The following is a 51,026-nucleotide window of genomic DNA, read 5'->3' as shown; positions in this document are numbered from 1 at the left end:
CCCCCCCCCCCCCCCCCCCCCCCCCCCCCCCCCCCCCCCCCCCCCCCCCCCCCCCCCCCCCCCCCCCCCCCCCCCCCCCCCCCCCCCCCCCCCCCCCCCCAAACCCCTCAAAACTCCAAACGTCGATTTCACACCAAGCCCACCGTCGCCCCCTGCTGGTCCCTCGGATGAGTGCAGGAGGACTCTCTGCAATACCAACCCGGCGCTTCCTTCAGCGCAGAAGAATCCTCTTGGTTTTAGTTAAGATTCCTTGGGATTGGCCAAACCCCTGGATGTCAGCGTCTCGTCTCTGCCTGAAAGCCAGAAAGTAATATATGTGCTGCCCAAGTCTACCCAAAACATATTGGAATACTTAGCATACCTAATGCTAATCCTCCTGTCAGTTGTCTGACAGTGAAATAAATTAGTCCGCAATCATCTCACACACACAGGAAGAGGAAAAGTTTTATTTTTTTTCCTATTCATGTTGAGGTTTCCTTACTGGTCAACAGGTCTTATATATTTCAAGTTGGCAACTTAAATTACAATAATGTTATTGTGTTTTGTTTTGAATGTGGAAGTGACCACCCAGACTCACAAACACACATACACATACAGAAACAAGCATGGACGCACATACGCACACACATATGCGCGCACACACTCTCACTCTCTCTCTCTCTCTCTCTCGCTCTCTCTCTCTCTCTCTCTCTGTTTGAGTGTAGTAGCAGTCCAGGAGAGACAGAGCTGAGGGGTCAGGTGTGACCTCCCGTGTCACGATCCACTCATTATTAATCAGTCGCAGGATTGGGGCGTTAGCCCCGGGACCACCGTGTGCACCCCTCCCGGGACCCCCACTAATCCCAGGCCATCAAACAGCAGTGGAGCCCCTCAGGTGGCCTCCATTAGCAGGATTAGGCGACATTAGGGGTCCTCTCTACGGGACGGGGGGGAGCTGAACGGGACGATGTGGTGGCACGGGCAGCGATGCACACTCAAAATGTGCGGTCTTAAATAGACTCTGGTAGAGTACATCTTGATCGTCTCTTGGACTCCTATGAGTGATGTTAGCCTTAAAATAACATAAAATTAAAATTTTACTGCGAAGAAGTAGACGGAGAATAGGTAGACAGAGAGAGAGGGAGAGAGATGCAAGGAAGGGGGAAGGAAGAGGCAAGGAAAAGGAGGAAGAAGTGAGAGATGGAGAGAAAATGGATAGAGGGTGAAGATGGTGTCCGTGGAAAGAGATAGAGGAAAGAATATGGATGGAGGGATGGCAGAGCAATGAAGAGAGAGAGGGATGGGTGAAAGAGGACACGGGGGAGGCAGAGGAGAGGAACGGATAGTTCTGGTTGAGTGGGGTTAAAAAGAGAGAGAGAGGGAGCGCGCGTGTGTCCAGCTGAGCTCGGATGCGGAGGGAGGCAGAAATGCATGATGGGTATTCGTCACGGGAAAAGGGGAGAAACGAACGCAGGACTCGCCGCTGTAAAAATGATCATTTTTTTTCTCAGAGCCGCTGACAGATTTAAAATGGGAAGAAGCGCACGGCAGCACCAGGGGCTCGATCGCCGCGAGGAAGCAAAGCGGCGGTGAGGAAGAGAGGCGAAGAAAACGTCGACAAGAACATCTTAAAAACTCATTCAGCAGGTGTCCTTCTGTTTTCTCTTCTCCCTTTTTCGGAATAATAAAAAAAAAAAGAATAATAAAATTATTTATGCCATTTTAAACGCTTTTTACATTTCATTACCAGATGAGCAGCTGCGTTTTGGCACCGGAGTTAACTCTCCAGCAGGGGAGGAAAAGAAGAAGAAGAAGAAGAAGAAGAGAAAAAAAAAGAAAAGAAAAAAAATTGCAACACTAATTCATGACATCATGTTGGACATATAAATAACTAGCCTGCTGTGAAATTATTTGCTGTGGTCTCACATATTTTGGACACCCTTATTTTTCCCGTAAAAAAAAAAAAAGCCATTTGACTCTGTTCTGCGTGAGTTTTTAGGGTTGTTGTTTTTTTTCTTTCTGCGTTTGGAGCCTGCCATGGCTCTCGGCTGTAATAACCTCAGTGCACACTGCTCGCAGGTGTGGCTGCCCCATGTTATCTACATTACAGTGTTTATGGATTCCCCCTGTTTTACGCTCAACGTTTTTCGGTAGATGGATGAGTAATTTCTCCTAAAGTGCAATGAACTGGAATGGCACTCATGTTCTCAACCCACATAATGTTATAGCGCCCCCATGTGGAACCAGGTCTTTTTTTTTTTTTTTAACGCACTGTTATTTGTAATCGATACTACCAATGTTACAGTTTTTACAGCTGACTGCAAAGCATTTCTCAGTAATGAGTTCACCTTTTCAAAACTTTTTACACAAGTCTCTGCACCAACATGCAGTTTGGCACAACAGTAAAATGTCACACCCAAAATGCAAATCACTGCATACATCAATGTCTGAAAATCAAATCATTCCATCAAAACACCAGCACGATAGTTTTCTCCCAACAAATGCCCTTTGTCACTCATAACCCAACGGCCTATAAAACAAACAACAGGTCACATTACAGTAGATGCATCATTTATGCCAGTCTTTGAAGTAGTAAACCATTTTGCGCTCACCACTTTTTCTTTTGTATATATTTTTGTTCTTTTGTTATTGTTGTATAAGAAATGTATAGATAATGCCTAATATGCAGTGAGGGGCTGATGCTCTTTCAGAATTCAAATTTTGGTTGGCTGGTTTGTTAGAAAATTCTCACAATGGATACCTCTGTTGAGCAGTCCAGATTTGTCCGCACTCTCAGATCAGCCTCTCTTGTTGATAGACCCTCATTTATCACGATAGACCCTCATTTATCACAATAGAACCTTATTTATCACGATAGACCCTCATTTATCATGATAGAACCTTATTTATCACGATAGACCCTCATTTATCACGATAGAACCTTATTTATCACGATAGACCCTAATTTATTACGATAGACTGTAATTTATCACATGACCAACTATACCAGCCCTTGTCTGACAATAAAGCTCCTGCTCTTCCTCTCAGTTGTCTTCCTCTATATGTGGGTGCTCTTCCTCACCAGGCCAGTCTTCTTCCTCTGTTGACCACTTCTCTATCTACTGCTGGGTCCAAGGAAAATTCCAATTTCCCTTTTAATGGATTGGTGGTAATGCAATTGAAAACGCCAGGGTAGAGGAAAATCAGAGTACATATATATCTGATTGCTCAAATCTGTATGTGCTATTGTGTGACTTTTTAATATGTCTAATTAACGATGAGTTCAAAGTCTAAATTAGCCTCCTCTGCTATTTTATCATGGCTTGCGTATCCTAGCGGCTGAGTCAAAGCAAGGGCCTCATTTCTACAGTTAGTTCAGGCTCTCCCTCGTTCCCTCACACACAGCAGGTAATGTAAGGAGTCTGCAATGACTCATTCCATTTAATCAACTTTATTTATTAGATATTGCACGGATCTCAATCTTTCCAAAACATTTTCAGCGGTACCGAAAGGAGCCTAATAGGACGGATCAGATGTCTAGGGTTCTTGGAGCGGCCAAAATTCTGATCAAATTATTTAATCGGTAGTTCTTTTTTTTTTTTTTTTGGTAACTTTTTTTTTTTCTTTGCTGAAATGGACAGCATTCATATGTTTTCAACTGCCAAAAATACACATATCCCCCCCAAAAGCAAGTGATTTTGGAGCATTTTTCGGGGTATAAGCAAGCATGTAACGTTAAGATTGCTACTCATTTTCTAATGTTTGCAGTATTGGATAGTTGCAGTCTAAATCTAATTTATTTTTTTCACCAACTCATTTCCCTGTTTTGCTTTCTTTGCAAAGACTTGGGAATGAAAAGCAATGGCATTCTCCCTATCACCTCTCTGAGGCAGCCTCTCACCCAATCACCGCTTCCCATTGTCTCCTTCATAGCCCCGCCCCATTGTAACTCCGCCCTCATATCAGCCACAGCCTCTCACCCAATCACCGCTTCCCATTGTCTCCTTCGTAGCCCCGCCTCACCTCATCGTAGGAAATTTAAAAAGTAAGTATTGAAGTAAAAAGAGTTGCTCCAGGTTTATACTCAGCACAGTTATCCAGCTAACTCAGCAATCCTGCTTCATTAAATACCTCCTAGGTAAGGTGACTTACCTGTGTGATCACCTTTTTCTCATTTATCAGGTATGAGCTGAGAGACGGGGGCACAATCAGACCTGCTGCTTTCCAGCCTGAGCCCGGCCTGAAGTCCACCATTCGAACCCACCTCTTCTATTTCTTCTTCTATTTAAACTTTTTTTTTTTTTTTGTCAAAGATGGTATTAAGAAATTAAACATCGAGAACTGAGAGTAAGCCATTGTAGAAGAACTGTCTTGCTACATAGGGCCATGAATTACAAACATCATGCAATTCATTTGAAAAATTGATCAATTACCGTGCATCTTTTTCTCTTTTTTAATAAAAACAACTGATCAAAAAAAAAACATTTTTTACGTGACATTACATTTATTTGTCCAAAGCGACTTGCAATAAGTGCATTCCGAAGGTCATTGGAACAACTACAAAACACGGGTCCGATAAGGTACACTACTCATTATGTAACAGTTATTCATAGCCATGAACACGTTAAGTCCAGTTCACGCAGTAAGCATAGGCCAGGTCAGAGAGTAATGCTAAGTCAAACTAGGAGGCGTGGCAACGAGCTACAGCATCAAGACAACGATGTAAGCGCATCATAAATCAGTATTGATTATCTGCTGCGTGGTCCCGTCTCATTGATCACGAGGATATTCGCTTTGAAATACGCCATGTGACCTCGCGGCGGTCGTGTGCAGAGAAGCGGCCTCAACCCTGGCGTCCGTGCGACTCGTGGACACAGCTGATGAGGCTGCGAAAGACTCAGCCGCTAAGCGTACGCACTGTGAAAGCCCCTGTGGAATTTTTGGTTTGTTTTCATCGCATTCTAAAGCCTTACACAGTTCACGCCAGCGTCCAGTCGTTTATTGGTGCAACAGTAGAGCCTCAACTCTTCCAGCGAACCAATAGGGTTTAAGTATGCATCCTAACACACATCAAAACATCAAAACTTTCTTAGTGCTTGGCTCTGCCCGTGTTTCCCACTGTGAAGGTTTGGGGGGGGGGGGAGAACAAACAAGAATCACTGGTTTATAACTTTTCCCAATTTAATTCATAATTCACACAAGCAAGGGAAACAGAGACATCGCCGTGCAAATGTCCTCGGGTACGAAGTTCTTCAGAATTACGATGTAGAACACGGGTCAACGTTGGGATCGTTCGCAGGGAGGGAGTAAAACGTTACCTAAATGTACCGTCTCAGAGGGAGAGGTTGCAACATTAACATCGTAAAAAAAAAAAAAAGCACTCCCGTTCCAGAGTGCATTAGGAGAAAGAGAATATGCTCTCGAGCACTTGAAGCTTTTCCAGAAACCAGGCATGTGCAGAGGCCTCGGTGCCTTGTGAGAGTGTTCCCCCGACCGCAACGGAGCGGCTTTTACACAGCCCGAACCGCATGTGGTTCACATTTCGGCAGTTGGAAGGAGGTTTAAGGACCGAAATCTGCTCCTCAATTAAGTTATGGGATCAAAATGCAGAGTGGAGGGGGGGGCGGGGGGCGGGGGGCGAGGGGGGGGGGTAGTGGGGGGTGGAGGGGCTAAAATATAAAACTGTCTTTCACGAGTAGCACGATTTCGGTCTCGATTTTTGCGTGGACGTTCTGTTTTTGTGCAGTAAAACCGTCAGTGTTTCTGGTCTAGTTCAGTCAGAGCGTTGATTTGCTGTGAATTAGAATTGTGTCTCGGTCTTGTAATTGGCCCGGTTTGGTCATCTTAAGAAAGTGCATTGAGTTCCTGTGCATTAAAACTAGGCCTAATAACAGCATGGTTTGGGTCTCGTTTAGTGTGCGCATTGAGTTTCTCAGCATTAAAACTGGTTTTCATAATTACTGTGGCTTTGGTCTAATTTAACACGGGCTCTGACGAACTGCATTAAAACCGAGTCTCATAATTACCATTGTTTTGGTCTTGTTTAGTGTCCATGTTGACTTTCAGTGTATTTAAACCGGGTCTGATAATTAGCATGGTTTTGGTCTTGCTTAGTGTCCAGGTTGACTTTCTGTGTATTGAAACTTAGCATGGTTCTGGTCTAATTTAAAAGCAGGCCTCATTTCAGCACGTCGAGCACTCGAGCAGCCCTTGCCTTTGAGACCCTCTTCCCCGGCCAGCTGGAGGCAGGAGCTCCCATCCCATGCCCCTCCTCCACCAGCCTTTCTCTCTGTACAGCGGCCATGCAAGCGCTCACACACGCGCGCCTGGAGGGGAACCAGTCTTTAATGGGCCGGGGACGCTTCGTTTCGGCTACAGTAGCCGAGCCGAGCCGAGGGCGGTCCCGCTCGTCCCAGAGAAACGATGGGTGCGCGTAAATCAAAAATCTGAACACCCGCTAACACGAGAGAGAGAACTGAACACATCACATTACATTTATTTAGCAGACGCTTTTATCCAAAGCGTCTTCCAAAAGTGCACATCACGGTTATTGGAACCATTCAAGACACTGAGGACGGCTTAGGCCGAAACATGTCTGTCTCTTTGTCCAAATAGGAACAAAAATGAAAATGATTTTGTCGCGTAGACATTCGTAATCTACACCTGTTCATTAAGAGTGCTGGCTCCCGTCTTTCCTCTCTGTTGGAACAACTACAAAACACAGGTTCGGAACACAAATCCAGGCCTAACGAAGTTACCTGCGGACCGAGCGTGGGGCGTTCCAGGTACTGCACGGTAAGTCCTTCTAATGCCCCGGCTTTGGGGATTGCTTTCATGAGTTTGTTATTGGGGAATTACGTGGCACCGTACACTACGTCAACTGGAACTGGTGAACGACCGTATGACTCACTATAACTGCATTATTGATTTTCATGAGCAGAAGCTCTCATGTAGAGCGATTTATTATACGTGGCTTGTGTTTAATGTGTCTCCAGGTTTCTAGGGCCAGATATTTTATTAGAGCACCAAAATAGAAGTATTTTCATGGTGGCCTGTTCTGCTGTACTTGAAAAAAAAAAACAAAGCAGTAGCACTCAGTGATATTTCAGCCAGCCCTGAATGAACTTGTCCTGGACTGGGCCTTTCTGAGTGGAGTATGCATGTTCTCCCACAGTCCAAAGACATGCAAGTTAGACTAATTGGAGACTCTACCCATAGATATGAGTGTGCGAGTGAATGGTGTGTGTGCCCTGCAATAGATTGGCAGCCTGTCCAGGGTGTATTCCTGCCTCTCGCCCAATGCACACTGGGATAGGCTCCAGCACCCCCTGCGACCCTGCACAGGATAAGCGGGCATAAATAATGGATCCATAATGGATGTATGAATGGATGGATGGATGAATGAATGGATGGAGGGATGAATGGATGGAGAAAGCTGAGGGACTGAAGGCAATAGAAAACGACTGAACTGCAGGTCTGAAACCCGGTACAGATGACAAAGTCAAGGGTAAACTCAATGGGGATGGTCTGCTCACACAACACAGTCTGGGAGGTCTTATCAAGCCCATAATGCAGCATGAATACCCTACTGAAGCATCGGCCAGGGTGGCTATGACTTGAGAATCATTTTAATTCTACATATACATTTTGTATTCTAAATATAAAGTGTATGCAATATACAAACAACCGTATTTGCAGAAAGCTCAAGAACCTTCAACTGAAGGTTGAGTGTAGCAGAGAAGAGTTAATTGTTCGCGCCTTGTCAAAACAAAAAAGAAAACAGAAGACTGGCTTTTGCTGTTGGATGGAGTGGACCATGAACAGATGCTTCTTTAGAAAATGCACAGGGCCCGCATTACCGTGGGCTTTAATGGGCAGCCTGGCACCTGTTGGCTAATAGGTGAGACCCCCCAGCAGACGGGCAGCCCCCCAGGTGTTTTAGCACCTTCCGTTAAAGTCCAGGCCGGGCACCAGGTGTACCGTGCGTCTGCCAGCCGTTCCTCTGAACAGCTCGCTGGCACTGCCCGCCACATCTGCACGGCACTACCTCTTGGAAATGATAGGTGGTGGAGGAGGGTGGAGGATGGTGGGAGTGGAGGAGGGTGTTGGGGAGGGTCAGGGTGGAGGAGGGTGCCCAGGAAGGTGGGGGGTGAAGGAGGGAGATGGGGAGAGTGGGGGTGGGGGTGGAGGAGGGAGATGGGGAGAGTGGGGGTGGAGGAGGGAGATGGGGAGGATGATGGGGAAGGTGGGGGTGGAGGAGGGGGACGGGGTAGGTGGGGGTGGGTACAGTCCCCACCCCGTCACATGCTGACAGCGCAAGGTAACAGAAATGCGTGTGAGATCGCAGCAGCAGCTTCCAGCGTAGCAGGACCACCTCTCCTCCTTCCTCTCTCTCACTGACTCAGAGCCCGATCCATAAAAATACTACGCACAGGGCCTGCAATCAATCTATTGGATCTGATTGGGGGGGTGGGGGGGGTGAGGAATTATGGGGGAGGGGTAGGCCCTAATAATAGCCTGTTATTGTGGAAAATAAACCCTCACCGCCGATATTTAACGAGAAGCTTTGCTCTTTTTTTTTCTCTTGCACCTGTTTTCGCAAAAAAAAAAAAAAAAAGTAAACAATATATTTTTTTCCAGGCCTTTTATTCTTTTATTTATTTATTTATTTATTTATTTATTCATTTAATTAACGTTCTTCGCGCCGGGCCGACTCGTTACTCCGTCGTTAATGCTTCCCCTCGTTCTTTCGCCGTTTTTTATGGGGCCAGCTGGGGGGGGGGGGGGGGGGGGGGGGGCGTGAAGCCCGAAGGCCCTTGAACAGACTCCCAAACTCAGGGCGCGTGAGGAGAGCTGCCCGGTGTGTGGAGCTGATCTCGGGTCGAATTCGCGGTTGTGTAAACGCGGGTCCGGTACTCTCTGTCTCGCGTGTGCCGTTAAAGGAACGCCGTTCGTCGCTTTACCAGGGGGCGCGTCCTGTCCCTCGAGACTTTGGTCGAATGCCTTTGTTCGCGGCCGTCCCCGTCGTCGAGCAGTCGCGCGCGCTTGTTCGTGGCGGTAATCCGCGCCGTCGCCGCCGTCGTCTGAAACGGAACGCAGCCGCTCGCTGTCACGGTAACACACTGTTTTTTTGGGCAAGCCCAGCGGCGGTGCTCAGTTCCAGACTTACCGCGTAGCGGACCTCCCGGTGTGCCTGGCGGGTGGACACCGACCTCTCTCTCTCTCTCTCTCTCTCTTTTTGAAGACAAGGGTCATTGACCGCCATTTTGCCACTGATTGCCCCGCCGCGACAGCGCCCGTCCACCCGCCCGCCTTCCCGCTAGAAGATTGTGAGGATTAGGAAACAAGCAGCTGCGCCCCCCCCCCTCCCTCACGGTGGGCTCACCTGCCCCGTCACCGCTAATCCCCCCTTTTCCACCCCTAAAGACCACCCCAGCGTCCCGCACGGGAGACCGTGATGATCTTGCCGAATTCTCCCTGATGATAATGACAGGGATCAATGCCGTATCTGTTCTGGGCTGTAGCAGCTGACCGAGAGACCCCTCCTCCCCCTAGTGGCTGAAGGCAGTAATGACTTAATCCACAATGGAGCCCCTATTGGCTGTGCTTGCACTGCACACCAAACTCCCGCTGAAAATAATGATAATTATTACAATAGCGATAACGAAGCAGAGATGACCAGTGTCAGGCACAGCCCTGCTCACAGACAGGCAAATTCAATTCAATTCAATACAACTTTATTTAACCCATCACATTACACGTATTTGGAGTGCGTTTATACAGCTGGATATATACTGAAGCAATGCAGGTTGGGAACCCCCCCCCCCCCCCCCCCTCAGGAAAATTGGGACAAATGAGACATACAGAGGCAATGAGACACATGGACATGGTTGTGTTTATGTATGGTGCAGATGTGGATGTGATGAATATAGTATGAGTATGAGAGTAATTCTTGCTGGCTCAATACTCCACTGCCCCTTCCAGAGATGACCATGGCACTACGGAAAAAATTTGACTGAGGGTCTGCTGGGCGCTTTTTTTTGCTTGGGGCAAACTCGCTTCCCTGACCCTTGAGCCAAAAGCCTTCTGGTCCGGTCACTGGTAAGCACCGCCTGGAAAATTGAGTTTCTGGGAGATATATCCGACCTGTTAAATTTCTCTGAAATTAAGGGTGTGTCAGTCATGAGCGGTAGTTTCCCCCGTGTGAACATGAATATTTCCAAAAACTTTCTGCACACTCCCGGGGGCCACGTCCGTGATTCTGTGATGGGGGGATTTCTGGACTCGGACATTCTCAATTAATTCACGGACTCTGCCCGTACAGAAATCTCACGGCGTGTCCTGAGACCTGGACGGCCGTGTCTGGCAATTCATGCCGAGTGTCTAGACGAGAACGCCTCCGTGCATGAAATTATGTCAGTTTCTGACACAGGGCCGTGGTTTTCGACATTGACACACGCCGCACACGCCAGGAAATGTGTCAGTTTTTTTCGGATTTGTGTCCGCCCCCTTAAAAGCACCTTCTCCTGCTGTGAAAGGGAGGCAGTGCACAGCTGCGTGAATTGACTGTATGTCAAAACCAATAAGCTGTATAAGCTATGCAAACGGCCTCTGGACAAGAGAGCCTACTGAATGTACTGCAGTGCACTTGCATGCAAATGTATTTACATTTTAGTAGTCAACTGGGGGGCGGCACGGTGGCGCAGTGGGTAGCGCTGTCACCTCACAGCAAGAAGGTAATGGGTTCGAATCTCGGCTCAGGGCCTTTCTGTGTGGAGTTTGCATGTTCTCCCCGTGTCCGTGTGGGTTTCCTCCGGGTACTCCGGTTTCCTCCCACAGTCCAAAGACATGCAGGTAGGCAGGTAAATTGACCATAGGTATGAGTGTGTGCATGAATGGTGTGTGTGCCCTGCGACAGATTTGCGGCCTGTCACTCCCAGGGTGTATTCCTGCCTCTCGCCCAGTGCATGCTGGGATAGGCTCCAGCACCCCTTGCAACCCTGCCCAGGATAAGCAGGTATAGATAACGGATGGATGGATGGAACTCAACTGGACAAAGAGCATTCTCGGTTTAACATTCTACATATCGCTGACATTTTAGAGTTAATACATTTGATAGTTGTGGGTTTAATTCCACATTTAAATGCCAACACGTTCCGTTTTTTTTTTCCTTCGGTAACTGGAGAACACATTTTGTATTTAATTGTATGTTTTTTTTTGTTGTTCTTCTTTTACATCAGAGGGGTCTTTTAAACAGATCCATCAACATCTGCTGCCCAAATGCTGTAATTATGTACGTCCCGGTGCGAATTTGAACTTGCCAAGATGACCAAATGTAACGAGTTAGAAGAGGTCGTGTTGATCCCATGCAGCATTAAATACATATTCATATTAATAATCATAAGAAGAAGAGCTTGTGATGTGTGACTGTTTTAGCATTACTCTTACTAAACAAAAATACAGGAGAAACTTTCCCATGCAAACACAAAGTAATTTCATTTTTATCCTACTATTATCATATTGTGCAAATCGTAAAATGCCCCGCTTATTAAAAGCGAATGCACTAGTGTTCATTCTGAAATGCATGCTGGGAAGGAGAACACAGGTGTTCTGTATACGAGCACGTCGTCTGGCATCGTGCTTCGCGCTTTAACTGGACGGACATTACAATGCCCTGGTCAGCCTTGCTCTTCACAATTCACTCAGCCAGACGATGTTTTTGACAAAAAAAAAAAAAAAAAAACGATCACGCGGCGGGCTAGCGGTCGAGGATTCGGTCGGTATCCGCGGACGACAGCGCCGTGTCGCGCTGAGGCCGGGCGAGGGCGAGCGAGGAGAGCGAGCCAAACAGGTGCCTCGGCGGTACTCCGAGACGGCGGGACGCAGGTTATTTTTGGCGGAGGATCAAACAGAGAGGTGAATACTCCCCCCCCCCCCCCCCCCACCCGCTCTGCCCCGAGCAGGGTGCTAATTTACGGGCCTGTAAAAGAACTTTAGCACCTCTATTAAAGCTTTTTTTTTTGGGATAAATCAAAAGCGCGTTTATGATAATGGGCTGCAGTAACAGAAGCCCCCCTGGGGGGTGGGGGGGGGCGGGGCAGCTCTTTGTTTACGAGGCCCTTGGATCTGGGGGAGAGGGGTAGGGGGTGAGCGAGGTGGGGTGTTGGTGAAGGGGTAATGAGTTTAATGTAAAAATCTGCGCACAAACTGACAGGCCTCGACATTGATTGACAGATGTTATTTATCGGCTTGTTGGACAAACTCCATTTACAGTGACAGTTAACATTTACAGTGTTAAAACCGAGGTGTTAACACACGCGGGCCACCTGTAGGAGCGCTCGGAGAATCACGCCTTTAGTGTTACCCTCCCTGATGACCCCAAGTCCAACACCACCCCCCCACACCCCCCCCCACCCACCCCCACCACCGGTTGTTTTTTCATTTAGAGGAACGTGTGAAGACACCTGCGATCGTTTCACACTTGTGTTCATTTTTTATTCTCTTCGTGTTGGAAAAATAAAAAATAAAGTCGCCCTGGAACGTGAAGCCGAAAGAAAACGATGGCCACACAAAGACCGGAGCACGAGGTAAATACATCAACAGAACAGATTTCTCCTCGTACGCTTACGTTTGTAAAATAACCGACTCCAGCCTTCAGTAGTTTTGAGCAGTGTCGACGAGACTACTCTGAAAGCATAGTAGTTCAAACTGCCAATCACATCGCGTAGTCATGGTGACTAAGGTAAGCGAGTTTTGGAGGGAAAGTCAGGGGTTAATGTCTCTACTCTTTCTGAAAATGCCACGGGATACACAATGACCACAGTGTGCCGGGACCGTGTGGGTCAATATCTCACGTACAAAGACAGTACCTTCGACAGAGCAGTGTCCCCATCACTGCGTCGGGCGCTGGGCGTATATTGGGACCAAGGGGCTTCAAACTTATTTTTCCCAGGTGGTCTCCCGGCTAAGCGCTAAGTGCTAAGCGCTAACCGCTAACCGAGGCCAAGCCCTGCCGAGGATGCAGAAGGACACGACTGCCCGTCAGGACGAGGTCACAGGAACCAGGTCGCTCACCCCGCTGGTTAAAGCACCTGCAGAAATTATGCCACATTGTAAAACTGCAGGTGTGCAGTTGTGGCGTCATTCCAAAAGGTGACCTGCATGACGCTCTGCAACCATTACATTACAGGCATTTAGCAGACCTTCTTATCCAGAGCGACTTACACAACATTTTACATAGCATTTTTTTTACATTGTATCCATTTATACAGCTGGATATACACTGAAGCAATGCAGGTTAAGTACCTTGCCCAAGGGTACAACGGCAGTGTCCTACCCAGGAATCGAACCTGTGACCTTTCAGTTACAAGTCCAGTTCCTTACCCACTGTGCTACACTGCCGCCTACAACCCTCAGGTTATGTTAAGGGTGAGACATTAGAAGTTTGTTTGGAGCGTGGGGCCGGGGGGGGGGGGCGATGAGGGAGGGGGGGGGGGGGTTCAAGCTGAATGATTCGCCCGGTTTTCGCTGCGGCTCAGACACAGAAAAATGCATGCCGACATTATATCCAGCTGTGATTATCCACAAGCAGGTGGTGATGCGGGGGGGGGGGGGGGGGGGGGGGATGTATGTTGTTTGTACGTTCAGAAAGAATGCAGCAATGTGTAGGCTGTGTCCCTAATTAACTCCCCACTCTCTATAAACAGCAACATACGGAACATACATTTTGCTCGAGGGGGAAAAATCTTGCAGTTCTACAGATACTTATGAAGTTTTTGGGCCCTTTTAGGGGCCGGAATTGTGTATGTAATGCAATGAAAGATTGTGTTGCAGATGTTTAAAAAGTAAGACGGTAAGTTTCATTAAAAAAACTAAATTGAACGGTTAATCCTGTTTTGTTTTTTCCATGTAGTAAACAATACGTTTGTACATTACATCCGAATGAAGAACGGCTTTGATTCCACATATCTAAGCTCGAAAGCTATTTAATGATCACTAGCTGACAGTAGGCCTGCTTGCCGATCCAGCAAGTGTCTGTTTTGAAGTAACCAGGAGTGTTGTTAGCAGCAACTGTTGGGAGGGAGGTGAAGGGAGGGAAGGCACATTATTTTGTTGGTGAATTCCTCCTTGAAGGAATGGGGTTATTGCAGTATCGCAATGGCCGTGGGACTCCAGAAATAAAACCCATTTCTTGTGGGTCTCAACATTTTTGGGAAAAGAAAAGAAGGGTATTGCTTTCTGTGCATCCAGAGTAGAGGCAATGCTCAGGTATTTCCAACGTATCTTGCCTGCACAAAAGTGACAAGAGCATAATTTATATATTACAGGTAGAAAGGATTTTACCAGTCTTAGAATTTTTGTGACATACATTGTACCCAGTTAACCTCGTCCACTATAAGCCTGGCAGTAAGGGGGTAAGCAAGCCAATCTCAGCACAGGCTTTTCAACCTTTTTTTTTTTGCAAGAAAAATTTTTAAATCTGCGGGAAAAAAAAAGTATTAAAACAACACATTAGCATTCAAGAATTCATAGATCTCAGTTTCCTGGACCTTTAAGGTAAAAAAAAAAATACTGAATCTGGACAGTTTGGCAGATTACAAAGAAGCAATCCAGCCAAACATTCTGTTAGTGCCAGGCACAGATTTACCTCCAAGTTTCGTTTATCTGTCGATTTTTTTTGACGTTTATGGTCCTTGGGTCTCGGGTCGCTGACAGGCAGCGCAGCCTGGGACAGGAGAGACCCCCTTTCTATGACATCACCGGACGGCAGCGCCATGGAAACGGAATGCACAACAGCAGTCAGCGCGCTCCGAATCAGGCAATCGGGACTTCGTGGGAGCGTAATTGTATTTCGGCCGGCCGGCGTACGTCGTCTGGCGTCACGGCGAAGCACGAAACGGGTCTCCTTCCATTTAGCGTTCGCCGACGGTTGCAGCGACGGGTTTGAGAGCTCGGAGAGAGAAGAGAGCCAACGGAGGGACGCTTATCGCTGGCCAGAAAAACGCCGCGACCGCAGAGCCGGGGGAAGAGGCCCTGAAAGCTGGCTTGGCGAAGGCCGCCGATCCTTCGCCCCCCTTCGCCTCCGTCGTTTTTGGCGGTATGACAATGCCGCTAACAGTAGCTCAGAGCCCAGCTCTCCCCCAATGGCAGCTTTGATATGGGGGGGCGGGGGGGGGGGGGCTGGGGGGGCCCGAGGGGGGGATAGCCTGGATGGCGGTTAGCTCTGGCACGCCGGTGCAGCTTAAACACATACAAAAGGCATTTCCCCGCTCAACCACGAAACCGCCACTCGCGTAGCCCGCTGCATATTTTTTGGCCGCGCGGTTAAGCGGAGGGGTGGCGGAACCCCCCCCCCCCCCCCCGCTCTCCTCCAGGAGCTGGAAACCGACGGTTTGACCTCGGCTCTCAGTCAGTGTGGGGGCATGAAACAATAGCCTTCTTAAGCTGGCGGTGACAGTTGGCCTGCATTACTGCTCATGATATCTTTCTTTTTTTTTTTTTATTATTAGTACCCTGCCGTCCTGGCCTCAAGGTGCAAAAGGTCTGACTTACCACAGAGATGCACATCTGGATTCAATACGGTGTCCTGCTAAGTCTCTCCACTGTCTCCGTATGGCTACAAGGGAAATATTAGTCACTTTTCTGTGTACGAAAAACTGAGTGGGTCCAATATATCTACTTAGTTCCTTTTTTGTTAATGCTTCCCCTTGTCCTCAATTCCCCATTTCTAATGTACAAAAGGAACATCACCACACAGGTTTGTCAGAGGAGCCTAAACATCATGCTCTTATTGTGACACAGGTTCCTTAGGTTGACCCCAGTCTCACTTCAGGACCACAGGTTCACTTGTGGCACAATCACAGAGCGTGCATACTAACTGGAGAGGGTAGGCCCACTTTAATGGCAGCTCCAATGTTTTGCCCTCAACACGCACAATACAGGCTTACTTCCGGGACTTCACAAGCCGAACATGTGCTAGTTTAATACACATGTCTGTGGGCACATTGCAGCCAGTGAATTCTAGATCAGTTAGCTGTAGATTTTCAAAATATCATCTTGCACTTGCAACACACAACTTGTTTCTTTGGGTGTAACTAAAGAGCTCTAAGCTTATATAACAAAATTTACAGTTCAATTATTATTTTGTAGACACTACTGTAAGATATATGATTATTAAATTTTATCATTAAATATACCCAAGATGTTTGTCTGCTGTTATTTGGTTGCATAACATCAGCAATAAATTTAACAGCCTTAACCTGAGTGGCATGCCCTCCATCCAATCAGACCAGCCGATCAGTAGGAGAGAAACATTGTCTAACCAGTGTAGAGGATGGCTGCATTATTTGCCCAATCAAGAGGAGCGCTGTCTTGTCCAATGGTCCAATAAAGTTCTCTGCCTGGCACATGGTGCCCATGGTTTAGGGCAGTGTTTCTCAGCCCTGGTCCTGGGGACCCACTGTCCTGCATGTTTTAGGATGTCTCCTTGCTCCAACACACCTGATTCAAATGAATGGGTCGTTATCAGGCTTCTGCAGAGCTTGATGACGACCCATTCATTTGAATCAGGTGTGTTGGAGCAGGGAGACATCTAAAACATGCAGGGCAGTGGGTCCCCACGACCAGGGTTGAGAAACACTGGTTTAGGGCTTCGAGAAGCTCAATCTCTTTCAGCGTGTTAGATTTATTTATATTCACTGATAGCATTGGGAGAAGCAAATGAGACTGAACCCAACCTCCTTCTGCTGTACTTACTGCAGAACAGATTTCAGTGGCCTCATAAAATTGCTCAGTTGTGTTTAATTTCCACAGGACAACTGCCAATGATCATATCTTTCACTTCTTTGATTGATTTATTTATTTTTTGTCCTCCCTTGTCGTGAAACGATGAATTCATCGGTGCGTTTTTGCGAAGGAGTTTCCGAAGGAGATTTTTCCACAGCGCCGTGACTTAATCTGGCTGTCGGGCGGGCGAAACAACGGCTCTGGAATCAGCCGGCCCTCGCCGCGTTTGTCAGTTGCAAAACAGCTCCTTCTTCCGCCGTAACAGATCCAGGCTGCGGCTGCAGTCGCATCTCTCTCCGGGGAGAGGGTTATTGCCTTGTAAAAACCCAGCCGAAAATGCCTGCTGCTAATGCTTAAACTCTACCTTCGCACACTACAAAAAAATAAAATAAAATAAAAGTGCCTACTTTGCTAATGCTGGCCACTGATTCATCACACTTTTTCCGCAGGTTTCCGTTACGCTAACGGTCTCAGCCGTCAGTTTTTAAACTGCGCCTTTATCGTCACGGTTAAAATGCGTTTCGGAAGCAACGGGGAGTTCAGGTTCAGTTCAGACAGGAAGCAGTGTGAAATTATGAGCAATAATGCTGTGTAATTTTCGACAGCTAGAGATTGTGATTTATTTGTTGACCTGTAGACCTCTAATTATACCTGTGAACCGATACAGAGCTATGTGTTCTACAACATATATTACAGACATTACACATACACAGGCACACAGAATTGCTGTTGAGGACATGCAATATTATATCCATGCAAAGGTGACAATGAATGCATGGTATCTGTAACTAATCCAAAATGTCTACTGTAATAGTGAAATCAAATCAGAGCTATATTAGATATCAGAAATCTGTTTGGTGCTCACTTGAACCGAAGGATGAAGAGTTCAAAGGCTGGCTATTTCAGATTTTTTTTAAAAAAGAATTCCCCTTTTTCTTATCAAACCACAGTTTGTGATTTGCGTTTGCACAGACAGGAGGCGGAGGAAGACAGTTAACGTGCAGCTCAGTGGGTGGATTTGATCAGCCAGCAGAGGGCGCTAGTGCACGATTAGACACTGTAAGGACTATAAGAGAGCTAATTGAGCATCACCTGCTGGGTTGCTGACCACAGTTGCCGATTATAAAAACACACTTTAAATGTTGACACAGATTAAATTAAATAAAAAAGTTATTTTAAATTCATTGGTTCACATTTACAAGTCTCTAAAACACGCGAGATACGCATCATACAGGCGGCAGGCAAAAGCAAGTCAACCGACTCCAGTAACGTTAATTGAAAAACGGAAGTGTCGTATAATTGCAGGGCAAAAGCTATCTTCCAAACGATAATTATTTAGCAGCAGCAGGGACAGGGTCCTGGCCAGCAGTCTTATCACCATAAAAGATGGCAAGATATTGCGAAAAAAAATCACTTCCGCATCCAAAACCGTTGCGAAGAAAAGCGCCTTTGGTCCCAGAACCTGATTATCCAGGGCGATAAGGGTTAGAAAATTGCCCCCCCCCACCCCCACCCCCACCCCACCCCGTTAGCAGTAGCTCAGAGTAATTTGCTGCTTAGTTAACGGAAAGAACAACAGTTGTTCTCCCCCAAAAACGCGTTGACTGCAGTCCCCATATTTGCCTTGCTGAGGTGAGCCTGGATTGCACTCAGATTCTCTCCTCTTTTTTTTCTTTTTTTTTTTTTTTTTGGAAGGAATTTTTTTAAAAAGCGTTCGTTGGGGTTTTATCAGTTCCCAGTCTGTTTGGAGGATGACCAAGAGCAACAAAAGTCCGTTTTGGCTTTTTTATCGGGAACAAATTTAGGGCGACGCGCTCACCCCCCCCCGCCCGATATCCACGGAAGCGTGGCCGCCTGATTGCGGAATACGTGTGAATCGCCGATGGGAATCGGACGTGACCCGCTCCCAAAAAATCACCTTCTGATTAAAAATGTCCAATTTCCTGTTCATGCGAAGAGGTCGCTTGGAAACACCATTCCGTTCCCAAAACGGAAAAAAAAAAGAAAAAGTTGTGAACATGGTCTGGATTGAGTTCTAAACACTACAGCGTGAGACAAAAAGGAACTGACCTCGGGGTACAAGCCGCGTGCCCTTTGGGGCTTCGATGTAAAGATGTCACGCCGTAAGCATTTTGGAAGATGTCTCTCTGACTCCAATAGATTTTCCTTCCGTCACTGCTGAAAGGCATTATAACATGAGGACAAAATGGGGAATGTGTGGCTTATTGTGTTTTGTGATAAAGTTTGGACTCTCAGGGAAATGGGATACAATGGTGTGGATGCTGTGCTACTGCATGTGTGCATGTATGTGTGTGTGTGTGTATTCATGTATGTGTGTGTGTGTGTGTGTGTGTGTCTGAGTGTATCTGGGTCTGTGTGTGTGTGTGTATTTGTGTGTGTGTATCTGTATGTGTGTTATTGTGGGATCAGGACAGATGGGGTCAGAGGGAGCTATCCAGGATGCAGGGCACACTGAGATCAGAGGGATGAGTCAGAGCTCGACAGGAAGTGACACCATGGACGGAAAGCCACAGATCACCAAGGTCACATGTCACTGGGGTGGGCGGCAGCTAACAGGAGGGTGTGGAGAGAAGGGGAAGCGTTGATGAGGAGGGGGGGCAAGGGGGGGTCACTTAAGGCTGGAAGGTCAGAGAAAGGAAGGAGGGATGAGGGAGGGAGGAGTGGAGAGAGAGAGAGAGCGAGAGCAACATTAACGATCCCTGGAGAAGACAAGGATGTCCACTGTAGGCGAAGGACGGCGCAGGGAGAGGTGGCAGGGCAGAAAGCGAAAGAGAGGAAGGAAACCTTCAGATTGTGGGGGTGGGGGGGGGGGTTGGGAAGGGGTGGGGGTAGAGGGGGGCATGGGGGCAGGACACTGAAGGAAGTCATGGGCAGCCATAGCGGGGAAAGAGAGGATGGCTCAGTGCCACACGGGGTACTGACAGAGAAAGAGAAAGAGAGAGAGAGAGAGAGGAAGAGGGGCCACCCAGAAGCCCCTCGGCAGGGAAGTGGAACAGCAACAGCGCTAGCAGCGCTAGGAGCGCTAGCAGCTTCCAGCCATTAAGCACGGACGTCCAAAGCAATTCCCATCAGGCCGAAAAACCCCCCAGGCTCGCAAAAAAAAAAACCCCAAAATCGGCCTAGCGCAGCCCGCTGTGCCCGAGCGCGAGTCGTCCTCGGCCGCCAAAACGGCGAAAGAATCTGTGCTGTATTTTACGCGCGGGGGCCGCAGGGGAATTATAGCCGCGTTTAGCATCGCTCGCTCATAAGCAGTCCCCCCCAAAGCCCGCTACATCGCGCTGGCCTGCTGGAAGAGGTCGGGGGCTAGCGCTAGCGCTAGCACTGGTGTTGAGGACGGAGGGAAGCCGGTCTGCTCACAGAGCAAACAGGCGCTGCCGATAAGGGAACTGCGTACAGTATATACACAGCTGTAACCCCACATTTTTTTTTTTTTTAAACGGAGTTCACATAACAGCTTACTCTTATGTTTGGCCTGACCGCGACGGTTATTATCAGCGTTGTCCCCGATAGCCGTTCTGTTTTGCATGTAATTTTCAATGTGGGAACAATTTTTCACCTAATTGGACGACGAAATCTCAGAAGAAAAAAAAAATGATTTAAGAAAAGAAATCGGCCCCTGAATCCCGTTTTTTTTTTTGCCTTTGCCGTTGTTTCGGCACATGCGTCAACACGCCACCGTGCCGGGGGTCACGCCAGGGACACGCCAGGGACGCGGAGGGAAGCTCTCGCCATGTGGTCAAGCCGGTAGACGCTTCAAGGTAAGCTCCTTTTGTTTGCCGCTCGTATTTTTTTTTTTTTTTTTTTTTTTTTACGGCGGCCTGCGTCGACACACGCGGACCTCGGGAACCTCAGGTGACAGGAAACGCCCGACTCGACTCTCCCAGAAGCATCGGGGAGGAAATTCATTGATCACAGCGCTTCCTGTCACATGAGGCTTCACGTCTCACCGTGCAGCTCGGACTACTCAAATGCAGTTAAACGCCCGTTTTAAAATGACTAATACAAGCAGCCGTTCCAAGCAAATATACAGGGAAAAAGGATTAAATTAAAAATTGGAATACCCTATTGAAATTCTAACTAAATCGTTATAATAAATAAATACTTAACAAAAACAAAAACTTGTAACACAAGAGTATTGACTTATTCCAATATATGTATAACACGTCAAAAAAAAACTATTCCAAATGTATATTTATTTTTTTTATTTATCCTTCGTTTTTACAGGTAACCTCATTAAGACCAAGATCTCTCTTGCAAGAGAAACAAATAAAACATGTATAACTTTAAACAGACAAGTTCAATTAAATCACACGTTAACATTCAGCAGTCAAACATCATACGATGACGTATCAAAGGAAGCAAGTACATACAACAAGTTCAAAAGTCCTGAGATCTGTTATACCTAATACCATAGCTGTTGGATTTAAAAGTAATCAAAGACGAGAGGCAGTGTGGAAGTTTCTTAGGTAGCGTACAATAGCCTTACAGATTTTTTTTTTTTTTTTTTTAACGAATTATTCCAAAAAAATGTATTGATTAGTGTTCAGTGATGAAATCAATTAGTGAGTTACCGTTCAGTAACCATCATTCTTCCCAGCATAATGGTTCATCTGAAATGGTGACCAAATACTCAGAGAACACCTCCAAATATAAAACCACCGGCATGGCTGGTGTGCCCTAAAGCTGAGCAGGGCTTCAGTCCAGTGGAGTGCCTGCCTAGTGCCAGGCTCGAGCTAGGGTTGAACAGCATCGAAATTCTATAAATGTATAAAGGATCGAGGCCACTTTGCCAAAAAGTTCTGAGAGAAAATGCATAAATGATGGTGCCACTGGTATCAGACCAGCTAAAAGCAAACACAAGGGATTATTCAACCCACATCGGAGCAACAGACTGCGTATAGCACACGAAACGAAACAGTGGTGCGAACCCTGCTTTTCTTAAGATCCTGCAATCCATGTGGAATGGCCTTCTCTGTGAGACAGTGAATCTAGCTGGGGTTGATAAAAAATTCTACAACTGTAGGCTACTTTGTTCTGAAAATAACCCACAGATCAAGTGAAATGTCATGATGTTCTTTGTTCTTTGAAAGGGGACGTTCACATTCAAGCCAGACAGCCACTTTTACCACAAATGAATTTAAGCACATAACTTCATTCGAGGGTAAAATTCACAATATTTTCCCCCCTTACAGACAACGGCGAACTTGTGATGACGACGTGCTGGCGCCGAACGCCTGCACACAGTCGTGTCACAGACGGGACAACGTGGGAGAGCTGAGATGGATTTATCTTTTTATTTTTTCATTATTATTTTTTATTTTATTTTATTTTTGTCTTTGTCCGCGCCCGGCGTGTAAAGCGATCGACGCGTCTGTCTCCTCTGCAGCGAGCAGTCATAGCGCTGCCCTGTCTGATGAAGCGCTCGTTATCCGCTCGCGACACCTATCAAGTTGTCTCTAGCGGTTTTGTTTGAATCATAGCATTCCCTTTGAATAGCTGTGCGTCTGTCTGTGCATGCTGTTTTTTCTCTGGAATCGTCACATAGTTCTCCAGAGAACGGATGTTTGATCGCTAACCGCACAGGTATTCCGCGGTCAGATCACATGGTGACGGATACATGTTGATATTTCACGCGGCCCTTTCTTGGGACTGTTGTGCAATTGGTATCAGACTATTTCCCCTAGTTCCCCTCTGTGATGTCATAAACCATGTGCTTGACCCCTGTATCCAAAGGTTCTGAAGTAGTGCTTTCCTGTCCTTACATATGTTGTGCCAGTTCATTCAACACAAATGACTACCGGTTCTTACTCATGGTCAAATGACGAAAACACTGCCATGATTTAGAAACACTTCTTTAATCAAAGTGAGGGGTGTATATATATATATATATTTTTTAAAGAGTCGTCGCCTGAATGATTTATTTTGCATTACAAAGAAATTCTGAATAGGCATTAAATTATTTTGTATTTTTTAAAAAAATCCATTTTCTATTCTCATTTATTTCTTCAATAATGTCATAAAAACATTATGGGGTTCTTGAACTTATATATTTCAATTAAATTTAAGGATTGAAAAAAGCATATGAAAGGCGCATGCCTAGTGCACATATGCAATTGTGCACTGCGTGAGATGTGCAAGTCTGTACTTCTTAATGTCGGTTCCAGGTGGTTGTTATTGTTTAAATCATGCAAAATATATGCATTCCTTGCCTTCTGAAAGCAAATGAGTTGAAAATATAATAGGACTCTCAAATTGCTGAAGCACTGAGATGATATCATACAATGTGTTAAGCTTAGTTTGGCAACCGAACATAATGCTGTGGCAAATCAGCGGGTTCAATAGCATAACAAAAATGACAAAGAAAACGTTTTCTTTCTTTTTTTCTTTTTTTCCAGTGGATCAAACTGCTTATTAAGTTGCAAATGTGTTCAAGGGCTTTAAAGTGGAAGGGGAACGCCGGAGGGAAGCAAGGTGGACGGCGTCTTTTAATAGAAAGCCCATAATAACAAAAGTGGTGGCACAGCGTCATCTAGTGGACAGAGTGAGAATTCATAAGACGAGAGAGAGTATCACTGTGTTCATTTATTATTACTGTTCATGTGTATGTGCGTGTGTGTATATATATATATATCTGAGTATATATGTGTGTGTGTGTGTGTGTGTGTGTGTATATAATGCATGTTTGTATATATGTGTGTACCTGTGTGTGCATGTATATATACAATCACATAATTCTGTTGTTGTTGTTTGTCATCTGTTGTTTCACATATTCCTTGAGATGAAAGTAAAACTGTGAGCAAGGAACTTATCAAGTCACAAAGTCAGCTCCACTGTGATGCTCTCTGGGACCTGCTTTTCACAGGGAAAATTTCACAATGTGTGTGTGTGTGTGTGTGTGCTTGTGTGTGTGTGTGTGTGTGTGTGTGTGTGTAAAGCTGGGCTCACAATTGTGGTATTATAATCCATCTTACATAACAACAATAACATTTTAAATGTAAAAAAGCGTTGACATGTAATGGCAGCTTCCTGGTTGGAAATATGAAATGGGGTGGGGCTAATGCGGCTCAAGGTGCATCAACATGCCAATCAAGAACAAATGTTTTATTGTTCTGTACCTTGCAGGGACAATAAAAATTCATGAAATACAAAGAGGGCTACAAATGGGTTTTATGGTTTATGGATTACGAACCACAAGATAGACATAGAGATAAGAAGCTTACAATAAATGTGTAACATAAGACTATTTGTTTAATCACAGTGCTCACTTTATAAATGAGGATCAGGTGTCTTCCATCCCCATGCCACAGTGAAATGAGTACAAATGCAACAATGAGTGCAGTGTACTGTTCTGGAATCAGTTCAGATATACTGTACGTTTCTCAACCATCGGGTTCCGTTCGACACGTATCGGATTTTATCTAAAGTATACACGCACCTGTGACATAGATAAGAAAAATAGTAGCAAAGTTAAAGCTGGTAAAATCACAGGCTTTCTTCAATCTGAAAAACACCTCGCGGAGAAAACTCACATCGTACAAAAAAATTACGATAACCTGCACATTTCGTGTAGCGGATTGCTCTTTATTCTGATTGGGGCAATCGCTCATAAATGTAAATTAATTGAATTTATTTTATTTTATTTTATTATTATTATTGCTTAATCCATGACTCCAAAGTTAACGGCCGACCTAGCGCTGTATTTCAGAGCCATTGCTCTCGGCCCAAAGCGCAGCACGAGAGCCTTTTAAGGGCGCACACACATCTGGCGCAACAGAAGCTGGGTATCGCACTTTAAAATGAGGGCCATTTGATCCCTAATTTATACTCAGTGATCTAGATAGGGGCCTATATCGGCGGCGAGAGTGTCACAGCCACTGATTGCGCCGGTTGGGAGCACTGAAATGTGACAAGGCTGTGGTACCCTACGCGCGTAACCACCGCTGCACGGCCGATTGCAATACGCCTGCGACGTCTCCTCGGGAGCGGGGCTCTGTGCGTAGAACTTTGGCAACCAGTCGACCTAATCAGTCACGCTCGGGTCTCGTGAAACAATCCGCCGCTGAATATTAATGAACCGTGAACAATTTGACAGATGCGATCTTGATGTCATTTAGCATGTCATGGATACCAAGTTACAGGCAGGCCGATATTCGGTAAATAGGTGGGAATGAGATCCAGAATGCGCAGCAAAAGCCAATGTCAGGGCCTTAATCATGTACTCAGTATTGGAAACATACGAAGGGCCACGCCACGGTTGGGAGGGAAACCGGCCACAGTGAAAATGGGTCGCTTGTTTTTTTTTTTCTTTTTCTTTTTTTCTCTCTGAATGTCGGCACTGTCTGTAGGCCTATATCCTACTGTTTCATTTTAAACAAGTATCGCGACCTCCCTGGGAGTTGTCTAGGCCTCTTGTTTTACTTTTTAGATCACAGGCTGTTACTTCGTGGATATTTCCGCGCTAGAAAGACAATGGTGGAAAAGTCCGATTTTTCCCCAAGCCATTTCGACGGGGGCAAAAATAAATCCTCCGTCCCATAAACGCCGTTTTCTCTGGCGAGCAAATCTCGGAAATGTATCCCTTTGGTCGTGGAAAGCCCCCATGTATCCCCCGTGGAAAGCATTAAGCAATAACCCGCGCGCCCACTGTGCCACTGCACCGGCTGCTATTCTAAGGGCTCGTATTTCGAGCCCGCTCGTCCACCAGCCATGTGCCTGAGCGCGCGGGATGCCGCTGATGCGGCCGCGAAAACGGGCACCTCCGGGGAGGATGCTGAGCGGGGTTTCAGGAAACCGTGCACCGGATTTGGATAACCGGCGCCCACTGAGGATAAAGTGAACGGTCCGGCCGCTCGCACAGCGGTCTTTCCCCCGTCTCACCGGTAAGGGAAATTTAATCAAGGCGATGAAAGTAGTAACGTGTAATATAGTTCCTCAAAAAAGAAAGTCAAAACCGTTATGGAATTCTACAGTGTGTATTTATTTTCTAAAAACTTGGCTGGTTCTTGCTAAGCATTTAATACAGCTCGCGCAGGGGCATTTATTGATATAGTAACATCGCCGTGAGTATCATTAGGGGGCGTTGCCTTGTGGTATGTGGAGCCTCCCGGGGCTCCGCAGAGCTTCGGTAGCGTAGGGTTTCTGCTGCTGTTCTTATTAGCCTTCCAAGCGACTTTTCACATCAGAGGTACACTGTGAGGCCCGCGGTCGACTCCAAATAACCCACTCGGGTGGGAGCGTGGGACCTCAACCCGCTAACTTACACCCAGAAGAGATTCCGGCACATCCTGATCGACCCCGCGCACACTAGTTCTGGCACTCAGTAAGAACGATAAAGTATTTTTTTGTTTTTAAATTCTAAAATACATTAAAGAATCCTTACTCATATTATTATTATTATTATTATTATTATTATTATTATTATTATTATTATTATACTTAAAACTTTCAAACATTAGATTTTTAATATATCGGTAGCCATGTGTTTTAACAGAGATTAAACAAAAAGTTTCTAGAATAATAATGCAATGTAACAGCTGTACATCTGTAACATCTGCAATGCAGCTGTGATAGTACTGCGCTGTCAAAGTCTCAAATCCAGCCAGAACAGGTGAGTGTTATCGACGAAGTATCGTTCCAGACAGCAAAAAATAATAATAATCGTTTTAAAAATTATTCATGGTTTGTAGCCTGATGGTCTATTCCTGAATGTGTTCTGAGTCTTTGCGGGAATAAAATACTTTTTTTTTTTGTAAACAAGTGATGCAATGATGTAGAAGGCAAGCTGGTGCGTTGGCCTTCAGAATATTGTTGGAGCAAAATGAATCTTCTGAAATGTAAGCTTCAGTTTCTTTTCATGCACCTGGGTACTGTGTAAACCACGCAAACCCTGCTGCAACTGGTTTTTGTAAAAACAGATCACATTGACTTGTCTTCATTTTAGGATAATGGCTGGTGACAAGCATGTCTGTATGTGCTTTTTTGCCCTAGTTGCATATTCCATGCAGAAGCTCAAATGTCTCCAAATCAGAGACCGGTTGCACACATCTGGTCTCTGATTGGCTCTGCCATTTAAGTCTCTACATATTTAATTATGTCCAATGTCCATAATTTGCAGGTGGATTTTCAGAAATTGTTATTACGTGTAATATGCCTTTTAATGACTGATACCAGTGTCAGCCAGCAAAATAAACACATACATAATTTAGAATTATGAATATGATTACATATAATTTTTACATGAACAATTAATCATTAACAATGACATAATAATAATTGTTATTTAGTAAATAATAATTGTTGATTAGTATTGATGTTTTTTTCTTCTTGTTACTGACAGGGCCTATGCCCATAATTTGCTCTTGTGCTCGTTTTGTTTTGTACAACGGCAATAGGCTGTACGTTCGAAGCAACAAATCAAAAACAAATACGCATATAATTTCTCAGAGTGCTAAGATCGGTTGTGCTTATAAGCTCACCGATGAAAGATTTTATTCGTTCTATGAAAATTAGAGAGAGGGATGATCAGTTTGGCATCGTCCCCAGAGAATGAGAGATTTACGAAACGGCGGGAGCCGCATCAGGAAACGACAGGGACATGCCTCAAACGCGGGAACCTGGACAAAAGTCTACCGTGAGAAGACAATGGTTCATTGATCCGCCAAACCGCCGCGGTCCGCCCTGCCAGCGCACACACACACACGCGCGCGCGCGCGCTCCCTGCTGTTTACGTTTTTCCAAGCGAGTTCACGGATTCTGCCACCAGGGGAAAGGATAGACGGACCCCTCTGCAGTTTGAGGTACCGCTGCCAGCCCGCCGTGTTTTACCCACTGAAGGGGTTATGTTGTGACTAGTGTTCTTTTCCCACAGGGAGGTAAGCCTAATGGAACCTGCCTGTGTTACCGAAACCTGTCATTCCTACAGACATCAGCAGACATCAGGAGTTTTTAAAAAAATCTTAGCGTTTTTCCTGGTTTTAACACATTGATTTTTTTTTCTGAATTCACGTACTAATAATAAAATAGGATCACGCGCAATTTGTCATTCAGTCAACAGCTTTTAAAAATTCGTACTTTGAAGGCCTGGGTCATTCTGAAGCATGACTGTGTTTGCAGGCATGTTTCAGAAGCAGGAATTTCTGTAATTAGATTCCACCCTCATGTTGCAACAGAGGCAAACAAAAAAAAAACTGTCAGTCACAGCTGAAACCAGATTTTAATGGCAGCCACCCTCTGGAGGTGATATGCAGCACTGTGTGTGTGTGTGCGTGCGTGCATGCATGTGTGTGTCTCTGTGCATGTGTGTATATGTGTGTGCGTGCGTGTGCACGTGTGTGCGTGTGTGTGGCAGTCACTGCCCTTTTAAACCCCTGCCCCAGGTTGCTACAGGTGTGTCCGAGGCTGAACACTGGGTGAACTTCACTCCACCCGACACCCTCTTTAATCAAATTTTGAGGTTCAATCACAAATTCCAGAAAAGCACTAGGTCTTGTTACAACTCACTCAGTTTGGGAATCGTACATTTCTTCTTACTGCCAGAGTTTTGTCCGTTGGATTGTCACTCACGTGTGTGTTCTGTCTCCCACAAGGATGCAGTTTCACTCAGGAGAATCCAAAGCAGGTCAGCACTAATGAGCACGTTTCTTTTTTTTCCCGAGTACTAACACCGCAATGCCACAAGGGGGTGCTGTTCCGGAACACAGCGAGCCGAGCCGCTAACCCAGGTGTTCGGGCTCTTCCTGGATTCCCCCGATACTTCAGCCCTCATTAAGTCTAAGAAATAAACAGCACCGGGCGCCAGACAAAATGCAAAAAAAAAATTAGAAAATTAAAAATACATTCTGGATGAGAAAACGTATCATTACTTATACAAGCCAGAGAAATGTGAGTGTAGGTCACTGGCCAAATATTTACCTCAAAGATGAAGAAGTTATTGCTGAGGCCCCGGACTCGCAGTGCCAATAGCTAATGGAGGTCCAGGAGGGGTTCAGCACCAGGACATGTATCCTGATCTATTGGAAGAGCTAAATTATTTTTAAATTAGGGGAAAATTTGACCCCACTGGATCACAGCAGCGCAAGGGAATCGGTGCTGTAATACCGATGACCGTACGCCGTCGGGGGACTGGTTCTGCCACTGATGAGATCAGATCCCATTGCTTTTCGCTCCTCGCCTTCTTTCCTCCACTCCCCCATTACCACCCGTCTACTACCAGGAAGTATGTGGAGCAAAGGAGGGGAGGAGTTTGAAGCCGCTTCGCCAGCTCGACAGTTATGAGCGATTCGCTCGTCTTTCGCTCGACACTAAGTGCGGTTTCTGGGGCACGGAGGAGACGACGTGGTCGTTTTTTTTTTTTCTCGTCCCCCCAACCCCCCCCCCAGGGCGCGATCCCATCACCTCCCGGCGCTGTGACCCAATCAGCCCCGCCCGGCCCCAAGACCGTGCCAGTCCAGTTGCACTGCTCCAGTCGCCATGGAAACACAGCAGGACCAATTTTGCCCCCATCGAGAAGCCAACCACCCCACCCCTCTCCCATCCAGTCCAAAAACATCTTGAGCTAATGGTGATTTCTCAAAGCGCCAGGCTTACGGGCAAGCTGTGTACGGCCCCCATTAAAAGTTACAGATACTCTCATTTTGATGTGGGCAATTTAACAAGCTCCCCATAAACTTGTTCTTTTCTTTCACTGAGAACAGTTGTTCATATTCTTTTTTTTTTTAATTACTTGGAAAGCACTTAAAAAGAAAAAGAAAAAAAAAAACAAAACAGAAATAAAAAAAAAAACAATCCAAGCACATGCAGTCCAGCTGCCACGGGTCGGAGTGAATTACCTCCTGGTGCTGCCAGACAGCGCTCCGTGCACCCAGCAATCAGGCGTCTTTAGCAGGAAGGTATGCATCGACAGCTACCTGACATGCTTTACCCAGCATGCTCCCCTTCCGCTGGCCTTGCGACGTCAGTTCTGTGACCTGAGACCTACGCGCTGGTACACCTTCACCAGCGCAATCAGCTCCATCCTCGCCTTCTGGAAAAGCATCTCACTAATACACCTTCACCAGCGCAATCAGCTCCATCCTCGCCTTCTGGAAAAGCATCTCACTAATACACCTTCACCAGCGCAATCAGCTCCATCCTCGCCTTCTGGAAAAGCATCTCACTAATGCACCTTCACCAGCCAATCAGCTCCATCCTCGCCTTCTGGAAAAGCATCTCACTAATACACCTTCACCAGAGCAATCAGCTCCCTCCTCGCCTTCTGGAAAAGCATCTCACTAATACACCTTCACCAGCCAATCAGCTCCCTCCTCGCCTTCTGGAAAAGCATCTCACTAATACACCTTCACCAGAGCAACCAGCTCCATCCTCGCCTTCTGGAAAAGCATCTCACTAATACACCTTCACCAGGGCAACCAGCTCCATCCTCGCCTTCTGGAAAAGCATCTCACTAATACACCTTCACCAGAGCAATCAGCTCCCTCCTCGCCTTCTGGAAAAGCATCTCACTAATACACCTTCACCAGAGCAATCAGCTCCATCCTCGCCTTCTGGAAAAGCATCTCACTAATACACCTTCACCAGCCAATCAGCTCCCTCCTCGCCTTCTGGAAAAGCATCTCACTAATACACCTTCACCAGAGCAACCAGCTCCATCCTCGCCTTCTGGAAAAGCATCTCACTAATACACCTTCACCAGGGCAACCAGCTCCATCCTCGCCTTCTGGAAAAGCATCTCACTAATACACCTTCACCAGAGCAATCAGCTCCCTCCTCGCCTTCTGGAAAAGCATCTCACTAGTACACCTTCACCAGAGCAATCAGCTCCATCCTCGCCTTCTGGAAAAGCATCTCACTAATACACCTTCACCAGCGCAATCAGCTCCGTCCTCGCCTTCAGGAAAAGCATCTCACTAATACACCTTCACCAGAGCAATCAGCTCCATCCTCGCCTTCAGGAAAAGCATCTCACTAATACACCTTCACCAGCCAATCAGCTCCCTCCTCGCCTTCTGGAAAAGCATCTCACTGGAAACCCGTCACACAAACATTGGATTGTTGATGGAAATGACTGTGCGTGTGTGTGTGTGTGTGTGTGCGTATGTGTGTGAGTGTGTGTTTGCATGTGTGTCTGCGTGTGTGTGCGTATGTGTGTGTTTGCGTGTGTGTGTGTGTTTGCGTGTGTGTGTGAGTGTGTGTTTGCATGTGTGTGTGCGTGTGTTTGCGTGTGTGTGTGTTTGGGTGTGTGTGTGCGCGTGTGTGCGTATGTGTGTGTTTGCGCGTGTGTGTGTGTGTGTTTGTAGTGCTCAAACTGTCTCCCACGGTCTGGTGGTCCGCCGATTCTGCTCAGACCACCTTGCACTAACGCGCTCCGAACCGTTCGGGGGTTGAGTTCTTCAGTTACTCGGCTGGCCTGCGAAATGTTTTTCTAACCTTCCTGTGTTTACCAATCACCTTCAGGCAGTCAGCAAGTTTTTGCGGTTCATTTGTTCCAACTGCAGTTATTTTCCCTGGATTACTGCCCCAGATATATTAATAGCCATTTTAATCAGAAGCATGGCACTCAGCATTCAGAAACCCAGGCACTGGGACAGCTCTACATATGGTAGTGAAGGGTGTGGATGGGGGTGGACGGGGGGGGGGTGGACGGGGGGCGGGGGGTAGTCAGGGAAAGGTGGGGCGGCTAGAAAACGAATACTGCACGAAGGAAAGAAAAAAAAAAAAAACAACAAGCATAAATACAAAGTTGCGCAGATGGTTTTGTTTAATGTAATGGAACTCATTTCGGTGATCAAATCAATTATGCAATGTCAGAGCACGGGGCCAGGAAGCGAGCGGGCAGCCGGTCTGATGGACACTGAATACCGGCACTGTTACAGAAACCTTGGCAAGCGCTGCGGAGTTGTCATGACGACGGCACCGGGCTCCAGACTCGGGGCTGCGGGTTCAGGGCCCTGAAAAAGAGGCATTTCGTCCGTGCGCTCCAGAGAGAGCGCCGTTTCGCCGTCCGTTCGCTCCTCTGCATTATAAAGAGGGTCGTTATACCCACACTGCCCCCAAGGATTTGCTCCGAATGAAAAAAAAAAAAACATTATGTATCACATTTGGCAGAAAGAAAGAAAGAAAGAAAAAAAACTTTTTGGGGGGGGGTGAAAAAAAGGAAAGAACGAACACTTGTTATTAAATGTTAAGTTTGCATCCAAAACACAAGTTCATTAGATCTTTCCGCATAATAAAGGCATTTGTATGCATACGCATGCACACACACACACACACACACACACACACACCATAGTGCTGCCTTGATTTTTTTCATTTCTCAGTTAATTTACTCAACAAGACCCCTCTGCCAAAAAGAACCTTTCATTATTGTTTTATTATTGTTTTGACATTTTGACATTGCCCCACTCCCAACATATTTTCCCTTTGAGATTATTTTAGAATCTTTTACACATGCCTATGAAGTCCATATGGGATGCATTCCTTCAACATTTGTTTTTCATGTCGCAGAATGTGATTACATACATGTGATGAGAGACTTCTGAAAATACACTACTGTGTCCCTTTCGTTGTGATCCGCAGACAGAAGCACCAAAAGCACTTCGCCTCTCCTTTCTTAAATTGCTCCCAATGAGTTGATTGGTACTTTGCATGGCAGCCTTTCACCTTTGGTGTGTGAGTGTGTGTGTGAATGGGTGAATGAGAAGCATCAATTGTAAAGCGCTTTGGATAAAAGCGCTATATAAATGCAGTCCATTTACCATTTTGTCTAAAAGGGGGAGCTCGCCCAAAAAATGAAAGTTTTTGTGGCGTTCAAAGCGGAAAAAAAAATCTACTTTCGAAAAAATTCTACAGCAACATCCCTTTCAGAAAATATAATTGCTCGGCCACTCACAAACGTTCACGAACCTTGTTGTACGTGGTTTCGTGGGAAAAAAAAAACTTTCTACCGAAGAATGGCAACCTTGTATATCCACGCAGTGAAGCGCGCCAGTATGTTTTAAAACAAACGATGACACTGTGCCCCGGAATGCCGGTCCCGATGAAAGTCCCGTTGTATCGGGCTGAGCTGCGGTGGATATCTAGAAAACTCGTCAAATCTCATCTCAGGGAAACTGTCTGGATGGATAGATAGCACTCCAGGTAAGCGGAAACATAGTTTCATTTCATTTTTGGTGCAAACTGCCCCTTTAAACAAACGAGCTGTTCTGTCTGCTGGTTGCCAGGCTCGTTCCCCTTTAAATGCAGATAAAAGCATTCCTATGCCTTTACACGAATGCGTTTTTTAATGCAAATCGCATTAATGCTGCCGATGCAGGAACCTCAGCTTCTTTTTCCCCAACTGATTTTCAAGAAACATTTTTTTTTTTAAAGATCAAAGGTGTCCATGTGCAAATGCAGGCCATATGCACGCACCTAGAGATGTGTACACACTCACTTGCACGCTCGCACACACATGCACAAGTTCAGTCGTAAAAATTAACTCGATTTTTTCAGTAACTCTCCTTCCAAAGTTCTGCCTCCTGAACATCCGTACTTTGTTGCCTCGGGATTCTGACAAGAGGCTCATGGGAAATTTCAGTTAAATCCAGCAGGTAGTCTCTTTTCATACATCATGATATTTCCTCATATCCACGTTTTGCACACAGGAGCCACAACGCTACATAATATAAATTTTGTTCTGCAAGTTTCACACTTTTACAATTCACATGATCCTGGTTTGCAATATTGGATTTTTTTTTGCCATTATGATACTTGTTAGGTTAGGTCTGAATAGTGTTCACTGTGCGAACTAAACTGTGTTCTTGGCTAGAAATAGCTGTACAAAATAAGTATTACTGAACCTGTGTTTAGTAGTTGTCTATGACCATGAAATGCACTTTTTGTACGTCGCTTTGGATAAAAGCGTCTGCCAAATAAATGTAATGTAATGTAACTTCTTCATCAGGGGTCTCCTTTCACCAATAAAGGTGGCTGTAATTGTGAGGATTTATTATTATTTTTTCGTAATAATTCCTACATGGATCACCCAATGTGGATGTAAATACCCTCAAATTAAAGCGAACAGTCTGAACTCTAACCTCATGTTCACTGTTTCATTTCAAATGCAATATGCTGGAGTACAGAGCCAAAACAACAAAAATTACCAGCCTTAAGATATCAGTAAATCAGCCTCCCTTTTTGCCTACTCTGTCCACATAATAAGACTTACATTGCCCTCTAGCGGCCACATATGATAGCCAAATAACCATAGCTGAAAGGGAACAAATCTATCACAATAATAATTATAATTATTATAATAATTATAAGGTATAATAAGGTCAGTCATCAGAATGTCGTTTGTCATTTAATAATAATAAGTCCAAGATCATAATAAGTCCAAGATCATGTTTACTTATAGGTGCTCTATCAATTGGAAATACACTCAGAATATAAATATACTTATCATTCAACTCATAAAATTTCATACTATCACTTTTTATTTATAATTCACTTTTTATTTATAATTCAAACCACCGTGCTGCTTTCAGATATGCAGTAGATACTACAAGCATTGTTTCTCCTGAATATTGTTTCCATTGCGTTCAAATGGAAAATTAATCAGGAGAAACAATGCTTGTAGTATCTACCGCATATCTGGCAGCAGCATGGTGGTTTGAGGCTCATTTGATACCTTGGACCCTTGATGACTTAAAGCCATTTAGCCAACAAATGTGTTCCATACTGTATCAGCATAATTTGCAGCTGAATCTAGTCCCACCCCCAAATTCCCATAGAGATCCATTCAAATGCAAAGAGTATTTGTATCGCTTGTAGGACAACCTGAAAATAACATATCCAGACTCTGATGATGTTGATAGGTCACAGACATAAGGAAGTCATGGCATGCAAATGATATGCAATCAAATACAAAACATGACTCCTTTATTTGACATTATGTTAATTTGTCTACTGTATAAGTGAATTTCCCTGTTTCTAGCTTTTCCCCAACCAGTTCACTGCAGCAAAAGCAAACGAGCAAATGGTGGCACAGGAGGTCTCAGGAGTGCATTTGTTTAATTCTTGCAAATTTTTTTGACCAATGATTTGTTGTTAATACCATTAAAAGCTTAAATTTTTGCCATTTTGGGCTTGGCCCATTTTTTTTTTTGCCCAGGAGTGTATATCCCTCCTGTTATGTTGCGGGTTAAATTGACCTTTTTTAAAGTTCGAAAATCTAGGAAAAATACTAGTATATACTAGTAAAAATAATAGTATTTTTTCAGTATGAAACTTCTTCTACTGGCCTTAATTAGTGTAATCAACATTTGAAATGAAAATGGTTCATTTTATGTATTTGCAAACCCCCCCGCCCCCCCCCCCCCCTCCCCCCCCCCCCCCCCCCCCCCGCATGTTTATATCACAGAGATACTGTTCGGGTCCATTTGACCCGACAGTGAAAGTGGAGGCTAAAAGGGGTCAGAAGTGTCATCATCTGGACGGAGATTTTTCCTGAGTGGTACGTGTCAAAGCTGTACAAGAGGCGCATCTTCCACGAGATGCTGGGGAAGGCACTCGTGGTACCGCATATACAACGGAGGCAGCACAAGGACCCCAGCCACTGCAGCCACAGTGAGGGAGATCCAGGAGAGGGCTGCACCTAGTACACCAGTGCCTGAGGTAAGTAAGTGTGTGTGTGTGTGTGTGTGTGTGCGCGCGCGCGTGCATATGTGCGTGTCAGGGGATCGGGATCAGCAAAAAGACATATTAATCATCTCCCTCATCTTTCTAGGTTGCTGCTGGGGGAAGAAGGAAGTGGAAAAAGTGCCAGGTCTGCATTACCTCAAGATGAGCAAGACATGTGCAACGTGCAAAGTTAATTTGCACAAAGCATACCGTGACGACTTGTCCCTCATGTGCTGTGTAGATACACAGATACACACGCACACACACACACACGCCTCGTTCATATTGCTCATCTCTTTTTCATTTTTGTTCATTTCTGGTTCTAAACATTCTAAACATTGCATAAATAAAGATTACTTTCAATAAAAATCCTTATGACTCATTTGGCTTGATTTTAAGTGAACGGGTCAATTTGACCCTGAACAGAAGAGGTGTCTCATCTCTATTTAGCAACATCACCCCATGAAAAAAATGTTTAAAAATGTAAAACAAATTTAAAATTAAATGTTATATAAAACTAGTGTATTTTATATCTAGGTTTTTCCAATATACAGAAAAAAGAGTTGTGAACATGTATTTTTTATGAAAAACGAGTGAATTATCCTAATGAAACCATGATCTGTGAGAGGTGAATAACACCATTGCACTAAATTTTGATGGAATTGTTAGTAATTAGGTACCCAAACAGTGTTCATTAGGATTTTTTTGGTTTCTGACAACTTTTGGATGTTTAAACATGCACCGGGTCACATTGACCCGGGAACATTATTGCTGTACCTGAAAAATGAACAGAACAGGAGGGATCTGTCTACCACTCAGAACCTGTACAAAGCATTCCAGTTCTCTCTTCATCATCCACCAAGTGTAGTCCACTTCCCTCTCTCTCAGGAAATACACATTGCAGTTTTGTGGGTCTCGTATCTCAGTGTTGACCTCCACGCTCCACATCCTGTTTGGCCACATCTGCTTAGACGTACTTGCCGTTGTTTTATGTTTTCTCAGAGATGCAGTATATATTTGGTTTGAGAGTCTCTGTGCATTGTGTGGGTGGGCTACACAATTGTCATAGTGTTGACATATCCCTTCTGGAGGAATATACTTTCTTGAGGTATTGATCAGCAGTTTCATACATTCATTGAAATGTCTTGCACGAGGCAGTTTTTGTTATTAGACACTTTGATGTGACATAAAGTTTGAATGACAACGTTGTCTTCAGAATATTTTTAAAAAATATGAAAAAGACAGGGCCAATTTACTTGAAACAATTTAGGAAACGTTTTCCATCAGATTAATGTTCTAGCAATCAATCATATTCTAGATGATTCTGTGCTTCCCCAACAGTTTGGCCCTTGTTCGTTTCAGCATGGCAATGCCCCCGGGCACACAGCGAGGTCCATGTAAATATGGTTTTGTCGAGAACATTGTGGAAGAACTTGACTGGCCTGTACAGAGTCCCTGACCCCAACCCCATTACATGGATGACTTCAAAATCTGTTTAGAGAATAAAATTGTTGGCCACTCTCCCGACCCACACAATGCACACAAAGACTTTCAAAGCGGGTATATACTGTGTCTCTGGGCAAACACTAAACAACTGCGAGTGTGTCTAAGCAAATATTGCCAAACAGGATGTGGAGCGTGGAACTCAATGTTCAGATGCACTGTGTCTCAGGTTGTCACCTCGAGGGGAACAAATAGTATTGATTCACCTTTTTATTTTCATCAGTTAAAACTTTATGTTACCTCTTTTTATGCATATAGCTCACTAAGCAGAATGTGAACATGGATTTTTATTCTTCATGAGTTCATGGCATGCATAGCTATTTCTGTCATGATGTGGCTTGACGGTGTAAACAATCCCTCTTACCATGAAAAGCACCTAGTAAGGAAAAATTAACAGCTTGTTAAAAATTTTTGGGATTGAATATGTGGTTGGAATGAAAACCTATCCTACACAGGGGTCCCGCAGGACTAGGTTGGGAACTACTGCAGAAGGACATAAGCTTGATGCCCCTGGTTTAAATCTGCAACCCAGGTGGTGAAGGGCCACAGGATCTACTCACTATTTTGAATGAACTACAACTAAGAATTTTCACACGAGAGAAAGGAGTACGCTTTATAGATCTTTCACTGAGGAACGGAGGTTCAGCAGCAACAGCAACACACGTAATGTGCATAATGCCCAACCACAAGCCTGGAGGGACAAACTTAATGCAAATGGAAATACATCTTTTAAAAAATTTCCCTCACCCTTTACCTTGAATGCCCCATTTCTTTAAGAACGAACATTAGACTGTTCTAGTGGTTCCCTGAACATACTATTCAAAATAGCAGGAATGCACTGTGATCTGTTCCAGGAACCATTACTCTGGGAAGATTTTAGACCTAGCTTCAGGGTCTGTACGAACCTTTCAGCTGACTCATTGGTAGATGGGTGATATGGTGCTGACGTAATGTGCTGGATCCCATTTCTTCCACGAAGGTTTTGAATTTGTCAGATACCAGCTGTCGCCCATTATCACTCACTAATTGCTGTGGTAGTCCAAATTGGCTGAAGATAGCTCCTTGATGGTTATCTCTGATTAAGTACTTTTCATGATGGCAACCTCAGGCCATTTACTGTGAGCATCAACAACTAAGAACATGTGGTCTTAAAATGGCCTGGTGAAGTCTATGTGGACTCTCTGCCATGGTTCTTCCAGCCAGCTCCAGCCACGGGCCATTTCTCAGCTTCTGGCAGACTGAAGAAGCATTGGGTTTTTCTTCCATAGCTGGATCCAGTCCTGGCCACCAGAAGTAGTTACGTGCAATCTCTTTCATTCGCACCACACCATTCATACCACCTGACTGAAGCTCATCGACCACGCTTCCACTGTACATAATTAAAGGTGGCCTGAAAAGCTTCGATTGACCTGGCAAGATGAGTTCCTGGAGGTGTGGTGGGGGATGCTGGGGGGTGCGAATGAAAGAGATAGCACATAACTACTTCTGGCAACCCTGATTGGATGCAGTTATGGATGCAGCTATGGAAGAAAAACCCCAAAGCTTTGTACCTTATTGAACCTGTGTTTTGTAGTTGTCCAATGACCCTGATAAGCACTTTCGTAATTTCGCTTTTGATAAAAGCATCTGCTAAATATAAATAAATGTAATGTGATAAATGTGTCATTGACCGTTCGTTTTACTCCGTGTTCACATCCACAACTCCAGTCGCAGCACTGAAATGGGTGCATAGGCCTACGTCCTCAGCTTTAACTTATAATGTAATGCGTAATGCGTCGTGTGAGGTGATGTAGTTTTTCTCCATCTGATACAGACAGAACGCGCACTGCGTCTTTGCCATCAGTGTCATACTCCCTCTGTTTTTCACTGTCATGTTCCATTTTGTTCGTGTTTTTTTTTTTTTTTTGTTTTTGTTTTTTCTGCACAAGTCATTTTTCTTCTTCTTCTTCTCTGTCTCGTTGGCTTTTTCAAGGGTTTGGTTAGCTTTGGCTAGTGAGTGTTTTTTTTTTTTTTTTAATATCCTCACTACATAGCCCACATACCAGTCTGTCACGATAGTGTCATTTAGTGCAAGTCACAGTAGGTGAGAGCGGGAGAGAGTTTCTAGGTGGTTGCATCGAGCTTGAATGACGTATTTCAGATTAACCACATAGGATTACACTCTACTTGTCTCCAACCAATGGTGGGAGAGTCTGTTTTGGCAATGTGCAAGTGAATTTTGTTTTCTGGAAGTGTTTTTTGGCTACTGTATTTTGTGTGTATGGTATGCCAAGGAATCCAAATTTACGTAATTGATTGACTAACAGATTTCTTACTTTTGACATAGCATGCTAAATTGCTGGGATTACTAGCCAGGCAAAAGTGCAAACACCCCCAACAATTTTGTTTGCCAGTGCAAAATAATCAGATCTCTGTGCATGAACACCATTTTTAAGGACTTTAATGAAATTGCCCTATATTTTCAAGCAATGCTGTGACGTTTTTTTTTTTTTTCTTATTCTTCTTTCTTCTTTAGTTAATGTCCACGTTCAAGCAAGTTACACTTCGTTGCTATTCTTTGTCATCCTAATGGTCGCTAGTTATTCTTTGTTATGGTAAATTGAACAATTACCAGTTCCGTTATTCAGTCCAGTTTAAGGCATGTCAATCTGACCGCTAATACTGACTCTATGGAGTGCGACGGACCGTTTGCCTTCATAGTGGTGATTCTTGCGCTGTCTCTTTATGATCATATCTGACCCCGCCCCTTCAATGGAGACTGACAGGTCGAGTCGTTTTGAAAGAAACGTCCTGAAATGAATGTAAATGAACACGCGAGGCAATTAATAAAAAGAGCCAACGTGCAAAATGTCCTACAGAAATAAATAAATAAATAAATAATAATAATAATAATAATAATAATAATAATAATAAATAAACAAATGAGACAAATTATTAATAGATATTTATTTCATTTTAATTCATTAATTCATTCATAAATTTTATTATAATTGTACTGTATTATTTAATTGCTTATTTATTTATTTCATTATTAATGTATTTATTTCATTGCATATTTATTCCATTATATGTTTATTTAATTGTGTCACATTTTCTCTTCCATCGTTGTCTGCCGATAAAAATTGATGTGTGAGGCGTGCTCATTACATTTGAAGTGAAAGTCCGACAGTTATTTTAACTTACTCACTTTGTCAATGCATTCTAGAGCCGCCCCTGTTTAACATTGTGGAATTGACTTTTTTTGTGGAATTACCTAATATAAATCTGAATATATTTTGTTTTAATTTAATTAATTTAAATTTAATCGTGGATATGTACAAATATATTTTTCTGTCTCGCTAATTTCCCAAATTTACAATTGGCGTAGGGTTTATGAAAAGCCGATTCAAAGTTTATGAAAAGCCCATATTAATATACCCTGACGAATCCTGCATTTCAAGTATTTCTTGGGCGTTGTATAGTGCACTAAACTCCGCAGTTTCTATAACTAACTTCCGATCTCGGAAACAACAAGCCTTTAAGTACAGGTACTACTGTGACACCTCAGATTGGCCACAGAAAAGTCCGAAGTAGGCTACTGTGGCTACCGTCCGGAGCTCAGCTGGTCAAGGCAGCACAATACATTTTATATCCAGCCTTCCCGTCTAATGGACATAGCCTACTCTTTGTAGGTAAGTGATTTAATGTTTTATTATTATTTATTTATTTATTTATATATATTTTTACGTGTTTCACAACCTAATTTAATGCTACCTTGGTGAATAAAAGTATCAGTTTCTTTAAAAAAATAAAAATTAAAAATTAAAAAAACTTAAAAATTAGTGTAGTGTATAGCAGGTAAATCTATACATGAATCAATGTATCAATCTGTGCCCTGTATCAAAAACGCCTTATCCACAAGTATGCTAAATCTGAGCGTCATATGTGGAACCGCTAAACATATTTGGCAGCATGCCTGCATGATATGTCAAACTGCCAGGAAACCGCGATAAGGCACGAAGCATAAAGAAATACACCCGAAATGGGTCATCATTGTAATTTTCCTCAGAATAAAAGCCAGTCTGTTAAATTCTTCCACGGTAGCACAGGGTTATTTAAACTAGGGACTTTGTGGGCAGAGAGGTTATAGAGTGAAAAAATGGAGGCTGACAGGGCTAGCTAATAGTGAGAACGTCGATAAAAAATTGTTTTAAAGCATATTGTTAGTAGGGGTAACTTGAGGCGTGGGGAGCGAGGAAATGGTGAGGATGTGTAGAAGTAATATTCTAAATGTCTTTGTTTAAATGCTAGAAGTATTTTTTTTTTTTTTTAAATACATGTTTGGAACTTGAGGCTTTTATGAATATTGGGAGCTACGACATAGTTGTGATTACAGAGACATGGCTTAGGGCAGCGTTTCCCAACTGTTTTTAAAAAACAGTCTCCCTGGGGGAAAGCTATATGGGAGAGTTTGAGAAAAAAGAATAAACTATATAGCATGAACAGAGAAGCTATTAAGAGTAATATGGCTGAATACTGTAATATGAGTGCTAGGGTTTTTTTTTTTTTTGTTGTTGTTTTTTTTTAAAGGGCTCTTTGAAATGCAAATTGGCCCAGATGCAAAAAGTAACCGAAAATGTTTGCTTTTTAAGAATGAGGATATGCCTGATGCCTTAAATAATATTTACATAGTTGAAAAATTTACTGTGCCAGGAGGGGGTTACTAATTGGTTGGAAGGCATATTCAGTTCTCTAAATGCGTTAGCAAATATTGAAATAGGGGACAAAGAAATACTATGTAAACTAATAAACTAAAGACAAATCAGGTAACAAGACATATACCCAAGGGCACTGAAAGAGTGAGGTGAGATCATCTTTAAACCATTGGCAAGTATTTTTAGACAGCCAGGAGAAATAGCGGACGATTGGAAGTGAGGTAATATAATGCCAATATATAAGAAAGGGGGACCGTACTGATCCAGGAAACTACAGGCCTGTCAGTTTAACTTGCATCGCATGTAAAATACTGGAATTTATCATTAGAGACAAGTTAGAATTATTTGTTTAAAATAATAACATCCTAAGGGATAGCTAGTATGGATTTTGGAAGGGAAGGTCATCACTGAGAAACCTTTTGGCATTCTTTGAGGAAATTACCAAGTGTTTTGATTGGACCAGGGCTTATAATATATTTTTATATTTCCTACAAGCATTTTATAAGGTACAACATAAGAGATTCATTGTCAGAATGAAGACAGTGGGAACTACAGGAAGTACTTCGAAGTGGGCTCTGAACTGGCTACAAGGCAGAAAACAAAGAGTAGTAGTAGGAGGGATCAGTGCAGGGTACTGTGGGTAGTGGAGTTCCACTGTTATCGGTGCTGGAACCGTTGCTCTTCCTCATTCATATAAATGATATTGACAGGGATATTAAAATGACTTAAATTTGCAGATGATACAAAACTGGGAGGTTCAGCTAACAGTTTGATATCTATTAAAGTAATCCAAGAAGATGTAAACAGAATCCAGAAGAAGTGGACAGAAACCTGGCAAATGAAATTAAATATAGCTAATTGTAAAGTTCAACAAGTTTGAAATAAAAACAAGGCAGGGCTACTTTGTGAAGGAACAAAAGGAAAAGGTTCAAAGAAGGGCTTCCAAATTGGTTTTGGGTATAAAAGATGAGGGAAAGTGACGAGGAAAGACATATGATGCTTAATCTTTTCAATTCATAAAACGGATTAACAACGTGAACTACAAGAGATTCTTCAGGTTGAGGTCATAAATGTAAATTAGTGAAAGTCAAATTCCACACAGCTTTTATAGGAAGTATTTTTGCATGCAGAGAGTAGACACTGCATGGAATAGCTTGCCAATGTCATGCAGTAGAGGTAAACTGGGGATTTTAAAGACCAGTTTCACCCTACATGCTGCTAAGATTTAACCATGCAATGTACACCCACATATGGCCCCACACACAAGCTTGCGATGACGCATGTACCTGTCGCTATCGTTTAACAGTGTACGGGCATTACCCGCACACACGCACACGCACTGACAGATGCGTCTGCTGTGATGTCGTCACACATGCGCGTGTGCATGCGATGACACGCGTATATGTCTCACGCATACCACGATGGACCTAATTATCTTCAAAGGGGAATTAGGTCTGGTAATTGCACCAGGTGGTGGTCTTGGTCTCGGAAATGTGGTTCCTCTTGTGTAATCATGACGTCACTGGTTTTCCACTGTCTTAGCGACACCTGAGGAAGTGTTGGGCATCATTGCTTCAATGTCAGGCAGACCCATGGCACGATAGCAGGCGGGGAGCGTTGCCCAGGTGATGGGGTTATTGTCAAGGTACAGGATAATTGTCTTTTGGGCATATTGGGTTTCAGCCAATAGTAAACCATAAAGGTGTGTGTTGTTATGTCCAATTGAGGAACTCGGTGCTGAGTGAATTGTATCAAAGAGGTGGGAAAAAATACCAGACTCCAAATAATACTGGCCAAATTCAGGATGGTGAAATATTTTTGGAGAGAACGCATTATTTGAGTGTAGCCGAATATAGTATTTGTATTTGGTACCATTGCTGCATTTCTACTGCCTGTGGCTCTTTTATCCGTGTTGATGCAAGCAATAACGCCCTGTTTACACAGCGATTTTTGCCTTGGCATGAAGTGCATGTACTTGAAGTACTTGATGAGGCAAATTTTTAAAAAAATGTTTTGGCATCAGTGGCTTTCCATAGCAGGTTAGCTTCATTCTTAAGAAATTCAGGTTGGAAGTCACGCTAGTCAGTGTTAAGTGTGAACTCCCCACATTTTTACCCAACATCACGTTAATGAGATGTTCAGATTTAAGACTGATTTCATGTCCGAGTGCCATTATTGACAGTTTGCTCCTTTTACTGCCAGTTAACAATCTTTTTTGGGTGTGCTAGTGCTTTGGCATGTCAAGCACGTTTTGATGTTCCCCTGCCCAGTGCCCAATGCAATGCAATTAAAAGGTGTATATGGTAAATGGACTGCATTTATATAGCGCTTTTATCCGAAGCGCTTTACAATTGATGCCTCTCATTCGCCAGAGCAGTTAGGGGTTAGGTGTCTTGCTCACACTTCGACACGCCCAGGGCGGGGTTTGAACCAGCAACCCTCCGACTGCCAGACAATCGGGCTTACCTCCTGAGCTATGTTGTATATCCTTTCCTGTTTCCCTCTTTGCAGAATAAATGCATCGAGGAAAGCCTACACTGGCTTCTTGGTGGGCCCAGCCCTCCAGTCTTTTCTGAAAGGTTTCTGCTTGTATTTTTTCCATAGACTGCGTTGTTGCCGTTCTCGTTGTTTAGTGTTAATCAGTTTAACCTTCAGGGTCCAAGTTGAACTATGCTGTTGTTCCCTGCACTTGGACCGGTACTTCTCTCTAGGGGTTTTGTCATACTTGTTCCTGGTTATGGTTATACACTTTGTTGTACGTCACTCTGGATAAGAGCGTCTGCCAAATGCCTGTAATGTAATGTAATGTAATGTAATGTAACTTCATCAGCGAACCGGCCTGGCTGCTCTGTACCTCATAAAGTTTGCATGATCTCCTACACAACCATGTAAGATCTCCCAGTTCCGATTTGCATTTACACACAAGTGAGTGGCAGATAACGCATTTACTTGGGCTGGCTTGCCGTCTTCAGTCAGGGAAGTCGTATTGTTTGAAAACTTTGATAAAACTTACTTTAGGATAACACAGGTGCTTTCTTTGCAGCAACATTTCTCTTTTGTCTCTGTAGATATTTTTGAAACCAGTTTCTAAAAAAGAAATAAAAGAAACTGCGAGACCATGAGCTCTTACACTCCGGCGGACTTTGACTTCACTTTCCTGGAGGAGGGGTTTTGTGCCCGTGACTGCCTTGAGCAGAGGATCAATGAGCTGTCCATGTCGGTGAGTGAGCGTGTGCAGCAAAATCTTAAACCGTTCTCGAAGGTTGCAGTGTTTTCAGAGGTTCAGAGGTTTCAATGAGCAGTCATTTTAGGTCTTTGAAACAAGGTGTGTGGACTCTTTAGCCATTCAGTCTCTTGAGGGAAGTACTTGAAACTGACACACACTTGCACATCTCACTGACCAAAATTTGAGATCCACGATTCTGGCGTCTTGCCTCGCTGCTAGTGTTTTGATGATGTCGTTGAATTCTTTGCCGGTTGTGTTTCGTGCTCGGTGTCCTTGACGTCCCCTCTCGCCATTCACCAGGACGACAAAGATGCCTTCTACGTGGCGGACTTGGGGGAGGTCCTGAAGAAGCACCTGAGGTGGGTGCGTGCCCTGCCCCGCGTCACGCCCTTCTACGCCGTCAAGTGCAACGACAGCCGCACCGTTGTCATGACGCTTGCCACTCTGGGGACGGGGTTCGACTGCGCCAGCAAGGTACTGCCCTACACAAGAAGCAGCTTTGCTCCTGCAGCAGTTTGTGTTTGAGTGCTTGTGTTTCTGTCAATTACCTTGGCTTAATTGGCTAATTACAAGATATTAGACAAAATACCGCTTTATCAATTTTCTTAATGTAAGATGGTGGCGATTAGTGTCCCTGTACCTTATTTAATTAAACTTCCCTATAACAGGGAAGGAGGAGACCTAGTGGAATATGTGATGCACTCATTTATGTATTAATATCGATGTCTAATCAAGATTGACAGCCTGGTGAAGTGCTAAGTGCAGTGCACTACCGGTACGTCCACACATGCAGCTGAGAACAGCTGAGAGCTACTGGACCTTTCCTGCAACTGATCATCTGTGTTTGGCGTGGAAACAAGAAAAAAACGGGAGCAAATCATTTTGGATGAATTCAGTTAAGGAACTGGAAACTGCTATGCTAGTTTAAAGAGATCGTGGCACTACATGAAGGCTTGAAGTTGGGATGGAACAATGCAGTCCAGGGTCTTGGCGAGGAAAGAGAGGTTGGAGATATGCCAACCTCTAATTGTTAAAGGTGAGACAGGGTTTCTTGAGATTGGGCGTGAGAGCAGCAGGTTTATAAAAGGAGGGGACTACACCATGTGAGAGAGACAGATTAAAAATAGCTGCAAGGTGGGTACGGAGACCTTAGTTAGCTTCTGAACTCTACTCGAACTTCTTCCACTGTCTCTCTCTCTTTCTCTCTCTCTCTCTCATATCAAGCACAAACAATCAAGTAAGAGAATGTCCTCCAAGTTTTTTCCCTTCAACTTCATTTTATTATTTTAATGTGCAGGAATATCAGATTATGACTCCTATATTGGAGCATTCTTCTCATGCCTGCTTACTAGTAGTGTGCCAGTTCATTTGTAGATTAGATGGCAGTTAAACATGTCTTAATCTGAACCATTCAGGATGTCCCGTGACCCTGTGTTTGCCTGCATCTGTCCCCCTTTTTCAGAATGAGATCCAGCAGGTGCAGTCTCTCGGGGTGGACCCCAGCAGGATCATCTATGCCAACCCCTGCAAGCAGGTGTCCCACATTAAGTACGCCTCTGCCCACGGGGTCCAGATGATGACCTTCGACAGCGAGGTGGAGCTCACGAAGGTCGCCCGTTACCATGAAAACGCCAAGTGAGTGACTGGCACTGACTGCCATATTCTTTCGCTCTTTTCAAGAAAGTTCTGTCCACGGACTGCAAGAAAGGGGCTGGACTTAAGAGGCATAATTTGTAGCAGGAGGCGCAACTTGTTGGTTTCCAAATCACACCAAAGAACCACACGAGATGTCATGAAAGAATGAGAGTTTGGCATGATCAGCAAGAGGGCACATCATTATGAGAGTGCAGAATTAACAGCACAATGTAAGCATTGTTTTGATATTCAGTTAGTTTATTCCTGACTCCTTATCTGAAAAATGTCTTCCAGCTTTGTGTTACATATTTCAGGAAGATAATTTGCATGGACCCATTTGTGTTGGCCCAAACAAATATAAATGCTAATTGTGCAGCAGGTTGGGAGAGTACCCTGGTCTGGTGGTGCACATGCAGGCCCATGAGTTTGTAGTCCTATTAACCGAAGTAGGTTTGCATTTTTGAGCCATGGGTTCCCTAGGCAGATTTCCAATGCTTTTTGACCATAGGATGACTCAGGATGATACTCAAAGGATAACACCACATGATGCTCAAAGGATAACACAGCATGATAGTCAAAGATTGAAAAATAACTAAAATAAATAACTTTTTGACAGAGAGAGAGAAGATAAAGCTAGTTGTGTCTCCTCTCTGTCCTAGAATTGCATGTGCAAAATTAAGGTCTGTTGGGGATGCATTCTACCAGTATCGCTGTTTGCCAGGAGTGCTTCCAGAACAAACATGATGCCAAAAAATCCCTGTATTGCCTTTTTAAATTATTAATAATGATTCTAACTTCGACGCCAGTGGTCCTGACTGAATAGATACTTGGAGAATAGCCATTTCAGAAGATGGATAGATAGATGGATTGATGGATGTGGATAACTATCTGGATGGATGGATGGGCATTTGGATGGAAGGATATTTGCATGGATGGATGGATAGATGAATGGGTGGATAGATGATAATAGATATTTGGATGGATGGATAGATATTTGGATAAATGGAAACTTTAAATGTATAAACAGTGTTCTACAGACTTTAGTTTCCTTGTCCGTGTGTGTCCTTTGGAAAATCTCAGCCTTCACTCACTCCTCCCTCCCCTTCCTCCTCCTCTTCCTCAGGCTGGTGCTGCGCATCGCCACGGACGACTCAATGGCAGTCTTCCAGATGAGCAATAAGTTTGGGGCGACGCTGGAGAGCAGCCGACTGCTCCTGGAGCGCGCGCGGGAGCTGGGCCTCGACATCATCGGGGTCAGCTTCCACGTGGGCAGCGGCTGCACCGACCCCGAGACCTACAGCCAGGCCATCTCAGACGCCCGCTGCGTCTTCGACATGGGGGTGAGCGCCCGACACTGTGTGAAACGTTCCACTCAGCCGGCAGTTGGAGCTTCAACTGCCATTAAGTGTTGTAAAACTACCCAGTTCGACAATAAACCCTTTAGCTCAGAGATCTCAAATTCCAACCCTAGAGGATTTCAGTTTTCTCATTTATTTATTTTTTTCTGATCTTTAATCAGCAGTAACATTTTGCCCCTGGAAACAAGGTGAGTGGACCTTAGACAATAAATGACTTCAACGGAGCCTTTAAGTGCTGAAGCACACCAAAATCCAGTAGATGTGACAACCTATCAGGGAGTGGACCTTCAGATTCCTGTCATAGCTGATCAAGCTTTGCTTTTGTGGCTTGCTGCGCGGTGGTCTTATCTGTGGAAGTAGGAGTCTGCATTGTGTTAAAGATGTGGGCTCATGACTGACCTCTGGTTGTTTTGCAGGTGGAGCTGGGCTACAATATGACCCTTCTGGACATTGGCGGGGGATTCCCTGGGTCCGACGACTCCGATCAGAAGTTTGAGGAGGTAATTTCTCCACTCTCTCTCTCTTGGAAATCACACAGAGTGTACAGACAAGTTTCAGATCTTTTCTGGTAAGAGGATGATGTGGGTGCAGGTCTTTGTTTCAGCCTAGCACATAAAAGCACCTGATTCACCCTCTTTGTAAATCATGATCAGCTGATTATTTGAATCAGGCTTCTAGTGCCAGACCTGTATCCACTGGAAAAGACCTAGGGTAGAAATGAATGTGTAAATTATCCATGCACAAATCTGGTCCTTGAGGCAAGTAGTTCTGCTGGCTTTTATTTTTCATTTCCAAACAGGGAATGGTTTTGACCTCTGTTGACATGTGAGTGGAATCTCTGGCCAATCGGTGACATTCATCAATCAGCCAGTTAGCTGTAAGGTAGAAGAGAGAACAAGCAGTCCTGCTGACCTTCTGGGCCAGACTAAGAGTATCCCTTGTGTGAATGGAGGTTGTATGAACAACCTCCATGAGCTTGAAGAGCAGGTGGGTTTTAATCTTGGCTGATCTGACCTGTACGTCCTCGTCCCCAGTTCACAGCTGTTATAAACCCAGCGCTGGACAAGTACTTTCCAGCCAACTCTGAAGTCCAAGTAATCGCTGAGCCAGGCCGCTACTATGTGACTTCAGCCTACACGCTGGCGGTTAACATCATCGCCAAGAAGGTGGTGATGAAGGAGCAGTTAGCCTGTGATTGTAAGTGTGGTGGGGTCAGGAAAATGGTGTACAAGCCACATGCTCCATCATTAAGCTCTTTAGCCAGTTTTAGCTCTGTCTGCAGAAAGTCAGAACATACTACATGCCTCAAAAGATCTGAAGTATAACTAGGTCACCTGTCAGATGGCACCTGTTTCTCCTCACACAGCTCTAACTCCACTTCCCCCCACTGTCACAGATGAAAATGATGGGGCCAACAACAGGACCCTGATGTACTACGTGAACGAGGGGGTCTATGGTTCGTTCTTCGATGTCCTTTTTCAGCATGTCCTGGCAAGTCCGCATAAGGTGCGAGCACAAAGACCGTCAACTGTCAGGGTGCTTTCATAGTCCTGGCAACACTGCGAAATTGCAGTGCCAGATCATATTTGTTTGTGTGTCCTCATAAGTGCCCTCGTCCGGTTGCAGTGCCAGGTCATGTTTGCGTTTGCTCGTGAGTGAGTTCTCTCTGCCTCATTGCAGAAACTCAAGCCGGGTGAGCGCACCTACCCCTGCAGCATCTGGGGCCAGACCTGCGACGGGCTGGACCGCATTGTGGAGCAGTGCATCCTGCCTGACCTGCAGGTGGGCGAATGGCTGCTGTTCCACAACATGGGGGCCTACACCATCACCATGTCCTCCAACTTCAACGGCTTCCAGAAGCCCGACATCCACTATGTGATGTCCCGAAGTGTGTGGTATGTGCCTAAGTTCCTTAAGTTTTCTGTCGTGTTTCGCCTTATTTGTAGCATTTAGCTTTATGGGGAAGATGCAGAATGATCCCCAAAAACATGTGTATCAATGCAAAGATGCCAGGTGTGGCTGAACAGCTTATTTTGGTCTCGTGGTCTTTAAAGGTGCGGTGTGGTTTTTGAAATCTGTTTTATGTCCTAACCTTCAGCGTATCCACATTCAGTGTATTTTGTTAAAAGAATAGAAAACTTCTCTATCATTCAGTGGCATTGGCTCCACAACACCATTTTTAAAAAGTACATAAATCAGTCAACATTAAAATACATCAACTGACTAAAAACACAAGGAACATTCCATCAACAGGATCTTAATACCTATGACGCAAACGGGGAAAACTGCCATTAAAATATAATATGCTGATTGCAATAAAGGATTGAAATGTTTGTGAACACAGCTGTGGGTTTGAAAGCCATTGTTGGCCTTGACCTCCAGTGACACCCCCCCCCCCCCCCCCCCCTCTATTTTCTTGTCTCCAGGCAACGCATTCAGCAGATCTCCACTCAGGGGCTGCATGGCCCTGTTGAAGAGGCCTGTCCCAGCGACCTGCCGTCCTGCTGCAGGAGGGAGAGCAGCCTGGAGCTGCCGGCCAAGCCCTGCCCCACCCGTGTGCATTCAGTCCCATAATGAATGGGGGGGGGGGGGGGTTTGCTGACTTCCTGTACTTTCCTGTTTAAAAGACCCATACTTGAAGGGTAATTGTTTTTTACGTTCATCCTTTCTCAAGAGTGTAGGTTGTGAATTAATTGGGGAATTATTATTATTAACTTTTTTTGCCGGTAAAATTGTGTTGGAATTTCGTTTGCATCAACATTTCCCTGCCTTTACACGACAGGTGATGACACCTCTTCAGAATCCTTCTGGGTTCCCTTCATATTCCTATCCGCTAGCACTCTGTTCTTACAGTTACTGTAGGATTGCTATATAGCAGTGTTTCTTAAGCTATGGGTGCGATGGATTGGATTATATCTTCGCCGCCTGAATTTTCCTGAATAACACCAACGGGGCAAACCATGGCCTTTGTTTCACAACGAGATTCAGTGTGGTCTGATTTTTCTTTTAACGAATACAATTTCATGTATACATATTGCGTGTTTAAGCCTGAGTACATTAATAATTGGATCAGCCACGGGTTACAGGTGCACAAGTTTATACAGTTACATGAGATGGTTAGATGGAGTTCTAACATCATAATTCTGGTTAGTTATTTATTAAATCAAT

The 51,026-nt window shown here is 44.6% G+C and overlaps 1 protein-coding gene across 1 annotated transcript; it reads left to right on the top strand.

Moving 5' to 3' along the window:
* The first annotated feature begins 32,673 nt into the window (after positions 1-32,673).
* Positions 32,674-50,432, top strand: LOC118231992 (ornithine decarboxylase-like). Its single transcript, XM_035426520.1, has 10 exons — positions 32,674-32,919; positions 44,708-44,859; positions 45,166-45,339; positions 46,328-46,500; positions 47,624-47,840; positions 48,275-48,358; positions 48,893-49,055; positions 49,255-49,364; positions 49,539-49,753; positions 50,285-50,432. The coding sequence occupies exons 2-10, from the start codon at positions 44,758-44,760 to the stop codon at positions 50,430-50,432; spliced, it is 1,386 nt and encodes a 461-aa protein (XP_035282411.1). The 5' UTR covers positions 32,674-32,919; positions 44,708-44,757.
* Positions 50,433-51,026: the final 594 nt, after the last annotated feature.

This window comes from Anguilla anguilla, chromosome 1, assembly GCF_013347855.1.
Source record: "Anguilla anguilla isolate fAngAng1 chromosome 1, fAngAng1.pri, whole genome shotgun sequence".
NCBI classification, from domain to species: Eukaryota; Metazoa; Chordata; class Actinopteri; order Anguilliformes; family Anguillidae; genus Anguilla; species Anguilla anguilla.
Note: the sequence above shows the minus strand (reverse complement) of the source record. Positions and strands in the feature narration are given on the sequence as shown.

What these genes read in the sequence shown, in the direction of transcription:
- LOC118231992 (XM_035426520.1), top strand. Translation starts at nt 44,758, where the DNA reads ATGAGCTCTTACACTCCGGCGGACTTTGACTTCACTTTCCTGGAGGAG. An exon ending in GCTGCGTCTTCGACATGGGG is followed by an intron (nt 47,841 to 48,274) that starts GTGAGCGCCCGA and finishes GTTGTTTTGCAG; the next exon opens with GTGGAGCTGGGCTACAATAT. An exon ending in TCCTGGCAAGTCCGCATAAG is followed by an intron (nt 49,365 to 49,538) that starts GTGCGAGCACAA and finishes GCCTCATTGCAG; the next exon opens with AAACTCAAGCCGGGTGAGCG.